The sequence below is a fragment of the Arvicola amphibius genome, chromosome 14, assembly GCF_903992535.2.
Source record: "Arvicola amphibius chromosome 14, mArvAmp1.2, whole genome shotgun sequence".
In the NCBI taxonomy this organism is placed as follows: Eukaryota; Metazoa; Chordata; class Mammalia; order Rodentia; family Cricetidae; genus Arvicola; species Arvicola amphibius.
The window spans coordinates 7,574,651-7,645,604 of NC_052060.1; the positions used below are offsets into that span (position 1 = coordinate 7,574,651).

The 70,954-nt window shown below is 47.2% G+C and overlaps 12 non-coding genes across 12 annotated transcripts; 7 read left to right on the forward strand and 5 right to left on the reverse strand.

Annotated features, from left to right (window-relative positions):
* Positions 1–2,456: 2,456 nt before the first annotated feature.
* Positions 2,457–2,528, forward strand: Trnae-uuc. Its single transcript has one exon. It is a non-coding gene; the product is annotated as a tRNA-Glu (tRNA).
* A 4,773-nt stretch (positions 2,529–7,301) lies between these two features.
* Trnae-cuc lies at positions 7,302–7,373 on the forward strand. Its single transcript has one exon. It is a non-coding gene; the product is annotated as a tRNA-Glu (tRNA).
* Positions 7,374–21,357: 13,984 nt separating this feature from the next.
* On the forward strand, positions 21,358–21,429 carry Trnae-cuc. Its single transcript has one exon. It is a non-coding gene; the product is annotated as a tRNA-Glu (tRNA).
* A 1,455-nt stretch (positions 21,430–22,884) lies between these two features.
* Trnah-gug lies at positions 22,885–22,956 on the forward strand. The gene has a single exon. It is a non-coding gene; the product is annotated as a tRNA-His (tRNA).
* Positions 22,957–28,341: 5,385 nt separating this feature from the next.
* Trnan-guu lies at positions 28,342–28,415 on the forward strand. Its single transcript has one exon. It is a non-coding gene; the product is annotated as a tRNA-Asn (tRNA).
* An 859-nt stretch (positions 28,416–29,274) lies between these two features.
* On the forward strand, positions 29,275–29,346 carry Trnah-gug. Its single transcript has one exon. It is a non-coding gene; the product is annotated as a tRNA-His (tRNA).
* A 14,604-nt stretch (positions 29,347–43,950) lies between these two features.
* On the reverse strand, positions 43,951–44,114 carry LOC119801530. Its single transcript, XR_005283220.1, has one exon. It is a non-coding gene; the product is annotated as a U1 spliceosomal RNA (small nuclear RNA).
* Positions 44,115–50,083: 5,969 nt separating this feature from the next.
* On the reverse strand, positions 50,084–50,157 carry Trnan-guu. Its single transcript has one exon. It is a non-coding gene; the product is annotated as a tRNA-Asn (tRNA).
* Positions 50,158–51,158: 1,001 nt separating this feature from the next.
* Positions 51,159–51,322, reverse strand: LOC119801527. The gene has a single exon (XR_005283217.1). It is a non-coding gene; the product is annotated as a U1 spliceosomal RNA (small nuclear RNA).
* Positions 51,323–57,255: 5,933 nt separating this feature from the next.
* Positions 57,256–57,327, reverse strand: Trnah-gug. The gene has a single exon. It is a non-coding gene; the product is annotated as a tRNA-His (tRNA).
* A 7,906-nt stretch (positions 57,328–65,233) lies between these two features.
* Positions 65,234–65,304, forward strand: Trnag-ccc. The gene has a single exon. It is a non-coding gene; the product is annotated as a tRNA-Gly (tRNA).
* Positions 65,305–66,849: 1,545 nt separating this feature from the next.
* Positions 66,850–67,008, reverse strand: LOC119801538. Its single transcript, XR_005283225.1, has one exon. It is a non-coding gene; the product is annotated as a U1 spliceosomal RNA (small nuclear RNA).
* Positions 67,009–70,954: the final 3,946 nt, after the last annotated feature.

Genomic DNA, 70,954 nt, shown 5'->3' on the forward strand with positions numbered 1-70,954 from the left:
ATATACAGAAAGAAAGGAAAGCTACAGGTGAGGTAAAGCTCAGCTGTTAGCTCCTGATAGGCTATTAGTATCTAAGGGGGATAGCAACAGCCTCCTAGTTACATCCTCCAGACATCTGCTGACCCTGTGCTAACGACAGGGGCTGCTTGAAATACTGCCCAGCTTATAGGGGAAGTTGAGTGGGGGAATGGGCTGCAGTTAGCAACTTTATGTAACTTAGATTTCTCCATTAGCCAATACTTCCCCTAAAGAGGGTTTCTATGGCCTTCAGTTTATCCTGGGGGCTGGGGTGTAGTTCAAGATCCCAACAGGGCCCAGCACAGAAATGGAATCTTTTCCAGCCTTTCATTTATGATTAAATCTCTGTTTTTCAAAGATTACGCTATGACCACCTTAATTATAAATGGTTCTGTACATCCTTTTCCAGAAAATGACAACCATGCCTTTGTCTCAAGAGGTTATGACCACCTTGTTATGACCGTCTTGCAACCATGCCTTTGTTTCAGGTTTTTATGACCAACTTGTTATATTTTTATAGTCTACTTCTGTGACATTCCCCCACCCCCACCGCTTATTTTCCTGACAAATTCCCCATTTGGAAAACCCCCTACCCCTGAACTATATATAAAAAGAAACAAACAAAAAACAAAACAAAACAACAACAAAACCCTCATCTTCCCTATGTCCAGGGCTGATCTTTTGAACCCCGTCTTAGGGAGACAGAGCCCGTTTACACAAATAAAAAAGCTTGCTTCAGTTTGGCTATTTGGGTCCGTGGTTTTTCTCCAAGTGTCTATAATATACACTGCCCAAATCCCCAAAGTGTAATTGGATATTATTCATAAGCCAGAGCAGTGGGAATCCCTGTGGACCACGGGCTAGAGCTCTTCAGGCCGCGGATGCGAGGGAGAGAACCGGATCTGAGGTTCTCACTGCTGGAAGCGCTCATCCCTGGAAAAGCTCCAGGACGCCCGCGGGCGCAGTTCTCACCTGGTCCCGCTCCGCCGAGGAACCCAAACTGGTCCACTGTCAAAGGCGGCCGCCATTATCCTGGGTTCGGACGTCGGGACCCGGCGGCTCCTCTAAGTGGTGCAAGCGTGGTCAAACGTGCGGCCACTTCGTTAGGGAACGGGAAACATTCGTGACAGTCGGGACCTCAGGCCAGAGCGGGAGTCCCTAGGTACGGTCTTGGTAGGAGAAGGAAGGGCGGTCCCTCCTGGGTGGGTTCCTCCGGTGCCGGCACAAGGTCCATCAGGGCCCCAGTCTCCTGGTCTGGAAAGATTGTCAGGCACCTGGCGCACGCTTCAGCTGGAGAGCACTTGCTCTATCGAACCTGGACACGAAGTGGCAGGAGCTTTGCGGGCAGAGTTGTGTTGTACCCAGAGTTGCACTGGGTACAACACAAGACATTTCTGGCGACAAATCTACCAGGGACCACGTCGGCTTGTTCTTCTGACCCCTCCCTTAGCAGTTTCCATACATGTCGCTATCCCACTAGACACAGTCGCTCAGAAAACGACTTTCTGGGACGTGGTGGGACACGCCTTTATCACGACCCTTGGGAGGCAGAGGAAGGCGGAACAGGGTGAGCTGGAAGTCCAACCTGGTGTAAAGGGGCGTTCTAGACCAGTCAGGGTTACGAAGTGAGATCTGCCTCCAAAACAGAAAAGAACAATTTTCTAAAAGAGACCGAAAAGATAGAAGAGGCAGGAAGACGAGTGGAAAGGAATGTTAAGATTAATGAACACTGCGACGCCTAAAGCCAATTGTTCTCCGATGGGATCCATCTGGCTTACCTCTGTAAGACGAGGACCAGGGCTCAGCAGCAGAAGCCGTCCCCGCAGCCTTAGATCCAGAAATCCAACCTCTTTCACCTCCGCCTAAATGTCTCCAGGCTGACAAGCTTCCGGGGTCTGAAAACCAAGGGGGGTCTTCCTCCTGAAGTCGCCTGGATCTCTCCCCGAGATCTCACAGCTGCGGGGCAGGCTGCCTGGAGCCTCACAGAAACCAACACGGTGAGAGGAACGAGCCCACTCTGATCCTGGAGTACTTCGGTGCCTGTCCGCTGTGTGATGGAGGGGACAGGGAAGGACATGGAGCCCCTCCCTGCGTGAGCGTCCCGTGAGCCGGTTCCCACGACAGGAACCAGGAGGACTCCGCTCACCACGCTTACCCGACAGCTTCCCCACCAGGACGCCGAAGTTCAGAGGAAGAGATGTGCCATTCAGGTTCACTTGGTGCGAAGGCTGGTGTGGAGTGGATTCCATATGCGCTCCCTGTCTGTTGGTTTTAGAGATAGACCTGTACCCAGTACCCAGGCAGTAAATGGGAGAGACAATGATGATGGCTAGGGACGGGAGGAGCGGGCGCAATGCCTGGCCCGCCAGCCTAAGAAAACGAGTAAGGTTTCCGCTTCCGAGTTTCCTCAAGGGGGTCAAGCAAAGGAGTCACACAAGTCCCTGGTGGTCTAGTGGTTAGGATTTGGCGCTTTCACCGCCGCGGCCCGGGTTCGATTCCCGGTCAGGGAATCTATTTTAAGCAACTTCTCTGTGGTCTTTTTCACCCTTCAAGCTATGCTCAGGATTACAATAGTCTTGTGGATCTTTACTGACTTTCAAATAAAGGGGTTGAGAGGGGGAAATGGGGGGATATTATTCCCAGCTTTTCATTTTCGAACAGGAGGAAAAAGAAACCTCAGAAACAACAAAAGTTGTGAGAACAGTGACTCTTTAATTCCCATAAACTCCCAACTCAGCATTTTTGGAGTCTTTGGAGTCTTCTCCATTTTACAGATTTGCCCAAGGCATTGGATAGTAATTCCCACCATCAAGATCTCTGGGTTGGGCTACCGTGGCCCCTTTCCTTTTCCAGTGTTGTTTCCTCTAAGACCACGGGAAGGCTGTGTCCTCCTAGAGAAGCCCCTTCGTGTCCTTCAGAACCCGGCACCCACTTAGTCCAGACTCTAGGATAAGGCTGGACTGACCTCTATCCTATTGTGATTTCTAGATTTCCTAATTTTATAGGACTTATTGGTAGCATTTTATCTTAGCTTACAGAAGTCCTAGTTTTATTTCCAGTTCAAAGTCCCAATGCTGAATTTGCTAAATTTACAATACCAACTTTACCTGTCAAAGGAACAAATGAACTGTGTGTATGTCAGTGTAGAGAACATGTGCTTGGTATGTGTAAAGTCCTATTTTGAACACTCAACATCCCTGCTCCCTGAAAAAGCTAAACAAATAGGTGAATGCTTTAGTTTTGTTGATGCCAAAACACATCTCTTACCTCAAAGGCCTGCGGCGATTAAGGGCGTGAGTTCCGTTAATAAATACAGAGAAGAGGAGGGGAGGGAAGAGGGAGGAGAAGGGGAGGAGATGGAAAATTTTAAATATAAAAAAATAAACCATATAAAAAAACAGAGAAATCAGAATGGCACAGAATAATGGGAAAGAGTGAGACAGCAGGACCTTCCCTCTGGGGAGCCTTATTGAGGGGAACAGACCTATATAGTAAGACTTATAAATGGTTGTTTAGTGTCTGCTCCCCAGAAGAAGACCTTTTCCCAACTCAGGCATTAGGATAAGGGTCTCCTTTCCCTTGGGGACTTGAGGAAAGTTCCTGTTTATTAAAGTGAGCATTCTTTAACCCTGGCTAGAACTTTTGGCACTTCATTAACACGTGACTGGTGCCTATTGTCAAGGTCAAGGCTAGGTTCCTCAAACCCTGATTTCAAGCCACACCCCAGCTCATGGTCTCACAGTTAATCCTAAAGGCAACTACACAGTATAAAAGGTGTAGTCTTTCCCCCCCCCCCCCCAAATTAGACGCTGCTGGCAGCCATCCTGATTCACCCTCAGATCCTGTCGCCTCCTGGACTCCACATTTGTCTTTGGGACCTGAACACCATTCCCCTACCCCCTCAACCCCACCTCCACCACCTGTCAGAGCCCCACTTCTCTACAACAAACAACAGCTGAGAAAAATCCAGGGCCACGCTGTCTAATTCGTCCCTACTGGGTGCTGTAAGGGGATTGGAAAGATCCAGCTTCTGAAAACTCCCTTCCTAGTGTAGAGGTTGGATCAGTTGGATGAGGCATCTGCCCCTCTCAGATCTGAAGACACACTGGGAGCCTGCACACTGGGAGAATGAAGAGCTCCCTGATGAGATGGGAAAACTCTGACCCAGCCCTGCTTAAGCCTTTCAGACTCAAGCCTATGCTTCCGGTCATTTGTCATATTGATTTAAAGCTGGGTCTCATTGAGGGAAGGCACGCCAGGAACTGAAGCTGTGGAAGACCATCGCTTTCTGTTCTTCCCAGGGTTTGTCGGCCTGCTGGCTTCTCATTCATTCTTTCCTCTTTATTTTTACTTACTTACTGGAGACAGGGGTCTCACTATGTAGTCCCAGCTGTCCCGGAACTCACTGCTCCCAGATTCACCTTCCTCTGCCTTCGGAGTGCTAGGAAGAAACGTGAGTTGGCACCAAGCCCATCTGAGGCATTTTCTTGATTTAAAGATTTTATTGATTTGCAGATGTTCATATGGAAAACATGCTTGTTTTTGAAACATAAAGACAGCTGGAGCTTTTCCCACCGTTCTCTTGTGTGAACCCATCTGGTGGTCAGACAGTTCATTTCTTTGATCCCAAGCCCTTCCTGGACTCAGGACCTGTGGCGGCGGGATCTTGGCACATTCACACGTTGGAAAAATACGCATCAAAGCAACAGCCCTACAACCACTCACCCCTGCAACAAGTACCTGCCTATAAGCGAGGGGTTGCCTTGAAAACACAAACACTCCGACAAAAAGCTATGATGCTCATTTACGTGGATTTTAAGAGTAAGAAAAGTTAGTCCTGGGCAGAGAAATCAGAATGGTGACTGTGATGAGGATTGGGATTCGGATGACAAGAAAGGACTTAGACTTTCTAGGCTGTTGGAAATCAGTGATCTGAAGTAGAAGACGATAGTTTGTCTTGTCACAATTCGTAAGGCTAAACTCTAGATATCTGTGCCCTGCAATCTGTATGAATTATACTCCAATCACACACTGTGAGGAAAAAATAGTTGGGAAGTGTATTGGCGTTTACTTTTAGTGTATTGGTAAGATTATTTAAAATATCTCCATTGAGTGAGAACTCCGTCTCACTTCTAACTTAGAGGTCGAATATGGCTCGAGATAACAAAACGGAAACAAAACTTAAAAAATGTTTCTGGCCGCATCATGGCATTAAAGCGCTTTGCAGCAAGACTGACAGAGAGGCATCCCCTCCACCCAAATTCTCTTGCCTGGGCCTTGGGTGTACCAAGCAGTTTCCTTTCCTTCTTCTGCCTCAGAATCCTAGGCAAGGCTGCGCTGTAGTCGGCGGCAAATGGTGCAGTAACTGTATATTGGAAGCAAAGAAAACCACAGTCTCTCCGAAAAAGCCCATTTCCACGTCTCGGATTCGAACAACAGTTAGTGTACTGGCAAATTACTAAGAGCTACGCAATAGCTCGCGGACCCGGGCATCTAGGCAAGCATGAACTGCAGTTCTTGAGTCTTCTTCGCGTGTGAGTGTAATGATCGTCGGCTTAGTTTAAAAATTTAGACAGGTAAAGTGCTCCCTCGCTCTTTCCCCTGGAAGCTCTTCTGCCCTCCTCTCGCTACCTTTGGGCGCCCACAGAAACCCATTCGCAAAGCCTTGCCAGCCAACGAAGTCATCAATCTGGCCTGGGGTTTGGACTCCACCAGCTCCTGCTGTGTTCTATCCTAGTGCTGCGTTTTTCCTACCCTCTCTTCTTCCCCTCCTTCCCTTTTCCTTCGCTCCCTCCTCCTGCCCTTCTTCTCTGATCAACCTTTCCCACCATCGCTTGCCGTCCAGGCCGAGAGCGGTGCCAAGGCTCCAGTCCACAGCCCCTGCCTCCCCAGAGCAGGCTCTCCCGTGTAAGCACTCTGGATCTGCGAAGGACTAGACCCTAAAACGCACGTGGTTTCCTTCGAGAAGTCCTGTCGGGGCCGCGGTCGCGCCCTGGTCGGCGTGGAGACCCCTGCAGCTAGGTGACTTTGGGGTGGAGTCGCGATCCCCTCGCCTGGGAAGAGTCCAGGGGGAGCCCGGGACTCATACACTTTGGAAGACTAAATAGTTATCTCTGGATCCTTGTTTAGTTTCTTCCTGGCTGTTATCCTATCATGAGTTCGTGTTGAACCGCGGAGCAATATTTTTGTTTGCCACCCTGTAACCCCGGCTGGCGGAGAACTTACTATCTGATCTAATTGAGGACCAGAGAGCCGTTTTCTGGCTTGTTCGATGACATTAAAGGCATGCGCCACCACGCCCCATCATTTCTTCTTCATTCTCTTAAAAGTAGTTCTATGAAAGAGACGGAAGGGAGACAGAAAAGCGGAAAGGAAATTGAAAGGAAATTCGAAGGAACGCAAACCGGAGATGCGGTCACAAGATCTTGTTTTTGTTTGTTTGTTTTGTTTGTTTGTTTTGTTTTGTTTTATGGGTTTTTTTTTTAATCTGAAAGAAAGAGATCCGGAAATGAGTCAGGTGGGGAGAGTATGCATAGGCGAAGGTGAACGAGGTAACAGCCCTGCGGTCACATATAGTCGTTCTGCACCGTAGCTTCCCACTCACTATCCGGGGAATCCACGTGGCTCAACGCTGTAAGACAGACCAAGGTTCAGCAGTCAGAGCCGTCCCAGCATTCTTAGATCCAGAAAACCACCTTTCGCCCCTCTGCCTAAATCCCTCCAGGCTACAGGCGTCCGGAGTCTGAAAACCAAGGGGGCCTTACTCCTGAAGTCCATTCGCCTGGATCCCACCCTGAGATCTCACAGCTGCGGGGCAGGCTGCCTGGAGCCTCAGAGAAACCAACACGGTGAGAGGAACGAGCCGAGTCTGACCCTGGAGTACTTCGGTGCCTGTCCGCTGTGTGATCGAAGGGACTGGGAAGGACAAGGAGCCACTCCCTGCGTGAGCGTTCCGTGAGCCGGTTCCCACGACAGGAACCAGGAGGACTCCGCTCACCACGCTTACCCGACAGCTTCCCCACCAGGACGCCGAAGGTCACAAGAAGAGATGTGCCATTCAGGTTCACTTGGTGCGAAGGCTGGTGTGGAGTGGATTCCATATGCGCTCCCTGTCTGTTAGTTTTAGAGATAGAGCTGTACCCAGTACCCAGGCAGTAAATGGGAGAGACAATGATGATGGCAAGGGACGGGAAGAGCTGGCGCAATGCCTGGTGCCAGCCTTAGAAAGTAAGGTTTCCTCTTCGGACTTTCCTCAAGGGGACCAACTTAGCCTGTCATCCATATCCCTGGTGGTCTAGTGGTTAGGATTCGGCGCTCTCACCGCCGCGGCCCGGGTTCGATTCCCGGTCAGGGAATATCCTTTTAGCAGCCAGCCTCTTAATCCATGGTTTCTCCACCAGTCTTTAAACAGCATTTTGGGGACCCAAAATCGCCAGTCTTGGCCTCAGAAAAACCCAGAAGTGTTGTCTTTGCTGAGTTTCAAATATTAAGAGGTTGTGACAGGGGAAAATGGGATGTTAATTCCAATTTTTCTTTTTCAAACAAGAGGAAAATAAAACCTCTGAAACAACAAAAGTTGCGAGAACAGTGACTCCTTAATTCCCATAAACTCCCAACTCAGCATCTTTAGAGTCTTTGGAGTCTTCTCCATTTTACAGATTTGCCCCGAGGCATGGCAGAGTAATTCCCACCACAAAGATCTCTGGGTCGGGCTACAGTGGCCCCTTTCCTTTGCCAGTGTCGTTTCAAAGTCAGTGTCCTTTACTCTAAGACCTCGGATGGCTGTGTCCTCCCAGAGAAGCCCCTCCTGTCCCTCAGAACCCAGCAACACTTGGTCCACACTCTAGGATAACGCTGGCCCGAGCTCTATCCTTTTGTGATTTGTAGATTTTGTAGAACTTATTGGTGACATTTTATCTTTGCTTACAGAAGTCCTAGCTTTACCTTTATTTCCAGTTCAAAGTCCTAATTATGCTGAATTTGCTAAATTACGATACCAACTTTACCTGTTAAAAGAACAAATGAGCTGTGTGTATGTCAGTGTAGAACATGTGCTTGGTATGTGTAAGGTCCTATTTTGAACACTCAACATCCCTGCTCCCTGAAAAAGCTAAACAAATAGGTGAATGCTTTAGTTTTGATAATGCCAAAACACATTTCTTACCTCAAAGGCGTGCAGCGATTAAGGGCGTGAGTTCCGTTAATAAATACAGAGAAATCAGAATGGTACAGAATAATGGGAAAGAGTGAGACAGCAGGACCTTCCATTTAGGGAGCGTTATTGAGGGGAACAGACCTATAAAGTAAGACATAAATGGTTGTTTAGTGTCTGCTCCCCAGAAGAAGACCTTTTCCCAACTCAGGCATTAGGATAAGGGTCTCCTTTACCTTGGGGGCTTGAGGAAAGTTCCTGTTTATTAAAGTGAGCATTCTTTAACCCTGGCTAGAACTTTTGGCACTTCATTAACACGTGACTGGTGCCTACTGTCAAGGTCAAGGCTAGGTTCCTCAAACCCTGATTTCAAGCCACACCCCAGCTCATGGTCTCACAGTTAATCCTAAAGGCAACTACACAGTATAAAAGGTGTAGTCTTTCCCCTCCCCCCCCCCCAAATTAGACGCTGCTGGCAGCCATCCTGATTCACCCTCAGATCCTGTCGCCTCCTGGACTCCACATTTGTCTTTGGGACCTGAACACCATTCCCCTACCCCCTCAACCCCACCTCCACCACCTGTCAGAGCCCCACTTCTCTACAACAAACAACAGCTGAGAAAAATCCAGGGCCACGCTGTCTTGTCAGGGACCATTTTCCTAAGGATAGATTTGTCAGGGACCATTTTCCTAAGGATAGATTTGTCAGGGAACATCGTCCTGACAGGGATAGCAGAGGTCATTGTCCTAAGGATGTTTACAGAGAACCCACCCCTCATCCCACTATCTTGAGAGCTATCCGTTAACGGAACCCACCCCTTACTCCAATGTTAATGAATCACATGCTTCGGCTTACTCCAGGTGCTGGCTGATGACCTTCAGTTACCCCAGCAGAGTTCCTGCCTGCCCCTACCTCCACCCCATTCAAGGGTATATAAGCTGTAACTTTCACCCCAATAAACGGAGACCTTGACAATAGAATCTTGCTTGGTCTCCTTCCTCTTTTACAGCTCATGTCTTGCAGGTTAGCGCCCCTTCAGAGGACCCTGAATAGCTGACCCTGCCGGCGGGGTTACAGTGGCGCCTGAACAGGGACCCTGAAGTACGGCCAACTAATCGGACGACGAGGCGCAGTCCCGGGACGAAGGAAAATAAGGTCCTGACCAGCTGTGATACTCGGACAGGTCTGCAGGACGGAGGTAGGCGCAGGTTCGTTGTCGTCTATAGGACATGGGACAATCGCTTTCAAAGGAAGAGAAATTCATATGGGAATTTCAACAGTCACTTAGGGAAAGAGGAGTAAGAGTTAAAAAGAGAGATTTAGCTGAATTCTTTTGTTTTATAGATGAAAAATGCCCTTGGTTAGTTTTAACAGGCCCAGAGATACATCCCAAAATTTGGGACAAGGTGGGCAAAGATCTTAGTAAGATGATTAAAGGAGGTGATTCTGTGCCAGAAATTGTTTTTAGTTACTGGTCCCTGATCAGGGACGTCATAAATAGTCCAGAAAAAGGAGGGGATGGTTCCCATCTCCTAACGATAGTCACTGAATTCTTAGAGGCATCCCGCCCGTCATCTTGTAAAAATGAAGAGGGTGGGTGTTCTTCCCCCTGTCCTTCGGTTGTTATTAGTATCCCGAGGACCCCTCCCCAGGACCTATTAAATCTATAACAGCTCCCCAAAAAGAGACCGTGCCCGCTGAAGATGAGATCCAAAAGCCGCCTAAAAGCATTTATCCATCGCTGGTCGCTTTTAAAAATGAAATCAAACCCGGCCTGCAGGACTCGGATCGCTGGATTCAAAGTCCAGAGGAGCCTTTGGATTCAGGGTCCGAAAATGAGTTAGAGGTAGAAGCGGCTAGTTATGAGAAAGGAAGGTATGGTAGAGGGGATAAAGCCCCCCGCGTCTTTCTTAGTCATCCAAAAAGGACTCCGCGGCCACCGCCTTATGTTCTGACTGCCCCCGATAGCATGCCTTTGCCCACTCCCTTGATTCAGGAATTACTTAATACAAAAGCTGCCCTTAAGGCGCAAATAGGAGGTCTCAAACAAGTGCTTGCATTACAACATGAGCTCTCAGACCTTTCTGTTCAGATTCAGGATTTACAGTTTACTATGGGAAAGGGCACGACTTTAGACAAACGGGCAAACTCTAAACTTAATCGTAAAATGGCTTATCCAGTCCTGACCCGGTCACGAGCCAGGCAAGTGGAAGAGGCTGCTGAGTCTCAGCCTGATACCACAGAAACCCCCCCAGGGCTAGAGCCAAGGCAAGAGGGCAATTATGAGCAAGATCAGATGGCCTCTGATTCGGAGGAAGAGCCTGAACAAAATGAATATGAAACTTTCCGGCCCATATATAAAAAATTAAAAATTAAACATATTAAAGATCTTCACTCTGCTGTTAAAAATTATGGGATGAATGCACCTTTTACTTTTTCTATATTGGAGGGATTGGCAGGAGAAGGATTTATGCTGCCCATAGAATGGAGCAGGGTGGTCTAGTCAGTATTGAATAGAGGACAATACCTGACTTGGAAGTCTGAGTTTCTCGATAGGGCTGAAGCCCTTGCAAACGAAAATAGAAGGAACCCATTAAGTCAGACTGCCTCCTGGACAGTTGATAAAATTGCTGGTAAAGGCAAGTTTGCAGATGAAGACAAGCAAAAAGGACTGTCCACTGGGATACTTTCCCAGATGGCACAGGCTGCTTTGGCAGCTTGGAGGGCAGTTCCCTCCACTGGCGCCACTACCACCCCGCTCACTAAAATCATCCAGGGACCTCAGGAACCATATGCTCAGTTTATGGGTCGGCTCCAAGAAACAGCAGAAAGAATCTTGGGGCCAGAGGAAATGGAAGGGACCTTGGTCAAACAGCTGGCCTTTGAGAATGCCAATACTGCATGTAAAGCTGCATTAAGGGGAAAAATGAGGAACATTGATGTTTCTGGTATGATTAAGGTGTGCAATGAGGTAGACAATTTTGGTCACCAGCTATCAAAGTCAATCAGCCTGGCCATCGGCGCAGTATTTCAGGGACAAAGGGGACACTCTCGCCCCGGAGGGAAGACATGTTTCACCTGTGGTCAACTGGGACACTTTGCGAGAGAATGCCCCTCTCAATCAATAGTTGAGAATAACCAAAATTGTCCTGAGGATAGAGGGGGTGGCCCTCCCGGACCCTGCCCCCGATGTAGGCGGGGCAAACATTGGGCAAGGTATTGCAAATCCAAGACTGATAATATGGGCAACTCCCTAACCCCTGTCTCAGCTACTGCGGTTCAGGGAAACGGGAGAGGGGCCCCGATCGGGGGCCCTTACTCACCAATTCTGTACCAGCCAGCTCATGCAAGGGGAACGACCCAACGTCAAAACCCCTTTACAGGGCCACCCCAGGGAGCGCAGGATTGGACTTGTGCCCCTCCTCCACCCGGATTATAACCCCTGAGGATGGGACCACGATTGTAGAGACTAGGCTGTATGGCCCTCCTCCTCCTGGCATGTTCTATCTTATTATAGGGCGAGCTTCATGCTCCCTAAAGGGGCTTTCTGTTACTCCCTCTGTGGTTGATGCTGATTATGAAGGAGAAATTAAATTGCTTGCCACTGCTACTGAAGGCCCCTTAACTCTTAGAGCTGGACATCGCATAGCACAAGCCCTGCCATTACCTATGATGGGACAATTCCCCTGCCAAGGAAACAAACGTGGTGCCTCGAGCCCCGGCTCTTCTGACATATATTGGGTACAACAGCTTTCTGATACCCGACCTATGATGACTTTATGGCTAGATAATAAACAATTCCAGGGTCTTTTAGACACAGGTGCGGATGCCACTGTACTATCATCCAGGTACTGGCCTAAAGCATGGCCTGTAGATTCCACTGCCACCCACTTACAAGGTATAGGACAAACCCAGAATACTTTAAAAAGTTCTAAGTTATTAACCTGGAAAGACAAAGAGGGTAATTCAGGCACCATTCAGCCTTTTATAGTCCCAGGCCTCCCAGTTAACCTCTGGGGAAGGGACATCTTAAAACAAATGGGAGTTATTATGCTTAGTCCTAATGAAATTGTCACTAAACAGATGCTTAAAATGGGATTCCTCCCTGGTAAAGGATTAGGAAAGAAAGAACAAGGATTTACAGACCCTATTGCTACTGGCCAACACCAAGGTAGGTTAGGCTTAGGCGTGGACCTTTTTTCCTAAGGGCCACTGATCCTCCTGCACTCCAGGCTGATAAGATATCTTGGAGGTCTAATGACCCAGTCTGGATAGACCAGTGGTCCATGCCTCAGGAAAAGGTTCAGGCTGCCCTGCAGTTGGTGCAGGAACAATTAGAGCAGGGACATCTTGAGCCCTCCACATCCCCATGGAACACCCCTATATTTGTCATTAAAAAGAAAAATGGGGACTGGAGACTGTTACAGGACTTAAGGGAAGTTAATAAGACCATGCTACCCATGGGAGCTTTACAGCCTGGCCTGCCATCACCAGTTGCTATTCCCAAAGATTTTCACAAGATTGTTATTGACATAAAAAACTGCTTTTTTTCTATACCCCTTCACCCGGCAGATTGTAAGCGATTTGCGTTTTCCATCCCAATTACTAATCATGTTGGCCCAAACCCTCGGTTTCAGTGGCGAGTCTTACCACAGGGCATGGCCAACTCGCCCACCCTATGCCAGCGTTTTGTGGCACAATCTGTGGATCCCATAAGGTTACTTTACCCCTCTGCGTACCTCATCCACTACATGGATGACTTGTTAATAGCTGCAGACAAGGCTGATATGGCACAAAAAATAGCTCAGGATTTAGTCTTGGCTTTACAATATAGGGGCTTTATTATATCCCCAGAAAAAACTCAGACTTGCTATCCCTTTTTGTTTTTGGGGTTTCAATTGGAACCAACCTTAATTCGCACCTCAAAAATCCATATAAGAAAAACGAGTTTACGTTGCCTGAATGATTTTCAGAAACTTTTAGGTGATATTAATTGGTTACGCCCTTATTTGCGACTCACAACAGGAGATTTAAAACCTTTATTTAATATATTACAAGGAGATCCTGACCCTAGTTCCCCTAGGAGCCTTACATTAGAGGCAGAAGCCGCACTTATAAGGGTAGAAGAAGCTATCTCCCAGCAAGGCTCAGGATATTTTGATCCTGAAAAAATCCTTTATCTATTGACATTTGCCACTGATTATATGCCATCAGGGCTCCTGTGGCAAGAGGAGCAGCCGCTTCTTTGGATACATGCGCCTGCTACCTCATCCAAGGTTTTACCCTCCTATCCTTTTTTAGTGAATCAGGTTCTGTTCTCAGGTATCAAGACTGCGGTTCGATACTTTGGCCGTGACCCAGATGTTATTGTTACCCCATATTCGGGAGATCAGATAGCCTGGCTACAACAAAGACATGATGAATGGGCTGTGCTACTTGCTGGGTTTCGGGGAAAGTTTGATACCCACATGCCAGGAAACAGGCTTATCCAATTTCTTAATATTACACCTTTTACATTTTTAAAGAATACACGCTTGCAGCCCATTCCAAATGCCTTACTTGTGTTTATAGATGGCTCAAAAAATGGGAAAGCTTCATATGTTATTAATGATAAGGCCTACTCTATTGATATCCCATACAGATCTGCCCAGATGGTAGAATTATATGCAGCTTTAACCATATTCCAATTGATCCGCCACCAAGAATTTAATTTGTTCTCTGATAGCCAATATGTTGTGAGGGCTATTCAGGTTCTAGAAATGGTTCCTACCATTCAGCCTTCAACACCTACGTTTCAATTGTTCTCCAAAATTCAAAGATTAATTAGAGACCGTTCATATTTGTTTTTTGTGGGCCATATTCGAGCACATTCTGGTTTGCCTGGACCTTTGACACGAGGAAATGAATTGGCGGACAAGAGCACTCGTTTAGTTGCCTCGGTCTCTGTACAGGATCCTGTACAGGAGGCTCAGGCTGCTCACTTACTCCATCATCTTAATGCCTCAACCTTGCGTCTTAGATTTGGTATAACTAGAGAACAAGCCAGACAAATTGTTAAAAATTGCAAGAATTGTGTGACCTTTTTACCTGAACCTCATCTGGGAGTCAACCCTCGGGGCCTGATCCCAGGGGAACTATGGCAAATGGATGTTACTCATGTCCCCTCCTTTGGTAAACTTAAATATGTTCATGTTACTATTGATACTTATAGTGGCTTCCTGTATGCATCTGCTCAGACGGGGGAAGCAACTAAACAGGTCATTGCTCACTTATTTCTTGCATTTTCTGCTATGGGACATCCCCAAATGCTTAAGACTGACAATGGACCTGGCTATACTAGCCAAAAAATTTAAACAGTTCTGTGCCCAGTTAAATATAAAACATCGTACTGGTATTCCCTACAATCCACAAGGCCAGGGCATTGTTGAACGTGCCAATCAGACTCTTAAGCATACCATCTCTAAGTTAATGACACAAGAGACTCTTTACCCCATAAAAGGCAATGCCAAGACAATATTGGCTCATGCTCTCTTTGTGCTCAATTTTCTAACTTTGGACAATCAAGGGCAGTCTGCTGCGGACAGATTGTGGCACCCTTCTACCCAATCTACTTATGCACAAGCCCTATGGAAGGACCCCCTGTTGGGAGTCTGGGCTGGCCCTGACCCTGTGCTTATTTGGGGAAAAGGCCATGCATGTATTTATGATACCAAGGCTCAAAATGCCAGGTGGCTCCCTGAGCGTTTGATAAAATTGTATAATCCAACCAGGGAAAGTAAACCCTGAGAAAATTTCCTCTTGCTGGCAGAAATCTTGAAACCACCTTGTCTATGGCTCCTTCTAATTTGGACCCACCATATCGGAGTGACGACACCCCTGTATCAACTTTTCAATTTTACCTGGCAGGTCATAAATGAAGCAGGTGACACTGCTAACTCCTCTTCCACCGTAGCCGCAACTCCTGATTGGGGCCCTCTAGAGGTAGATCTCTGCAAACTGGCTCTGGGAGGCCATACAGATTGGGGAGTGGCCGATAAGTTTCTCCCTTTAACTCAGGCTCCAGAAGACCACGGAGCCTGGCTGTGCCAACAAACTTAGTAGGACCTCCCTTGCCCTTACACCAATATATGTTTGCCCTGGGGCCTCCCACAGAAATCGCTCCCTGGCCTCCAAATGTGGATATAGCTCTGATTATTTCTGTGCCTCATGGGGCTGTGAAACTACTGGGGATACATATTGGAATCCCTCTTCTTCCTGGGATTATATTCAAGTAAAGAGAAAAGATCCAGCCCAAAAACTATCTGCTCAATGTGTATCTGACAGCCAATCTAGGGGCTGGTGTAACCCCTTGGTAATTTCCTTTACAGAAGCAGGAAAAAAATTTGACTGGGCCAGCTCTAGAGGGGTAGAATGGGGGCTCCGTCTCTATAAGGCCGGAAGGGATTTTGGGGTGACTTTTAAAATAAAGTTACTAAGAACGGTCCCCCAATCCTCCGTTACCGCAGTAGGCCCCAATAAGGCATTACATTCTCTGGCTAGTGGGCAACCTAGTCGTCCATCTCACAAACAACCCCCAACCAATGGTTCCTCTGTAACAGCCCCTCCTTTTCAACCCACCTTACCCCAAGGACTTCCCTCTTCTGCTGATCTTATTCTATCTATGGTCAATGCTTCTATAACTGCTTTACATGCCATTAATAATTCCCTATATGAGGAATGCTGGGTTTGCTTTTCACCAAAGCCCCCCTTTTATGAAGGTGTGGCTGCCTTTGGCTCCCCCCATCTAACTAATGATACAAAGCATTTAAGGTGGCATCCTGTCGACGGTGAAGGTATTACGATAGGCCAGGTCTCTGGCATAGGACTATGCCTTAGGGGACCAGCTTTACGCTTTCCCCAACCATTGCAGTATACCTGCAATCAGACATTTATTGTTAATATCTCTTTTTCTTATATTTCTGCACCTGAAGAATTTTATTTTGCTTGTGCCTTGGGCCTCACCACTTATATAATTACCAATAACTTTTTGATCAATAGAGATTATTGTGTGCTTGTGCGGCTGGTGCCTCGTCTGACGATACATGAGTCAGAGGATCTCCTCCACTTTTGGGAACAGGGCACTACTATGCCCCGAAACAAGAGAGAACCTATTACAGCCATCACTTTAGCTATTATTTTGGGATTAGGAGCCACAGGTGCAGGAACAGGGATAGCCTCTCTTATCACCTCCCAACAGCAATATGCCCAACTCAGTTTGGCGGTGGACAGAGACATCCAGGAATTACAAAAGGGCCTGGAGAACCTAAAGGACTCATTAGTCTCTCTGTCAGAGGTGGTTCTGCAGAATAGACGAGGCCTTGATCTTGTTTTTCTTAAAGAAGGGGGACTTTGTGTCGCCCTTAAAGAAGAATGTTGCTTTTATTCAGATAAAACAGGCCTAGTACAGGATAGCATACAAAAGGTAAAAAACAGTTTAGAAGAAAGAAAAAGAAACAGAGAAAAACAGGAATCTTGGTATCAAAACTGGTTTTCTACCTCCCCCTGGCTATCCACACTCTTGCCCAGTTTGTTGGGCCCTCTTTTGGGACTATTATTGCTTTTATCCTTTGGCCCATGGGCCTTTTCAAAACTAACCCGCTTTATTAAGACCCAGGTTGACGAAATAACAAAAGATTCCGTTGCTGTTCATTATCATCGCCTAAATACTCGTGGCTCCACGGAGGACCTCAGAACTTCGGAGACAGAACGACCTGCAGCTGCTCTTCAATTTTCTACCCTTGTTACAGACCCCAAACCCGTTAGACCTTGGAATCCCTGGAAAAAAATTTTTGGCAAGCAGCACTCATAATCTTATATTGGAGTAGGCACTTAGGAAGGAGTTTATACCATAGGTCAGACTAAAAGGTGAATACTGGGTTTGGAAGGTGCCCTTTCTTCTTGTCCAGAGATGGAGTCATTGGTGTCCAAATTACATCTTTTATACCTTTTGTTTTAGAAGCTCCTCGCAGTCTTTTCATTAATATCCACGCAGAGGCCCAATGACGGGAATATTGTGGAGCCCTCCCCTGAACAGCACATCATACAGAGGCCGTACAGGCCGGCTCAACATGGCATGATGTCAGGGGATGAGGATTGCCCTCCACATAGCCTAAGACAGGGACCCTGCAGTCAACGGGCATCTGATGGCGGGACCGCTCCCAACCTAAGACAGGGCCCTGGGAACCCTATGACGGGTAATGGGGAGAAAAACCTGGTCCCCACTCGACCTAAGACAAGAGCCCTCATCACAGGCCATCATTAAGGGCCAAACAATAATTAATACTACCCATAAGACACCCCTCTATTCCCAGGAGAGGATAGGAGACTCCACTCGAGAGAAGGGTCCTCCTTGCCCCAGTCCCTTCTCCTATAGGTCTGACTATGTGGTTAGATTCTGACCAGTGCTCTCCACTTATTAGCTGCCTTCCTTAATAAAAGGAAGGGGGATTTGTCAGGGACCATTTTCCTAAGGATAGATTTGTCAGGGACCATTTTCCTAAGGATAGATTTGTCAGGGAACATCGTCCTGACAGGGATAGCAGAGGTCATTGTCCTAAGGATGTTTACAGAGAACCCACCCCTCATCCCACTATCTTGAGAGCTATCCGTTAACGGAACCCACCCCTTACTCCAATGTTAATGAATCACATGCTTCGGCTTACTCCAGGTGCTGGCTGATGACCTTCAGTTACCCCAGCAGAGTTCCTGCCTGCCCCTACCTCCACCCCATTCAAGGGTATATAAGCTGTAACTTTCACCCCAATAAACGGAGACCTTGACAATAGAATCTTGCTTGGTCTCCTTCCTCTTTTACAGCTCATGTCTTGCAGGTTAGCGCCCCTTCAGAGGACCCTGAATAGCTGACCCTGCCGGCGGGGTTACTGTCTAATTCGTCCCTACTGGGTGCTGTAAGGGGATTGGAAAGATCCAGCTTCTGAAAACTCCCTTCCTAGTGTAGAGGTTGGATCAGTTGGATGAGGCATCTGCCCCTCTCAGATCTGAAGACACACTGGGAGCCTGCACACTGGGAGAATGAAGAGCTCCCTGATGAGATGGGAAAACTCTGACCCAGCCCTGCTTAAGCCTTTCAGACTCAAGCCTATGCTTCCGGTCATTTGTCATATTGATTTAAAGCTGGGTCTCATTGAGGGAAGCCACGCCAGGAACTGAAGCTGTGGAAGACCATCGCTTTCTGTTCTTCCCAGGGTTTGTCGGCCTGCTGGCTTCTCATTCATTCTTTCCTCTTTATTTTTACTTACTTACTGGAGACAGGGGTCTCACTATGTAGTCCCAGCTGTCCCGGAACTCACTGCTCCCAGATTCACCTTCCTCTGCCTTCGGAGTGCTAGGAAGAAACGTGAGTTGGCACCAAGCCCATCTGAGGCATTTTCTTGATTTAAAGATTTTATTGATTTACAGATGTTCATATGGAAAACATGCTTGTTTTTGAAACATAAAGACAGCTGGAGCTTTTCCCACCGTTCTCTTGTGTGAACCCATCTGGTGGTCAGACAGTTCATTTCTTTGATCCCAAGCCCTTCCTGGACTCAGAACCTGTGGCGGCGGGATCTTGGCACATTCACACGTTGGAAAAATACTCATCAAAGCAACAGCCCTACAACCACTCACCCCTGCAACAAGTACCTGCCTATAAGCGAGGGGTTGCCTTGAAAACACAAACACTCCGACAAAAAGCTATGATGCTCATTTACGTGGATTTTAAGAGTAAAAAAAGTTAATCCTGGGCAGAGAAATCAGAATGGTGACTGTGATGAGGATTGGGATTCGGATGACAAGAAAGGACTTAGACTTTCTAGGCTGTTGGAAATCAGTGATCTGAAGTAGAAGACGATAGTTTGTCTTGTCACAATTCGTAAGGCTAAACTCTAGATATCTGTGCCCTGCAATCTGTATGAATTATACTCCAATCACACACTGTGAGGAAAAAATAGTTGGGAAGTGTATTGGCGTTTACTTTTAGTGTATTGGTAAGATTATTTAAAATATCTCCATTGAGTGAGAACTCCGTCTCACTTCTAACTTAGAGGTCGAATATGGCTCGAGATAACAAAACGGAAACAAAACTTAAAAAATGTTTCTGGCCGCATCATGGCATTAAAGCGCTTTGCAGCAAGACTGACAGAGAGGCATCCCCTCCACCCAAATTCTCTTGCCTGGGCCTTGGGTGTACCAAGCAGTTTCCTTTCCTTCTTCTGCCTCAGAATCCTAGGCAAGGCTGCGCTGTAGTCGGCGGCAAATGGTGCAGTAACTGTATATTGGAAGCAAAGAAAACCACAGTCTCTCCGAAAAAGCCCATTTCCACGTCTCGGATTCGAACAACAGTTAGTGTACTGGCAAATTACTAAGAGCTACGCAATAGCTCGCGGACCCGGGCATCTAGGCAAGCATGAACTGCAGTTCTTGAGTCTTCTTCGCGTGTGAGTGTAATGATCGTCGGCTTAGTTTAAAAATTTAGACAGGTAAAGTGCTCCCTCGCTCTTTCCCCTGGAAGCTCTTCTGCCCTCCTCTCGCTACCTTTGGGCGCCCACAGAAACCCATTCGCAAAGCCTTGCCAGCCAACGAAGTCATCAATCTGGCCTGGGGTTTGGACTCCACCAGCTCCTGCTGTGTTCTATCCTAGTGCTGCGTTTTTCCTACCCTCTCTTCTTCCCCTCCTTCCCTTTTCCTTCGCTCCCTCCTCCTGCCCTTCTTCTCTGATCAACCTTTCCCACCATCGCTTGCCGTCCAGGCCGAGAGCGGTGCCAAGGCTCCAGTCCACAGCCCCTGCCTCCCCAGAGCAGGCTCTCCCGTGTAAGCACTCTGGATCTGCGAAGGACTAGACCCTAAAACGCACGTGGTTTCCTTCGAGAAGTCCTGTCGGGGCCGCGGTCGCGCCCTGGTCGGCGTGGAGACCCCTGCAGCTAGGTGACTTTGGGGTGGAGTCGCGATCCCCTCGCCTGGGAAGAGTCCAGGGGGAGCCCGGGACTCATACACTTTGGAAGACTAAATAGTTATCTCTGGATCCTTGTTTAGTTTCTTCCTGGCTGTTATCCTATCATGAGTTCGTGTTGAACCGCGGAGCAATATTTTTGTTTGCCACCCTGTAACCCCGGCTGGCGGAGAACTTACTATCTGATCTAATTGAGGACCAGAGAGCCGTTTTCTGGCTTGTTCGATGACATTAAAGGCATGCGCCACCACGCCCCATCATTTCTTCTTCATTCTCTTAAAAGTAGTTCTATGAAAGAGACGGAAGGGAGACAGAAAAGCGGAAAGGAAATTGAAAGGAAATTCGAAGGAACGCAAACCGGAGATGCGGTCACAAGATCTTGTTTTTATTTTTATTTTTTTCTGAAAGAAAGAGACCGGGAAATGAGTCAGGTGGGGAGAGTATGCATAGGCGAAGATGAAGGAGGTAAGAGACCTGCGGTCACATACAGGCGTTCTGCACCGTAGCTTCCCACTCACTATCTGGGGAATCCACGTGGCTCACCGTCGTAAGACAGACCAAGGTTCAGCAGCCGGAGCCATTCCCGCAGCCTTAGATCCAGAATCCCACCTCTTTCCTCTCCGCCTAAATCCTTCCAGGCTAACAGGCGTCTGGGGTCTGAAAACCAAGGGGGTCTTTCTCCTGAAGTCCATTCGCCTGGATCTCTCCCCGAGATCTCACAGCTGCGGGGCAGGCTGCCTGGAGCCGCAGAAAAACCAACACGGTGAGAGGAACGAGCCCACTCTGACCCTGGAGTACTTCGGTGCCTGTCCGCCGTGTGATCGAAGGGACTGGGAAGGACAAGGAGCCCCTCCCTGCGTGAGCGTCCCGTGAGCCGGTTCCCACAACATGAACCAGGAGGACTCCGCTCACCACGCTTACCCGACAGCTTTCCCACCAGGACGCCGAAGGTCAGAGGAAGATATGTGCTATTCAGGTTCACTTGGTGCGAAGGCTGGAGTGGAGTGGATTCCATATTCGCTCCCTGTCTGTTGATTTCAGAGGCCGACCTGTACCCAGTACCCAGGCAGTAAATGGGAGAGACAATGATGATGCCAGGGACGGGAGAAGCGGGGTCAATGCCTGGCACCAGCCTTAGAAAGTAAGGTTTCCTCTTCCGACTTTCCTCAAGGGGACCAACTTAGCCTGCCACCTATATCCCTGGTGGTCTAGTGGTCAGGATTCGGCGCTCTCACCGCCGCGGCCCGGGTTCGATTCCCGGTCAGGGAACATCCTTTTAGCAGCCATGGTTTCTCCTCCACTCTTTAAACAACATTTTGGGGACACAAAATCCCTGGTCTTGGCCTCAGAAAACCCCAGAAATGTCTTTTCTTAGTTTTAAATAAAGGGGTCGAGAGTGGGGAAAATGGGAAAATATTAGTTACAATTTTTCATTTTGAAACAAGAGGAAAACGAAACCTCTGAAACAACAAAAGTTTCGAGAACACTGACTCTTTACTTCACATAAACTCCAAGAACTCAGCATCTTTGGAGTCTTTGGAGTCTTCTCCATTTTACAGATTTGACCCGAGGCATGGGAGAGTAATTCCCACCATAAAGATCTCTGGGTTGGGCTTCCGTGGCTCCTTTCCTTTTCCAGTGTCGTTTCCTCTAAGACCACGGGAAGGCTGTGTCCTTCTAGAGAAGCCCCTCGTGTCCCTCAGAACCCGGCACCCACTTGGTTATACTCTTGGAGAAGCTTCAGGTAGATTGTTTGGATTCCTCTGGACAGGACAGGCCCGCTTTTTCAGTGAGCCTATTTTAGTCACGGTTTCTGTTTCTCTGATAAAACAGGATGACCCAAGCAGTTTGAGGAGGGAAGGGTTTGTTTGGCTTACACTTCCACATCGTGGTCCTTCCGTTGAAGGACGCCGGTGCAGGATCTCCTCAGAACAGGAACCTGGAGTCAGGAGCTGAAACAGAGGCTATGGAGGGGAGCTGCTTACTGGCTTGCTCCTTGTGGCTTGCTCTGTGTGCTTTCTTATAGAACCCAGGACCTCCAGCCCGGGGGTGGCACGACTCACAATAGTCTGAGCTCTTCCCCATCAATCAGGAACCAAGAAAATGCCCTATAGGCTACAGCCCTATCCTCTGGAAGCATTTCCTTAATTGAGGTTCCTTCCTCTCAGATGACTGCAGCATGTGCCATTGACACAAAACTCTCTAGCACAGAGGCTCTGAAGATAATTATAATTAGTTTGCCATCCTAATGGCTTCACTCCCCCCACACTCACCCTGGTCTTTTTGGTGGCTGCTGCTTCCGTCTCCTCCTATTCCTCCCCCCTCCTTTCTCTTTCCTGACAGTACCCCAGACTCTGGCTCTCTGGGCCTGAGGATTACCTTCAGCTCTTGCCTTTTACCTGCACTGAGTATGGGGTCAACCGGAACTCTACATTGATTTTACCGTTAGCATCTGCCCTCACCAGGCAACTAAGGCACAGACAGACGGGTGCACTCGGTGCCGCTCCCAATGCAGGTGGAGAAGTCACTTCTGTTTAGGACAGTGAAGCCTTGGAAACCAGCAGAGACCGATCGGGCAGGATCCCAAAGGGGCGGACAGCTCGCCCCTACCCAGCGCTCTGCGAAAACAAACACAGAGAGCAGGGCAGAACCGGGCTGAATGGGACAGAGGCTTGGTCAACTGCACCAGCGCCAACAGGCTGATCATCGCTGGGCGCGTGGCACGCCGTGATCGTATAGTGGTTAGTACTCTGCGTTGTGGCCGCAGCAACCTCGGTTCGAATCCGAGTCACGGCACTATCGTCCTTCTGCCCAGCGATATTTTGCTACTACCTCACCTGTGCGACTCTGAGATTACTGCGTTTGTGCAGCTCACAACAGCCTGTATCCAGAAATGCCCCGGGGTCTTCCCAATTAAACGGAACGAAATTGAACGCCTTCCAACAGAGCTGTGTCTGCGTTCTATTATATTGCTGCCTTGATTTTGACAAACGTAATTCGCACCCAGATCAGGTTACTTTTAGTTACTTTACTACAGCAAGTTAGTGACTACTGACCTATTCATGACCGACTTCCCTCCCTTCCCTCTTCCTCTCTCCACCCTCCTTAATACAGGGTCTCACTATTTAGCCCTGATGGACTTGCAAGTAGTTCAGGCTGGACTCAGACTCACGGAGATCCACATGCTTCTGCCTCCCAAATGGTGGGACTAAAAGCCTGTGCCACCATGCCTAACCTAAGTCTTATTTCTTGATAGTAGCATGAATATACGGACCATTCTCCTTGATTCTCAAAAAATGTCATGTTACTTTCACGTGTTTGAAGTCCATTTGTGTTGGTGTACTTATCACGCCTTCATTTGATATCCTTTCTGCTTTGTGGGGTGTGAGTGAGTGTGTATGCGCGTGTGCGTGTGTGCGCTTACCAGAGCTACAGAGCCACCCCTGTATCTTTCTCCGTCTTCTAGTTGAATAATGTCGCCCTCTTCTGTCCGGTGCTGGAGTGTGGAATTTCCTCCATCAGCTCAAGACCCAGGAGAAACAGTGTGCATACAGACTTCTGCTCTTGATGAAGGGCAACCCATCCTACTTTAAATATATATTCTGTTTTGGGATTTTTTGTTTTTGTTTTTTAGAGACAGGGTTTATTTTTGTAGCCCTAACTGTCCTGGAACTCACTCTGTAGAGCAGGCTGGCCTTGAATTCAGAAATACACCTGCCTCTATCTCCAGAGTGCTGGGAATTAAAGGCATGCACCACCACCTCTCGGTTAAATATATATTCTTTCTAAAATTATCTTTATCTTTATGTGTCTGTGTGTTGGTGTGTGCATATCCATGGAGTATTTGTAGAGGCTCACCTCCATTGATCTGGAGTTAAGGGTGGTTTGGAGTTTGAGTTTGTGGGTACTCAGGTCCTCCGGAAGAGCAGTAAACATTCTTAACTGCTGAACCAGCCATTTCTCCAGCCTCAGAATACACATTCTTTTTGCTTTTTGTTTGTTTTGTTTTGTTTTGAGACAGGGTTTCTCTGTGTATCTCTGGCTGTCCTGGAACTCACTGTAGACCAGGATGGCCTCAAACTCAGAGATCTGCCTGCCTTGGCCCCCCAAGTACTGGAATCAAAGTTGTGAGCCCCGACTGTCCTGCCAGAACACATATATTTCTTTCTTTCTTTTTTTTTTTTAAAAAATTTATTTATTGTAAGCAATGTTAAGCCTCCTTGTATGCATGCAGGCCAGAAGAGGGCACCAGATCATATTACAGATGGTTGTGAGCCACCATGTGGTTGCTGGAAGATCAGCCCTTGCTCTTAACCTCTGAGCCATCTCTCCAGCCCCCACATATATTTCTTTTGAGACAGGGTTTCTCTGTAGCTTTGGAGCCTGTCCTGAAACTCGCTTTGTAGACCAGGCTGGCCTCAAACTCACAGAGATGCGCCTGCCTCTGCCTCCTGAGAGCTGGTATTAAAGGCGTGCGCCATCACCACCCAACCAGAACACATATCCTTAAGGAGTCTTTTTGTGGCCAAATCCTTTCATTTCTCTGAGGCCCTAGTTCTATGCTGGGGTTGGAGTCAGTTTGATTTTATTGGAAGCCGCCAGAAGCATTCCTTTAAAATGGTTTTTCACCACTAGTGACTGACAATTGCCCTCTATCCTTTTGCTTGTTTAAGTGTTAAGACAGGGTCTCATGAAGCCCAGACTGGCCTCTGTCATGGAACGCAATATGTAATCTAGGCTCAAACTTAATCTATAGTCAAGGCTTGAAACTTCTGGAAAATTGGCCTGTAGGTACGTCTGTAGGGCATTTTCTTGCTTGACGATTGGTGTGGGAGGTCCCAGCTCAGTGTAGTGATGCCTCTCCAGTGGAGGTTGTCCTAGATGGTCTAAGAAAGCTGGCTGAAGAAGTCATGAGGAGCAAGCCATTCCTCCGTGACTTTTCCCTCAGTTTCTGCCTTGAGTTCCTACCCCGAATCCCCTGGACGGTGGACCATAAACTGTAAGATAAAACAAACCCTTCCTTCCCCAAGTCGCTTTTGCTCATTGGTGTTTTATCACAGCCAGAGAAACCCTAACTAAGACAATAATCACACCTCTGTTTCAGAGAACTCACCTCCACTCTGCATTTTCCCCAAGAGATGAATAAATGCAACTGATATAAAAAATATTTTCAGAGGCTGGAGAGATGGCCAAGTGGTTAAAGCACTGGCTGCTCTTCCACAGGACCTGGGCTGGAACCCCAGAACCCACTCAGCTAGCAACCCTCTGTAATTCCAATAGAGGATCTGATGCCTCTTCTGACTTCTGGGGATACTGCACATGCCTTGCATAAACATGCTTGCCGCCAAAATACTTGTACACATAAAATAAAAATAATGAACCTTTAAAATTATTTCCAAGTCAGCCACAGTATTTTTAAAAATGGAAAAAAAAACAACCTAAAAATGAACATTGCTAAAACTGCAACGTGGGAGGCATTAGCTTTTTCGTTAACCAAATGGTATTTTTCTCCTATGAAACAAGGCAATTATCCAAGGTCACTGTGTCAAGCAAGTTCTTGTTACAATGTGACCACTCAGTTAATCATCCCCAGTACTGGGGGGTGAGGGGAGGCAGAGGCAGACCAGCAGTCTGGTCTACAAAACCAGTAGAATAGCCAGGGAGAAATCCTGTCTTGAAAAAAAAAAAGTTAATTATCAAAATTGCTTGAAACTGAGGAGCAGAGTCACACATTTTAGAATTCAAGGGGCACAGCTGGACAATGACCAGAGAGTGGAAGACTTTGGAGCATTCAGTATTAAATAGATGTTTCCATCAGACCCCTCCCCTCGGGGCTCAGAGAGCTTACAGAAGAGGAGGCAAAAAATAAATTAATTGGAGGGAGGGAAGAGGCAAGGAGGGAAGCAGAGGAAAATGTAGAGCTCAATAAAAATCAATAAAAAATAAATTAATTAATTAAAAAAAGAAAAAGAAAAAAAAAGATTTTAAGGGCCAGAAGTGGCGAATGACTTCACGGAAACTGTCTTCCAGACACTGCAGGACTGATACACGCATGAGCTTGCACAAACTGTGGTGGCAGCACACACATGGCTTCAGTAGGTTCAAGCCAGTGGTCCTTAGTCCTGAGAGGGGGAAGTGAACGCAGACTCCCACCCCTAGCCAAGAAGCTGTCTGCAATCAATACCCACTTGCAAAGGGAACATTTGTTTTCTCCAACGGAGTCTTACCGGGTCTCTCACAAACCACACTTCAGGATAGGTCCTGTGCCCCGGTAGTCTAATCAATAAGATGAGAAATAAAGGATGCTAAGACATTAGCTCAGGATGATGGGGGAGGAAGATCAGATTCATGAAGGGAACAAGCACATCGGGGTAGATACATGGGACTGAAACATTGTATGGGGTGGTGGGGGATTGGGGGTGTCCTGTCAGAACAATAATAAATCACATGGGTAATAATGAAAAATTTGTCAAAAGCTTCAGAAGAATATTTTCCAGCCCTCACAATGTTAGCAAAGGCATGACCAACTGTTTGTAGTTAGGGCTGAATATACCTAAGGCCTGCGCATACCCAGAGGAGCCCTCAGACACCAGGAACAAACAGTTGCAGGAGGACTGATAACCCATTCCTGCACTCTAGTTAGAAGAGAGATGATTGGCTAGAGAGAGAACAGGAGTTCTACTTTAGGGGTCACTGACATGCAGCAATAATTGGTGGCTCCTGCCTTGCAAGAGGTTGTGATGTAAAATGTGAGAACCTCCAGCTTTGTCTGGGGGACGCTACTCTCCCTCTTAGTGACACACAAGCAAAATAAACCCAGTGACAGTGAAGGGCAGGGCTGGAACTGGAACCACTGTGGTCCCTCTGTGCTTCCCACGCAGAGGCCGAGGGAAAGCAGAGGGCCCTCGGCACAGCAGTTGAAGCCTTGACCATCCCTGGCTCTCTGCCAAACACACCATCAGAAATCCTCGACTCTGGGTCTGCTCTTTAGTAACTCAGAAAAGCAGAAGAGGACCATCGCTTCCCAGGGCCTGTGCCATACCTCCCATGCAGCCAGAGCCTACCTGCTTGTCATAGGTCTGACCTTTCTGCCACTGTAAGCAACGTTGGCACCTGCAGATACCACTGCATGGGACCTTGCTCCTCCCAGACCCTCCATCTATCCCCACAGTGTCCCTGTCTGATACAAGTGGCTGTCCAGCTCCTTCCCACTTTGTGGAGTCTCAGGATCTGACCCTGTCTCTTTGGCTCCTCTTATGTCCGCAATGGATGCTCTGTTACCAAACTAGCCCCAGCTGGCCTGTGGCTCACATTCCCCTCACATTGGTCTTAGGAACGACATCTTTAAGAAATTATGTCCTGAATTAGTGAGAACATTCCTTCGGGTCTGGAGTTTTTGTCTTAAAGTCCAGGAGCAATTGTAGGAAACTATGTTTCAAATTTTGGTTTGAGATTCCAGAATTTCCTCAATTCGTTTCTGCACTTAACATGCACCAGACCCGGGCTCGGGACCAGCACACCCCTAGCTGAAAGACAGAAGCCACTGCTAGAAAGTCATTCTTTTGGTTAATTAAAAACAAAATAAAACACCCCTCATGATTTTATTGTCTTCTTAACATAAACTGGCTTCAAACTGCTTCAGCTCAGTTCAAAAGCACCTTTCTCTCGGGTATGCCCTGGAGCTCCTCCGGGCTCCGCCTCCTGTAGTCTCCGCGGTGCGTACTCCCCAATCCCTCCCCCAGGCTACCCTCGCCACCGCGGGTCCACCTCCTTCACTCCGGGTCAAGTTCGTCCATCTCCCTCCCGTCCGGACTCCCTGAGCACTGGCACCGCACTCGCCGCCTTTCCCACACGTGTCCCGCTGAGGTTCCAGCACACACCTGGGGTGACCAGCCATCACGCGTCCGTGCTCGGGGTCTGCAAAGGACCGGACCCTAAAACGCACTTGGGCTCCTTCGAGGAGTCCTGCTGGGCGCCCGGACCGTGAGTCCGCCAGCGTGGAGTCCGGGTTCATAACGTTCGCACGAGCTCGGGAAGCGGCAGTGGACACGCGGGACGCCTGGCCAGTTGGCTTCAGGCCTCCTGTTCCGGATGCTCGGCCGAGGCATGGTGGGTATTCCAGGTGTGGCCACCTCGGTGACGGCTGACTCACCAGGGCGACCTGTCATTGTTTTGAACACCGTCTCTGTGGCGCAATCGGTTAGCGCGTTCGGCTGTTAACCGAAAGGTTGGTGGTTCAAGCCCACCCAGGGACGATGGCTTTTAACAAACAACTTTCCTACAGGAAAGTGTACCCTCTAACATCCTTCTCACAAATTCGCGTCTAAACTCTGTAGTGAAAACAACAAAGTCAGCTTTTATTTTGGCGGAGAGGGGGAGACACCTGTGGACAACTCCGTCCTGCTCTCTTTGGTTTATGGGGATGGGTAGAGTGGGAATCCTTTCTTACTAAAGGAAAATTACGGACAAGTCACCAAAGCACAGGAAACCAGACCAGATTTTAATAAAACAGGTAAACTTTACACCACTGGCTAAATATACGCTTATGACAAGGGCGACCACAAAGTAATTCCTAATCACAAAATCCTAGAACGGATTTCTCTCGAAAAACATGTGATGTGGAAACACCAAAAAAAAAAAAAAAAAAAAAAAAAAAAAAAATTCACAGAAATGGGCAGGCCCAGTCGTGTTTGGTAAGGAGTCTAGGGACTGGCGGTGAAAGTTTTGGCTTCTGCAGGTGAGCAGCCTCTAGGGAAGGCTCTGGACCACTGGTTTGCTCCGCAGCTCTTAGGAAGGACCCCAGAGCAGTTCGCCCCCCACGTCCCCCAGGTGCTCAGCCACCGCGGAGAGGAGGGCGATGGGAGCTATCAGGTGCTTGGGGGAAACACTGCACCTGCAAGAGTGGCATAGCCCCACCGACTTCACAGCAACTGCCCTCACCACCCAACCGAGGCACGGACGCGTCCACTCGGTGCCACTCCCAACCTCAGTGACATTGGAAAAAATCACTTCTGCAGGCCAGGCCGGTTGAAGGAAACCTCGGAAACCGGTCCGCGCTGGGCTGAGCTTGACTGAGACTCAAGCGTGTACCTACCACAGTCAGGCTCGTGGCTGGCCGTGATCGTATAGTGGTTAGTACTCTGCGTTGTGGCCGCAGCAACCTCGGTTCGAATCCGAGTCACGGCAGTTGTTGTTCTTCCTGTCTGGCGTGCTGCTTTCTTGCCCCCATGGGAGTCTCCCTAGTTGCTGCTTTCTTGCCCCCATGGGAGTCTCCCTAGTTCAAGTCCCGCGGACATGGAGGAACTCAAAATAGTATTATTACAATTTGCTCTTTTTCAGGTGGACTCACAAAATCGCCTTCATTGTCAATCACCCTAAAACCTAGGGCAGAGTAAAAACCATCTTTGAGCAACACCCCTAGCCCTGGTTTTAGTCGTGTCAGCATGATGCAGGCCCTGAATGTTCCTATCTGGTATTTTGTCTCAGTAATAACACATTAGGTGGGAAAGCTTGTTTTCTATGTCCTGCCCTCCCCTTTATGTGTCCTCCCCACCCTCGTTATTCGTGGTGGCTCCTAGTAATGGAGTCTCAACTGGCCGTCTCCTTCACCAGGCAAGGATTCCAGTGGTAGGACTGGGCTGCATTCAATTCAGTTGTTGGTCAAGGGTGCCCCATGGAAATCTCCAAACCACCCAGGCTGCTGCTAAGACACAGGGCTGCTCTCCAGAAACTGCCAGCAGGACCCATTGCTGAAGTAATATCCACACATGGAGCATGGGGAAATCAAGCTGGGTCATAGAGGAAGCCTGTATCCCTACCAACTAATTTTTTGGGTGAGAGAAGGTACTCTGCAGGTTATTGAAAAAGAAAAGCAGACGCCAACCAACCCAGTCACAAAACCCTTGACCTACAAAATGTCCTGCCTACAAAATATGAAGGACAATGGTGGCACAGAACTGGTGGGAAAAGCAAATTGGTGTCTGAATTGACTTAAGGCCACTCCACAAGAAGGAACCCACACCCAACACTTGCTTTTGTAGCCAAGAACCAGAGTAGATAGTAGATAGCCCAGTAGTAGACAGCCCAAAGACCTAGGTTAAAACCATACACACACACACACACACACACACACACACACACACACACACACACACACACACACACACACTATTGGGCTACTATCTATCTATCTATCTATCTATCTATCTATCTATCTATCTATCTCTCCACCATCTCTCCCCTTTTTTATAGTCTTGTACAGAAACACTCTCCACAGGAGGTATGTGGCCCCTGATACAGGCTCCTTTTACTCCAGCTAACCATAAGGATCCTCATAAAATTGCTTAGTGAGACTATAAAAAGGGGTTCCTTACCCCACCTCTACCTCTAGTAGGGTCTTCCCATATTCTGCATTTGATTAAACAGTCCTAACCTGCATTGTCAACCTAGATGAGAGGTGAAGAAATCCATTCCAATCAGTCAGTCAGTGATGCGGGGCTGGGTTCTGAATCTATGTGAGCCCTGCATGGATGTCCTGCAGCCTAAGACAATTAGCATGCCTACTTCATGTGCCTGTCCCTACAGAAGTCAAGAAACTTCTGTCTTTGGTTGGAAGTTATCCAATCTACTAATAGAGCACATATGACTGGGAGGACAAAGTCAAGGGCAGGGATTGGAGAGATGGCTCATGCTTTTGGCTGTCTCAGGAGACCCACTTGGCAGCAAACAAACCTCTTTAATGAGCTTTCCAGGTGGACACCACTGCCCTCATCTGGCCACTGAGGGAATTGCATATTTGTGGTGGCAAAACAGGCATAAGCACAACAAAATGACCCAACATGTCTTGGAGGACATTATTTCTGCTGTGCAGTTATAACTTTTGCATATAACTCACCTTTCAAGAACAACAGAGGCAGATTGCTTTGCATTTCCTGATTTCTTTTGTACATTCCCTTGTTGAATGTTCTCATTACCTGAGAGGCCAAGAAACAATGTAGTTGTGTGATAACGGACACCCCTCTGTATGCTGTGAATGTGTTTTACTACTATTGGTTAATAAGGAGGCTGATCTGGCCAAGAGTCAGGCAGAATATAGCTACGCAAATCCTAACAGAGAAACAGAGAGAAGGAAGGCTGTTACGGTTTTGGTCCCTAGTCCCTTTAAGAGACAAGCCACGCCCACTCCCTCCCCATCAGCTGAGGCAGACTGATCTTCAGCTTCAGGCCTGAGTTTGCTCTCTTTTCCATCTTCCTCTCGGAGAGTCAGCTTTGCCTCTGCCTCTCTTCCCACTTCCCCCGTTCCCCCGTCTCTCTCTCCTCTCTGCTCTTCTCCTCTCTCTCTCTCTCTCTCTCTCTCTCTCTCTCTCTCTCTCTCTCTCTCTCTCTCTCTCTCTCTCTCTCTCTCTCTCTCTCTCTCTCTCTCTCTCTGTCTGTCTGTCTCGCGCGCTCTCTCTCCCCCTCCCTTCCCCCTTCATAATCCCCTGAATAAATCTTCAACCTCACTCTGCAAGTAGTGTCTATCCATGTCTCTGTCTTCTGCTGGCCCGCCATGTGTCTCCCTGCCTGAGACCAGCCACTGCTCGGGGACTGGCAGCCATCTCTGCCTGGGACTGGCTGTTCGTAGGGACCGTTGTCTGCTGCCACATGGCCTGCTACCACCATTTGGGACCTACAGCATTTCTGCTGCCTACAGCCGCCGGGGATCTTGTAGAATTTTAAAAAGAACAACAAAGGCAGAGCTAGGAGATGCCATGTAGCCAGTGGAGGAGGGGGATGTCAGAGAATTAGTGGTAGATCATAGCCATGTGGCATTACACAGATTAATAGAAATGGGTTTATTTAAATGTAAGTACTAGCTAGTAATAAGCTTGAGTCATTGGCCAAACAATTATAATTAATATTAAGCCTCAGAGTAATTACTAAACAGTCACGGGACCGGGCAGAACACAGAAAAGCTTCAGCTACAGTGAGTTGTGTTTCCCTTTAGTTTTCTCTGCATGATGATTTCATGAACGTGTTGTACAGTGTGTGTACCACATTCTACTGAAGCTAAATATATGACCCTGAGGATGCAATATGTCTAGTTTTTCTGTAGACTTGTGGGTATACATGGAGCAGCCCATGCCATCCGTATCCATATCCAAGGTGCCATCTGCCTGTGTAGCCCATGGCTGGGAAATCATTGTGCAGCCCAAGTTGCCAGGAACTTGCTGATACAGATCCGTGCCTGTGAGTTGTGGGTTTACAGGAGTGTGACAGCTCACCTGACTAAAGAAGAGTCTTTGAGTGAGAAGATGGAAATTGCTTTCTATTCATAAAACATTCATTTAATCAATGGGGGCTTCAAAACAGCAGTTATTATAAACAATGTGTAACCTTAGCAGACTATTAAAACAATGGAAAGAACCAAAGAAATAAGAAAAATAGCAAAAGCTTACACTAAAATAAAGAAAACTAAAAAAACCTAATGCACAGATATCCTGAGATATAAGCCAAACCAAGCAAAAACAATCTAAAACATAACAAAAACAACCGACCAAACAAAATTAAGCACTTCCCTTTAGAATTTTCTTTAAGAAAAAGCAAATCAATAACATGAGACAAGAGGAAGTGGATTAGTCTCTGTAGGGAATTATCATCCACACTTGTGTGTGATATGGGGTCAGCATCAGCTCTGCACTAGAGAGAGAATCTTAGGCTTTGGGTGTGGTCTGTCTGGATAGCACTGTGACAGAGTCTTCCTTGTCAGATTCCACATCACATATGGAGTCAGCTTGCCAAAGCCCTTGACAGTAGCTGACAGAATGGCTCTTGCTCACCCACATATTTCCCTCCATGTTGTTTTGCCCACACTGGGGCCACTTGGTGGTGGATGTTAGGCTTCTGAGTAGTTTGTGGGGTGTCCTCTGAATCTCACGCTTATTTCTGATGCAGTCTTTTCTCTGCAAACCGTGAGCCATCAGAAGTGGATCAGATTGTGGCTGGATCCTCTGATGATTGGTTGATAGTTGTCTCAATGTTGTGCTCACAGCAGAAAGGGACATGGCTTTTTCAGGGGAGGCCTGGATCCTGGAGTGTAGAATGTCATGCCTTCAAGGTGTCTCTGGTTTCCCTCAGGCTTCTCAGTTCTCTTATGAGGTTCTGTCAGAGAAGAAATGGAAATCAGACATAGAAACAGTCTCTCTTGGGCACAGGCAAGAACAAAATCAGGGCTATTCACCCCTAGTAAAGAAAAGTCAAGGAAGAAAACCCACACCGTGAATCCCCTGGTTGGTGGGAATGGGGCTCAATGGTGGCTCACTTGCCTGGCACAGAGCGCTCCTGCTGCAGCAGCTCCATCTGCAGGAGGCTCTCCTCCTGGGCTGTGGTCTGTTCCAGTTCATGCTGGAGATGTTCAAACCTAGAGGAGGAAGGCAGCTGGGATACAGGCCTGGTGGGGCCCTGCCATGTCAGCTTTTGAGCCCCCACCAGCTAAACAACCCAGCATCACCTTTTAGCTGAGCTCATTTCCTGCTTCCCAAAGGGGAAAGGGTCAGAGGCCCCTGGGCTGGATTTTTTCTCAATGTTTAAAAACTGCTATAAGTTGAACTGGAAAATACACTGTTAGCAACATATTTTTCCAACAGTCCAAAAACTTTATTTTGGAGGTTTATCAATGTGTGAGTCAGATATTCATGGCTTTGATTAGATACCAGATGAATGTGAGCAACCTGTAAAACTCTATGTCTGCCCTCTAGTGGAGCCTACACAACACTGCAGAGAAGGCTCTGATTATTCCTACAGCTCAGAACCTGCATGGGGTTAATTTGTCAACTCCTAATCTGTTTATGGCCAGAGTAAATCTTCTCACAGGAAACTGATGAACCCTGCCGAGAGCCTGCATCCAGCAGGAGTGCGCTGCATCCAAGTCAGCAAGAAGATTAGAAAGTTATCTCTAAATGTGATGTTCCTGAAGGAAAATAAAGTGGCAGAGGACATGCTGTTCTTCACAATTGACCTCTTCCTTCTCACAGGAGAAGGAGGGGACACAATCCCCAGAAGATTATTAACCAAGCTTATGGTTTTCTGTACAAAAGTTGATTAGCCAAATCAATACTCTGAGGTATTTTTTTCCCTGGATGTGGGTGGGAGCCTTGCCAAATACACTAAAACCCAAACAGGTCAGAGACCCCGAAACAGAGGATCCACTAGACTCCACCTGCTTCTGTCAGTCCGTGCTCCTACCTCGTCTGGGACTCAGTGAAGTGATGCTGCAGCTTTACTGCCAAGTCCTTTTGCTGGGTGACCAGTTCCTTCTGCTTCAGTAGGGATTGGAGGTGTTCCTCCAGTCTTTGACGTTCCTGTTCATTAGAGGATTGTGTTCTTAGGGCAGGGTTGTCTGCACACATGTATACGTGTGTGCATGCATGTACAAACACAAACAAAGCACTTACACACTCCTGATCATCACAAGTACATGGATGCTCACATACAAGCACACTGCATTGCATCCACATGTGTAGTTCCTAACTGACACTAATGGAAGAAGAGATCACCTGGGATCTTCTAGGGAAGAGAGTTAACTTTCATTAGCCCACACCCTCTCCCACCGTATTCCAACCCAGGTACAGGGATGCCGTGATGTGGTGAGGATTGTGTACTTTGGCTCTGTTTTGATAAGTTTTCATTCTATTTCTCCTTTATATGTGTGTATGTGTGTTGCCTGCCTGTGTGTCTATGCACCACATGCAGCCTGGTCCTTGGGAGAAGAGCACAGTGGGCAGAGCAGTCAATGTGGTGCTTGCCTTGTACACCCAGGCCACAAAATGGTGGATGCCAGGGTTCCTTAACCAGTCATTTAAGCTTGCATAACAAGTTTTCCAGTCTGTACATTAAAGGCTTAGTTCCAGGCCGGGCGGTAGTGGCACACGCCTTTAATCCCAGCACTTGGGAGGCAGAGGCAGGCGGTCTCTGAGTTCGAGGCCAGCCTGGTCTACAAGAGCTAGTTCCAGGACAGGCTCTAGAACCTACAGGGAAACTCCGTCTCAAAAAACCAAAAAAAAAAAAAAAAAAAGGCTTAGTTCCGTGGTCCAGGACCATTGTCTGATGGTGGACCTCACTCAGTGCTTCCCTGTGGCTCCAGGAAGGCAGCTTCCTCCTATAGGGAGCTCTAAACCACAGGTTACCTCATTTTCGACCTGATGAGTTCGAGCAATGAGCTCAGAAAGCCAGAAAATCTCTACAACCAAGAGTCAAAATAAACCTTTCCATCCACTAAGATGATGATGTCAGGGATTTCTCTAAGTAACAGAAAGCTGACTAACTCATGGCCAAATGAGTACATCTATTATTTCATACTTAACAATATTCCATGAAGGGCTTGACGTCATTGAAATTTTACATATCAATGATGGGCATTTGAATATTTTCTGGTTTGGGTTGCTCTGAGGAATGCTTCAATAACCCGGGTGTTCCCAAGATTCTCTGTGACCGTTAATTCTCATTTTGAGGTTACTGGATCATTTAGAGACTGCAATTCAAATTTCTGAAAAATTATGCATAGCTTCTCACAGGGCTACACTATTTTACACCACTAGGGATATCTGAGGGTCCTCATTTCTGCCAAACACCATCAGGCCAACTTTGTCTCAGTGTAAAGAAGCTTGGAATGAAAGCAGCTTCTGAGCGCTGCAGACACAACATGCAGTGAGTGCTTTAGACGATGCTGAGCCTGAGTGGGCTGCACCAAGACAGCCTGTTCTCACAGCTCAGCATGGCTGTGGGACTTCTGCTGGGGGCAGCACCTCTGCAGGTCAGCATCTCTTTAATGAGTAAATCCAGGCCAAGATCCAGGGACAAAATTAACCGAGTCAAGATTGGACAAAGGTGAAAGGAAAATGGCAGCAGGCAATGATGAGGAGAACAAAAGAGGATGCAGAAAAGTCGTTAGTGGGCGGTCACAGTTCACCCAGAGCAGAGAAGGACACACATCCTCACCCGGGCTTTCCTGCTCTCAGGCACCTTGATTTGCCTCAGCAGCCTCTGTCTCACCTCCATGCCCTGCATTACCTTGGTGTTCTGCAAAGGATTTCTTTGCAGATGGATATTTATGTCTCTACAAACACCTGAAAAACTTTTAGCTGCATCAGTTTTGTGGCTGTTTGTTCTAGGTATCTGTGTGGACATGCCAAAAGATGGGCAGCTCCATGTGCTCTGTGACTAATGCAAACTGATGCTAACCAGAGAGGAAACAGTACTGTCTATTAGCACTGGTCTCCAGCATCCTTAAAGATGTCCATCATTCCATGAGTGAACATACATATAGAGGATAGAACACATATTCTTAAACAAACAAAGATACATATAAAAACACCACACACACACACACACACACACACACACACACACACACACACACCCTTCCTGAACCCAGAAAAGCAAAGGAGAAGAGTCGAGTGTTGCAGACCTTTCCTGCTGCAGCGGGAGGCAGCGGGTCCTCAGTGCTGTCTCTCAGTGCTCTTAGACTCAGTCAGGCTTCTGCCCTAGTCTGAACTTCTTTCCCTTGCAGGAAAGTTCTTCATCTCATGACTCACAGACCGTACAGGTGAGTGAAAACCTCTGCACACCTGAGCTTGACCACAAAAGACCAAGTCCCAAAGGAAGAGGCTGCACATGAAGCCTCCCGATAGCTCTAAGCTGACCCATTCTAGTCTCCTAAGAAACCTTACCCAGGATCCTCCAGAGAAGACTGTGATAGCACCAGAAAATGAGACTGACCCATGGTCATGACCCAACAACTTTGGACCATAACACAGGGCGTAATATATGAAAATAGCCCCAGATCAGTCAGTAGGAGCCGAGTGAGGTCACCAGAGTGTTGTTCTGAAATGCAGCACTCTGTACAGCTATGAGGAGATCTGTACTAAGACATAACCATGCGCATGACAGAGTGAGCATCAGAAGTCAGCACAGAGATGGACTGCAGGTTCTGTGTTGTGAAGCCAATGAGACAAACCAGACAATTCCTGGGAGGTTACCTCAGTTCGGTGAAAGGAAAAAAGTCTACTTTTTACTTTCAAAATAGCTCTGGGTTTCAAATTTTTTATTACAAAACACATTAATTTCAAAATAGTCCTCTCTCTTTCTTACCAAACAAACAGCAATAAGATGAGACAGACAAAGATAGGAAGCTCTCCGTGTGACGAGACAAGAGATCCAAAGAGCTCTGGCCTGGTAGCTTAAGCAGAACAAAAATATTCTCTTCTAGCAACAAATGATCCCCAGGCCTTGTCCTCACTCACTCACTCACTCACTCACTCACTCACTCACTCACTCACTCAAAGCTCTGTGATTCTCCCTATGTGGCTCCCAGCATAGAACCCTTCCTACCATACTGACATGTAGGTGTGTGATATGTGATTTACCATCTCCCTCAAAGGCCTACAGCTTCTACCAGAGTGGGATGGTTTGTTTGCCAGTCCTGTTGTGTCTTCCCAGAGGTGAACTCTCCAGAAAGACTTGTGAGGGATCCCAGAAATGAACTCTTAGATGGAATGGAGCTGGTCATCTGGGTAACTAAGTGGATGGTTACATGACGGGGTACATATGTGTGTGTACGGTTAGATAGGTGGGCAGCTTGCTCCTGATGCCTCAGCTTACCTGCTGCTGCTTTGTCAAGAGGTCATAGATCTTCTCAAGGACCTCCTCACAGAGCCTCTTTGTCTCCTCATAGGACTCTTGCAGGAAAATCTGCTTCTGCTGCAGCTTTCTGTTGTCCTCTCTCAACATGCCCACTCTTTCCTTCATCTGTGTCCTTTCCCTCAGAAGCCGGCTGTAGAGGGTGCTTAACCATCACAAACAATGATGAGCTCCAGTCCACCTCCATCTGCCACTCCTACCTACTAATACCACCTTCCCCGCAAGGTCCCAAGTCCTCAGACAGCCCCAGACTGCAGCCCACCTTAGCCAGGCCAGTGTCACCTAGGTGATGTACCTCTGAGAACAGGATTGATTTTGCACCCCAACACACACTGGCCCTACACTGATCATGGTATTGGGAGAACATCATCAGCTATAGAGCAAACATGGTCTGAGGAAGGACAGAGGACCCAAGAGGAATACATTCCACATCTGTGTCCCATAGCAACAGGCTCTGTAAGCCCCTCTCAGAGTCCCAGGGATCATTCATGGACCAAACCATGTTTTCTATCTAGAAGCTCTGAAAGCCGACAGGACAATGTTGGGAGGAGCTCTCAGACTCCTTGCATTGGGAGAAATCAGTCTGGGAGGACAAGTACAAGGGAACCAAGCTAGAAGCACAGCCCTCACTTTGGTTCAAAGAGAAATAATTGCAGCAGTCGTCCTTCCGAAGTGCGGGGTCCCATCCAATCAGACACTCACTGGTAGGAGTTGTTCTTCTCAGTCAGCTCCTTGCACTTGGAAGAGGCCTCACTAATTTTCTTGGGGAATTTCTCCAGCTCTGACGTCTCCTTCTGATGATCCATTTTCAGATCCTCAAGCTCAGAAGTCAGCCTGTGGTAGAGCATGGGTCGAGGAATAAAGAACCCATGAACACAGTCATCAGCACCCCATGAACACATGAATTATGGCTGTGTCCCCTGGTGTCACATCCTGAATCCTAGGTACTAGGACCTGTTGATGTTATTAGACTTGCTACGCAGCCCCAGGGCCAGAAAGGCAAAGCATCAAGAGGGAGACAGACAGGGCTGCATGAGCTTCCTCATGGAAGGAACAAACTAGGTCTTTTTTAAGTTGTTCCAGGAGTCTGTGCTATGGGTCTGGGCCTACCTGAAACCTGTGACGTCATGTCTCCTGTCTTCAGAAAAAAAATGTTTATTCTGTGTTCCTGTTATCACAAGGATGCCCAGAACTTATAATCAGGATTTCCATGGAGGAGACCGTACAGTACAATGACTTTATAAACTCCTCAGGGAATTCCATTCAGTCACCAAGGCGAGCACAAAGAATGAGGGCAGGGATGCTCAAAGTGGGACTCCGGGGCCTCAACACTTATATCACCTGAGACTCTGAGACAGACAAACCTCAGCCCTGCTACCAATCTCTGACTCACAGGATGTGGATGACACACACATGAACACACACTATATGGGAACCCCTCAGAGACAGTACAGAACGCACTCGGACACAACAGCATAAAGGGGATTTATTGACTCAGAAGAGCAATCATGGAATGGGGGGGGGTTCCTCTGTATCAGGCAAGAGCTGAGAGTAAGCAATGGGTGTTTTTTTTTTCAGCAGTGGGTTTTTAAGGAGACAAGGGGAAGTCTGTGCTAGGATGAGTTGGTGAGACCTGATGAGGCAGCTAAGCCAGAATAGCCAAATAATGAAGTTTGATTGCTGGACCTTGGTGTTTGGCTTCAGGAATGAATCAGTGGCCAAATAAGGGTATGAACCTTGGGGACTAATTTTAGGAAAGCAATTTAATGTTTTACCAAGGCAGAGGAAAAAGAAAAGGGCAAAATCTGCCACTGCCATATTGGCAATTTTTGGTCCTGTTAAGCCCTTCAAACACATAAACCCATACACAATTAGGATGCCAGAGACATGTAGATAGGTGGCATTATTTCAGAGTACAAGGAACAGAGAGGTGCCGGGTGAGCTCCAGGCCTTCTGGTCACACATTGAGATAAACCCAGTGGGACCAGGCCCTGCTTTCAGAGCAACCAACAAGAAATCACCCAGTCAAATACAAAGACTCCCATGAACTCAGCACCCAGCATCTCCCACAAGCCAGCACCTGTCAAGACCTCTTTGAAATGTGTATTGTGAGCTCACACACTCTGCCCCATCCATAGAATGTGATTCAGGCCACAGACTCTGCTTTTCATTGGCAGGAAGCAGAACAGCCTGCCTCCCCATCTCACTCCTACCCAGACTTCAGCTCTGCCTCTCAGATGCACTCGGGAAAAGTAGCTTGGCCAGGAGGACACCTTGGAGGTGCAGCCTCAAGTGACATGAGGAATGATGGGGTGGACACAGGAGGGTCAAGACAGTCACCAGAGAACTGGACATAATGACTACCTGTTGTTCACATCGTTGTTGGTATAATTGGCCAGGACTGCACGAAGTTCATTCCTTTCATTGGTCATCATCTGGAGCTGAAGGGTCAGTTCATCGACCTTGTTCATCTGCTGCTCCTGCTCGGCGAAGGAGGCTGAGGTCCGTGCCTTTCCAGTACTCCCTGTAGGTAGATAAACATCAGTGAATTTGTACAGTTAGATGGTACAGGGCTATGAGAGACCATGTTGAGTCCAAAGAAGAGGCCTGAGGAAGAGGGAATGCATGGAGCCCACTGAAGACCCCAAAAAGCAGAATAAGTATCCTCAAGTTGGGACCCTTAAGCCATGTCTCCTTCCCCAATTACTGATGCTATTGATGGACTCAATATGTCCATCAATGTTGGGGAATATGATTTTCAGGTGTGTGCCTTTCTTTACGCTGCCTTTGTTTAACCCAGTGAAGCTGTGTTCCTGTGCCTGTCTAAAACACCTGATGGTCGTAATAGAGAGATGGACAGCCAATAGCGAGACAGGAGCAGGGATAGTTAGGACTAGCAGGCAGAGTGTATAAATAGAAGGAGAGAATAAAGAGGAGCAGACGAAGAGGGGAGGATTCAGGGCCAGCCATCAACTCACTCAGCAGTCATGGCGTAAGAGTGAGTGCCCCTCCTGAAAGGATCAACTGAAGCCTCCTCCTTCGGGAATCTCTGTCCCCTGCCCAGTACTCACTGCGCTTTCCCCAGAGCCATTTATTTCTTGATGTGTGACTCGGAGACTGAAGGCCATCTTCCCTGTGCCTCTCTCTGGCCTCCCTGCGCTCTCCATCCTGTCTCCCAAGCAGCCTGTTCAGTCGTGTCAGCATGGCTGTGGGTGAACCACACAGGCACTGAACGAATGCCTCAAGGGCAGTTGGCGTTGCCACAACACTGGTGACATCACAAAATTCCAGGCTCTCCAGGAAACAGTAGAATGTCCAGGTGGGGGACTGCTGATGTCATATGATACAGCTATTAACCCCTGCTAATACTTCACCCGAAAGTGACCTGAAACTAAGGTGCCATTTCCAAGAGCCTCTCTGGGGCCACCGGGGAAGCCTTTAGGCACATTGTCTTCGTAAAGCCAGGAACTTAGCCCTCTGCTTCTCATGTTTTATGTAAGAATTGACAGCTCACTTCCCAACCATTGCCCATGGATGGCTTTTTCCATCCTTAAGATCCATACTCAAGTAACATGAGAAACAAAGGATGCTTAGAAATGAGGTCAGGATAAAGGGAGTAGAACAGATGAGATCTCTGAAGTGAACAAGCATCTGGTGCAGATCCTCAGACTTTTAGAGATTGGAGGGTTCAAAACCAAGAGAAGACACAAAGGAAATAAGGAAAATTTCACTCAGAGTGCCACTAAAGCTCACTCTGTTATGCTCAATCCGAGGGTCCCCATAAAAGCCAACAATGAATTATTGAAGTCCAGTCATCCAAAGCCCCCTTTTGCTCACCAAATCTACCTGCCCAATTAAAATTAAAGACCTCATCCTAATATGCCGTCGGTCTTAGGGTGATTGACAGTGAAGGCGATTTTGTGAGTCTGCCTGAGAGAAAGCAAACTGTAATAATTCTATTTTAAGTTCCTCCTTGTCAAGGCGAGTTTAACTAGGAAGACTGGCGTGCATGAAGCGTGGTGCATGAGGGCAAGAAAGTAGCAGGTCAGACAGAAAGGACAACAACTGCCGTGACTCGGATTCGAACCGAGGTTGCTGCGGCCACAACGCAGAGTACTAACCACTATAAGATCACGGCCAGCCACGCGCCTGACAGTGGTACGTGCTCGCTTGAGCCTCAGTCCAGCTCAGCGCGGCGCAGACCAGTTTCCGAGGCTTCCTTCAACCGGCCTGTCCTGTAGAAGTGATTTTTCCAATGTCACTGAGGTTGGGAGCGGCAGAGTGGACGCGTCCGTGCCTCGGTTGGGTGGTGAGGGCAGTTGCTGTGAAGTCGGTGGGGCTATGCCACTCTTGCAGGTGCAGTGTTTCCCCCAAGCACCTGATAGCTCCCATCGCCCTCCTCTCCCCGGTGGCTGAGCACCTGGGGGACGTGGGGGGCGAACTGCTCTGGGGTCCTTCCGAAGGGCTGGGGATCAAACCAGAGGTCCAGAGCCTTCCCTAGACTCCGCACACCTACAGTGTCCAAAGCCATCACTGCCAGTCCCTGGACTCCTTACTAAACACGGCTTGGCCTTCGAAATAAATCGGTTCTAAGGTTCGTGATTACGAATTACGGTGTCGTCACCCTTGTCATATGCGTATTTTTAGCTGGTGGTGTAAAGTTTACCCTTTTTATTAAAATCTGGTCCGTTTCCTGTGCTTTGGTGACTTTTTTTCCAATAATTTTCTTTTATTAAGAAAGTATTTCCACTCTTGCCATCCCCAAACAAACCAAAGACAGCAGGTGGGGTTGTCCACAGGTGTCCCTCTCCCCACCCTACCCTCCAAAATAAAATTGGCTTTATTGTTTACACTGCCTCAGGACAGGCCATAAATATACAGCGTGTGACCGAAAGGTAGGGCCTTAGGTCCTTTAAGTCCATAGGGTTTTTTTTTTTCTTATTTAGTGGGCTTCCGGTATTTCAGAGAAGTAAGTATATTTGCCAAGTCAGCACACAAGTGACTAAATTTAGAGAGCTGTTTGTTAAAAGCGTAAAAATTGTAGTTCCTGTGTGGATTCGAACGACCAGCCTCCCGGTTAACAGCATAAAGCACTAATCCATTGCGCCACAAAGACGTTGACAAGACAAAGCCGCCTCTCCTTGGTGAGCCAGGCGTCACTGTGCGGCCACACCTGTGATATCCATCGTGTCGCGGCCGAGCATCCGGAACAGGAGGCCTCGAAGCCAACCTGCCGGGCGCCCCGAGTACCCCACGGCCGCTTCCCGAGCTCGCGCGAACGTTATGAACCCGGCGCCTCCGGGACGCTGGGACCCCGCCGCCACCCGGGGATTGGGGCCGCCTGGGACTCCACGCTCTCGGAATCGCGTTCCGGGCGCCCATCAGGACTCAGCGAAGGAGCCCAAGTGAGCTTTAGGGTCCGGTCCTTTGCAAACCCGGAGCACGGACGCGAGACGGCTGGACACCCCAGGTGTGTGCTGGAGCCTCGGCGCGGACGGTGTGAGAAAGGCGGCGAGTGCGGTGCCAGTGCTCAGGGAGTCCGGACGGGAGGGAGATGGACGAACTTGACCCGGGGTGGAGAGGGACCGACGGGGGCGTGGGGCCCCCAGGGGACCCCAGGGTGGCCTGGGGATGTGATTGGGGACTACGTACCGCGGAGACCGGCGGAGCCGGGTGGAGCCCTAGGACACGTGCGAGAGAACGGTGCGTTTGAACTGAGCTGATGCAGTTTGAAGCCAATTTATGTTAAGAATAAATTTATATGTTATGAATAAAATCATGAGGGGTATTTTATTTTGTTTTGAATTAACCAGAAGACTTGCTTCCTAGCAACGGTTTCTGTCTTTCAGCTAGGGGTGTACTGTCCCCAAGCCCGGGTCTGGTGCATGTTAAGTGCAGAAAAGAATTAAGGAAGTTCTGGAGTAGCAAACTAAAATGCTCCTGAACTTTAAGCCAAAAAGTCCAAGATTGAGGACATGTTCTCATTAATCTAGGGCCTAACTTCCTAAAGATGTCACTTATATACCCGAGGGCTTAACTTAACGTGCCAATTTTGACCATATATTTAGAAATAAAGAAGAAAATACAGTTATCTGTCTTTTTAACAGGAGGTATCAGGGGAGAGCGCGAACGCAGTCCCCCACTAACAAAAATTATGCAGTCGAGTTTCCCGCATTTGGGGAAATCGCAGGGGTCAACACGCCCCAAGTGCAATGGACGAGCCTCGCCCTGGGAAAACCACCTATGTGATCATGGTATCTCCCCTGCCAGGTAAGTATGCTTTGCTGTCCTGCAGCCCAGACTCAGCACAACCGGCCCTGCGCTCTGAACACACGGTCACTTCGCCGCGCATACTCCAGGACCTTATTGGACGCGCACCCCATTCCTTAGACTCGCTGCACCCCGCGGACCAGCGAACCCTTCCACGTGGCGCTGGAAATCCAGCGTGTTCCCGCAGTTTGCGGACGGGACAGCCACTGAGTGACCCTCATCTGCATAGACCACGCCTCCAACCGGAACCCTGGGGTGACATCACACCCATCGTCTTCTCCCTGATTGCTTGGTGATTTTTTTTTTTTGCTTGCGGAGAGCTGGATGGAGTGTTGCAGGATCAGAGACAAATCATCTCGAATTATCTACAATTCCCAAATAGTTGATGGCTGCTCACCGCCGTGCACTAACAGCCTTGTCGCTGGTTTCGGTGTGTTCGGCAGACCCCTATCTTCTGCCAATAGGAAGTCAGAGAAGCCAGGCAGCTAGAGAGCCAGTTCTACAGCAGAGGTCTCCAGCTTCGCTCGAACCTGCCTACCTCATGTCTCCACCACTGCATTTTACAAGGCTCTTGATGTATGGATTTCTCTGTTCTCTTCTACAGAAACACCATGAGACTGACACTACGTCGGGACATGGTATTGGGGTGACCCGAGTCTGTATTCCTTGTCCAGGGGATCCACTCTGCCCTCTCTCGGCCTCCTCAGGCTCCTGCATGTGTGTCGTGCACACACATACAATCAGGCACAAACACACATACACAAAATAAATAAGTACTCCCTTTTTTGTGTTATGTTTGTGGGGGATAGGCAGGTGTGTGTAAGCCAAAACTTGCATGTGGAGGCCAGCGGACAGTTTGTGGCAGTCTTTCTGCCATGTCTGCTCCGTGAATCAAGCTCTTGGATGGTCAGGCCTGAAGGCAAGCCCTTGCCTATAAGCCATCTCTCTCTCTTTAAAATCTCTCCCTCTCTGTCCTTCTCTGCCTCTCTGCATTCCCCCATCAGACCTCACCCCCGCCCCAGACAGGGTCTGTCTACATAGTGATGGCAACAAGAGCTGTGTGCCACCGTGCCTGACCTCCTTAAAACCTCTTTAGCCCATGTGCAGACATGACACAGCATTTTAAGGTTTACAGATGATCATACCGTTTATCATGACGTCATACATGCACTTTCTCTTCTACAATGTTTTTGGAACAAGAATTTATCTGTAGCTTCAGGTGCAAAGAAGGTTAAAATGATTCAGCTGAAATACTCATCCAATGATGAACTTACACATCACAAAGGGGAAGTTACCGGCCGCAAGAACGGATCACAAGACACACAAAGTGAACCCACTTTAAGAGTTTATTAGAGAGAGAGAGAGAGAAAAAGACACGTGCGCAGGCCTGGGGAGAGCTGATGCTGAGAAGAAAACGTGGAGTGGGCGAGTCCAGCGGGTAAACACTGCCTGGCGCATGCGCATAGGGTCATAGCGTTTGTTGCTGTAGTTTTGACAGGAGCAGATTGAAGATCACACAGGGCTTGAGGGTCCTGGGTGGCTATGTAAGTTGCCAGAATGTTTGATGATGCATGCGTGGCCCGGAAGTGCCTCCGCTTGGGGTGGCTAGACATTTGCCATAACGCTAAGTGATGGAAATGTTAACATTTCACCCCCCCCCCCCTTTTTAAATTAAAGATTGGGGGGTTAAGGGTAGCAGATGGGTGGGAATGAGGCGTCGCGTCTCTCAAGACTGCTTCCTGTTGGTTTGTGTGCATTGGGAAGTTGGGGTGCTTGGCCACATCCTGGGGATAGCTGGTTACTTCAGTGGTTTCCAGGCTTTGTGGAACTGGCTGGCTGGCAGCTTGAGCCTGAAAAGATGCTGGCAATGCAGAAGATTACGTTTAGATCCTGGGGATAAAATTTGAGATCCTGGTGATCAAGGGAGGAAGGTTCCAAGATGGAAGGGGATCCCCAGAGTCCCCAAGATAGAGGAAGGAGTTTCCCAGGAGTCCCAAGATCAAGGAAGAGTTAAATGATACTTATTCTGGGTGAGTCTGGTCTGTTCAGTTGGCTCCCATTTGGTTCTCTGGAGTTCATGGGAATGTTTTCACTTTTAAAAAAAGAGGTAAATTTCAGATACATTAAGAAGCTTGTGGTTATGATTCTATAGCGTTGGAATAGCTTATTAGGATATTATCGGTTAGTGTTAAGATTGTGGACAGTTATATAGTGAGGGAGAGAGAAAGGGGAATTATATTTAGTTAAGCCCACAAACGTACAAGTCTTGATATTTGACAGGTCTCACCTCTCATTGCTATCCATGCTATTAATATTTGATACATTAAAAAAAGCAATTTTGTTGAAAGAAAATTTTAAACTACTGTATCGGGAGCTAGAGATGTGGCTCAGCTGTTAGGAGCAGTTGCTGTCTGCAGGGACCCAGCTTTATTCTCCAGCATCCACACGCTGTCCCGCAAAAGGCCACGACTCAAGTTCCAAGAAATCCAGAGCCCTCTTCTGGCTTCTGCAGGCACTTGGCATATAATCGGTACACAACACACCTCAGACAAAACACCTGTACACATAAAATAGAAGTCACATAGCCCACAGGGTGTGCCCGGCCTTAATCCCAGCTCTCAGAAGCAGAGACAAGTAGATTTGTGTAATTTCGAGGCCAGCCTGGTCTGTAAAGTGAGCTCCACGCTAGCCAGGGCTACAAAGTGAGACGCTGTCTCTAAAGCCAAAACAAGTCCTTCTATAAACAAAAACAACAACCTAGTGATGTGATTTTTGTCTCTAATGTGACTTTCTCTTTACTCCCCAAACAAAAATTTGGTAATTCACACAATCAGGTGGTAAGGTTACTAACTTCAGTACTTGGGAGAGACAGGATCGCCCATTCAGTCAGAGGATTCATTAGAGGTAAGAACCAGTGGCTGTCGGCTCTGCTTCTTTGATCTTTCAGCATTTACTCCCATGTCTGACTTGGGTTGTTATTTATTAAAACCAATTAGAATTTCGCTGTGTATGTTGTATACATGTGTGTCTGTGGAGGCTGTAGAGTGGTGTGGAGGCTGTGTGTCATGTACATGTGTGCCTGTGGAGGTTGTGTGTCATGTACATGTGTGCCTGTGGAGGCTGTGTGTTGTGTACATGTGTGCCTGTGGAGGTTGTGTGTCGTGTACTTGTGTGCCTGTGGAGGCTGTGTGTCATGTACATGTGTGTCTGTGGAGGCTGTGTGTCATGTACGTGTGTGCCTGTGGAGGCTGTGTGTACGTGTGTGCCTGTGGAGGCTGTGTGTCGTGTATGTGTGTGCCTGTGGAGGCTGTGTGTCGTGTACGTGTGTGCCTGTGGAGGCTGTGTGTCGTGTACGTGTGTGCCTGTGGAGGCTGTGTGTCGTGTACGTGTGTGTCTGTGGAGGCTGTAGAGTGGTGTGGAGGTAAGATGACAACTTGAAGCCGTCAGGATAGTGACAGATGAGCATTTGAAATATGATCACCCATTTTAATTAAATGCATATTGCAAAAACACATTTAACTTGCTGAATGTGGTAGCACATGCCCTTAATCCCAGCACTCAGAGGCAGGCAGATCTCTCAGTTTGAGGCTGTCAAGTCCAAAGAAACTCCAATTCCCTGAACTCCAAAAGGCAATTTAAGTATGTAAACATGAGCTCAACCAGGACTGCAGGGGGATTTCTGGCAGTTTGATAAAGTCAGCATTCCCCAGGAACTTGTGTAGCCAGTGTCCATCTGACAAAAGGAGTTATTTCCCTTACTTCCTGCAGCAGGGAGAGTTCCAGGACTGCCAGGGCTACACAGAGAAACCCTGCCTCAAAATAAAATAAAACCATGTCCATACGGGCAGATTTTGAGGCTAGAATTCTAAGCAACGTTTCCTTGTAATGAGCGGAAGATCCCATAGTGAATGCTGTAGCAGATTGCCTGAACTCTCTCTCCGAGGAGCACACCTACTGGGGACTCCAGTTTTCTGGGATGCCCCAGCCCAGGAGATAGCAGGGAGAGCAAATAGCAAAGTTTCCTCTGTGTAGCAGAGTCTGCGGCATCCATGTACTGAGCATGGAACTTAAACATAGTCAGTTTTTATGACGTCCTGATTCTGCAGTGTGGAATCCAAGCAGGAGTGCTTCCCCTCCACAAGTCAGCCCTGTGCCTTGTTCTGTGTTCCGGTCACTGAAGGGATAGTTTTTGTGATTGGCTGCTTTGATCCTCACCACGGGTTGTGCCTTATTGAGAGCTAAGGAGAGACAGACTCCAATAGACTCTGGGGCAGAGGCCCCAAAAAGTGAGCATATTTCACCTTGAGCCTGAGAGTCTGTTCCTTCAAGGTTATTGTCTGATTCTACCTCAAATAAGGGTCCCATCTAGATTTAGAGCAGAGAGTTCTGCTCTCTCAAGGTTATTGTCAACAGGTGTAGCTAATATGCACAGACCTTGTATTTCAGGAATAGAGAAATAGATGTGTTTCTATCCCAAAGTCTAAGATCTGACTAAGGTCCTACTCCCTTAAGGAGATAACAATGGATTCCACCCAGGGAGTGGTTTGCCTACAGAATATTTTGGTCTAGGATGTTAGCTGAGTGTTAAATTTGTCTTGTTCTAGCATCAGAATGTTTACCTAAAAATGTAGCCTACAACCTTCAATTGGTGTATTCATTTTCTTGTATCACGGTCTCTCATGAGTTCCTGGGGGGTCATGTTATCCCAGACTTGAGTGAGAGTCTCCCTGATCAAGAGGTCTTTCATTTGCTCGAAGATGGTGCTTACTATGCCCCGGTCTTAGGGTGATTGACAGTGAAGGCGATTTTGTGAGTCCACCTGAGACAGCGTGATTGACAGAGAAGACTGCAAGCAGCAAACTGTTCTAATAGTGTTTGAGTTCCTCCGTGTCAGCCGGACTTGAACTAGGGAGACTGGAGTCTGTGGCAAGACATTAAATTAGCTAGGCGTGGGGTGCAGGGGTAAGACAGCAGTATGCTGGGATGAGCAAGAGAGACAATAATGCCATGACTCGGATTCAAACCCAGGTTGCTGCAGCCACAACACAGAGTACTATAAGATCATGGCAAGTCACACGACTAATGATAAAGCTCAGTCCAGATGTGCATCTGTTCCCGTCTGGCATCGGTGCGGGGGCTAAGTAGTCCGCCAGCCTGTGCTGGTTTCCGATACCGGACCAGCCTATTCTGCAGAAGTGATTTTAGCTGGGTTGGGAGCTTGGGAGCGGCACAGAGAGCACGCGTCGTGTCTCTGTTTGGTGGTGAGGGCAGTCGCGAACTGTGAAGTCTTACAGGTGCAATATTTCCACCCCAAGCACCTGAGAGCCCTCCATAGCCCTCCTCTCCGCGGTGTCTGGAGCACCTGGGGAGGGGGCGAACTGTTCTGGGGTCCTTCCTAAGAGCTGGGGAGCAAACCAGCGGTCCAGAGCCTTTCTAGACGCCGCCCGCCTACAGAGGCCAAAACCATCACCGCCAGTTCCCGATTCCTTTACCAAACACGGCCAGACCTGTCCGTTTCTGTGGTTTATTTTGGTGTTTCCACACCACACGGTTTTCGAAAGAAATCGGTTCTAGGGTTTGTGATTAGGAATTACGTTGCGGTCGCCCTTGTCGTATGCAAATCTTTAGCCAGTGGTGTACTTTACCCGTTTTATTAAAATCTGGTCCGTTTCCTGTGCTTTGGTGACTTGTTTTCCATAATTTTCCTTTATTAAGAAAGGATTCCCACTCTACCATCCCCAAGTAAACTAAAGACAGCAAGTGGGGGTTGTCCACAGGTGTCACCCTTCTCGCCCAAAATAAAAATTAGCTTTTGTTGTTTTCCCTGCCAGAGGCCAGGCCATTAAAAACGGATGGCATAAGCTAGGGATTTTCGAAGGTTTGCTGTGAAATGTGCGCTTTCAAACTGACAATCAACAAACAAGCTCATATGTGAGCTGGTGTGCATTTGGAAAGCTGTTAAAAGCCTAAGGTCTATCGTCCCTGGGTGGGCTTGAACCACCAACCTTTCGGTTAACAGCCGAACGCGCTAACCGATTGCGCCACAGAGACGGCGTTCCAAGGCCTGCGGAGTTTCCTTGGTGAGTCAGGCGTCACCGAAGCGGCCACATCTGGGAAGCTCGCCCGCAGCCGAGCAATCGGAGCAGGAGGACTCAAAGCCAACAGGCCGGACGGCCGGATGCCCCGCTTCCCGACCTCGCGCGAACGTTATGACCCCGCCGCCACCCGGGGGTCGGGGAAGGAGCCCAAGTGCGCTTTAGGGTCCGGTCCTTTGCAGACCCCGAGCACGGACGCGGGACGGCTGGTCACCCCAGGTGTGTGCTGGAACCTCAGCGGGGCTCGCGTGGGAAAGGCGGCTAGTGCGGTGCCGGTGCTCAGGGAGTCCGGACGGGAGAGAGGCGGACGAACTTGACCAGGAGTGGAGAGGGACCGACAGGGCGAGGGTGGGTTGGGGGTGCAAGTGTGGCTACGCACCGCGGGGACCAGAGGATCCGGAGCCCCAAGGCATATCCGAGAGAATGGTGACTATTAAGAGACTGGAGCGTGTTGGGAAGACCATATTCCACTAGGATGAGGGGTGTGTGTGTGTGTGTGTGACAGTAAAAACACCTGAAGAGAGGGGGAGAGAGGAGAGAGAGGGAGAGAGAGAGAGAGAGAGAGAGAGAGAGAGAGAGAGAGAGAGAGAGAGAGAGAGAGAGAGAGAGAGAGAGAGAGAGAGAGAGAGAATTGCCTCCTAACAACGGTATCAATTAGGGTTAATTCATTTATTGAATTTAAAAGACGCTTTGAGTAGGGATGTGCTGTTCCCGAGTCAGGGTTTGGTGCATGTTAAGTACAGGAACCAAGCGGAAAAAGGCTGGAGTGGAGTACTAACCTAGATTTTGACAGTTACCAAAAATGCTCTGGCTTTCAGTAGAAAAACCCAAAAGAACAGGTGCGTGCGAAGGGTAAAATAAAAACAAAAACCCGGTGCTACATATTTCTCACATCTGTCTCAGTTAACTAGAAGCACAAACACAACTTACATAGTCTACTTTTTCTTACAACAATATCAGGGGAGAGCGCGAACGCAGTCCCCCACTAACAGAAATTATGCAGTCGAGTTTCCCGCATTTGGGGAAATCGCAGGGGTCAACACACCCCAAGTGCAATGGGTGAGCCTCGCCCTGGGAAAACCACCTACGTGATCATGGTATCTCCCCTGCCAGGTAAGTATGCTTTGCTGTCCTGCAGCCCAGACTCAGCCCCACCGGCCCTGCGCTCTGAACACACGGTCACTTCGCCGTGCCATACTTCAGGACTTCCCCGGACCCGCACCCCATTCCTGAGCTCCGCTGCTACTGGTGGACCCGCGATGACTTCCACGCCGGGCTGGAAATCCCTCGCGTTTCCGCAGAGTTTGCGGACGCGACAGCCCCTGCGCGACCCTCATCTGCATAGACTCCGCCTCCAACCGGCACCCAGGGGTGACATCACACCCCTCTCCTTCGCCCCGTTGGCTTGGTGAACTTTCTTGCTAGTGGAGGGCTGGATGGAGTGTTGCGGGACCAGAGGAGACAAATCATCTTGAATTTTCTCCAACCCCAAATAGTCGATGGTTGCCCACCGCTATGGCCTCACAGCCTTGTCGCTGGTTTTGGTGTGTACCAGCAGACCTCTATTTTCTGCCAACACGAAGTACATGAGCTCATTCGACCCCTGTAGAGAGAAAATTCTCTAAGTTGCTGGGCAGGTTTTACAAATCTCATTCACCTGTGATAAGTGGTTGCTGAGTTAAAACACAGCAAAAATAGTCCCATAGGCCATTCTGAGAAATCTTGTACAACCAGGGCAATTCTTAAGCTAAAATAGTCACAGGTAGCAGACCTATATACTGCCTTAAGATGGAGCCAGTGCTATGCTACAAGGAGCAGAAGACGGAAGCTACTTGAACACCAAATCTGTTTTCTTTACATGTTGTTAAACGAGTTAAATTTCTCACCTGGATCTGGTATGACACCCATGTTTGCTAAAGGATTCATTGAATCTAAGTAAAGCAGGAGATAAAACATTTGCTTTCAGGACTGGAAAATATGTAGTTAGACTTTCTCATCAGGTTCAGCAGCCCACAAATAACTACATGAATACATATTAACAATTATGAAAGCCTGGCTATTAGCTTAGACTTGTCCCACTAGCTCTTATAACTTAAATTAACCTGTTCTTTTTCTCTTTTTCTTTTCTTTTTTTCTTTTCTTGTTCTTTTTTTTTTCAAGACCGGTTTCTCTGTCGTTTATGAGCCTGTCTTGGAACTAGCTCTTGTAGACCAGGCTGTGGTGACGCCTTTAATCCCAGCACTCGGGAGGCAGATTAAAGGCATCACCACAGCCCAGTTTAACCTGTTTCTTTTAGTCTGCATTCTTCCACGTGGCTTGGTTACCTCTGTTCTGTACCATAAATCCGACCTTTTAAGAGTCTTTGGTGAAATCAAGTTGCCTAGTTTCCTCTTCCTCTCTCTCCCGGGAAATCCTCCTATCCTCTCCTACCTAGCTATTGGCCATTCAACTCTTTATTTCTTTTGTTTGGTTGATTTTTGTTTTTGTTTTCTGACAAGGTTTCTCTGTGTAGCTTTGGAGCCTGTTCTGTTCTGGCTCTTGCTCTGTAGACCAGGCTGACCTCTAACTCACAGAGGTCCGCCTGCCTCTGCCTTTAGTGCTGGGATTAAAAGCATGCTTCACTGCTGCCTGACTGGCCATTCGGCTCTTTATTACACCGAACACAGCACATCTTCACGCAGTGTACAGATCTCCCACAATAGAAACATGGACTTGTAAAGTCTGTCTTAGTGGGGCTATAACCTTGGAGATGGTTAAAAAGCATAAGGTTGTAAAACCAGTAACAATGATGATTAAGGAATGACACCAAATGTGTCCTAATTTTTTTTTTTTTTTTTTTTTTTTTTTTTTTGGTTTTTCGAGACAGGGTTTCTCTGCAGCTATTTTAGAGCCTGTCCTGGAACTAGCACTTGTAGACCAGGCTGGCCTCGAACTCACAGAGATCCGCCTGCCTCTGCCTCCTGAGTACTGGGATTAAAGGCCTGCGCCACCACCGGCTTGTCCTAATCTTAAGGTTATAAACATGCTGCCTATTCCAGTTGGCTGAGTGTTCACTAAACTCTTTTGTAAACAGGCAGTTCTGCTTTTGTGATGTTGTGGATATTCTGTCCATCCTGATTGGCTGACCTATGGTTGAACCCAGCATCTTTGTATCCCCATCAATTGTGTGTGTATCCCAATATTGCTGCCACTCCCCCCTCTTCCAGTGGGGAGTGCCTAGGCCCGGTGCCATGATGAAGATTTTTACTTTGCAGCTCTACTGCTTCTAAGAGCTCTTTGATCTAAAATAGGGGACACAACAGCTTATTGCAAAAATGTATTTAACTTGACAAGTATAGTGACCCATGTTGTAATCCCAGCGCTCAGGAGACAGAGGCAGGCAGATCAATGAGTTGAGGCCAGCCTGGTCTACAGAACAAGTTCCAGGATAACGGGGAACACACAGAAAAACCCTGCCTTGGAAAACATTAAGCAAACAAACAAACAAAACAAAACGTTTGCCACATATTGGGGTCACCATACTTACAAAAATGGAAAAAAAAAAGAAGCGCATGTAAATGAAAACTATAAAGTGTCCTTCATTTATCTGCTGCTTCCAGTGACTGTCCTGTCTGCATGTGCCCATCGGTGTCCCCCCAAATCAGGTGTCCAGACTCAGGCCCTAAGTTCAGCTTGCTGAGTCTAGCTTAGGCTTCCTCCCTGTATCTCTGCCTGCACCACTCACTTTCCTCACTGAAGTGACAAGGACCCGGCAGAGCACCCTAATGGAAGAGAGGCTCACTCTTGTTTGTTTCAGAGACTGCAGAGCATTGCAGGGGAGAAGGCAGGGCAGCTACAGTGGCTCAGCCCTTGCACTGTGCGGATCCGCATCTTGGTGGGCGGAGAAAGACAAGCTCTCTGGAGAGCTCCTTAACAGGGGAACATGTGCTCCATCCCCAGAGCCTGGAGCAGATATTTTATAGTCACACCGGAACATTCTGCTCCTCCTCCACCAGAGCCATTTCATAGAGCAAAGTGCATTCAATTCACCTTCAAGGGTTCATAGTCTCAACAGTTCCAGCACCGTTCAGCAGCTCAGTCACTTTTGAGACTCAAGACAATTCTTAACTATTGTTGGGCCCATAGGGGTCGCGCAAAGATGGGGACAGACCACCAAAGTCTAGTAAGCCAGAAGCAGACTTTATTCCAGGAAAAAAAAAATCTCCATGGGGTACAAAAGCTTACCAGCTAGCTGAGGCCACAGCCAGAGATGGCTGTGGTCGTGGGCTGTTTCCGAACTCCCCTTTTCATAAGAAGAAGCAACAAGCAATTTTTACAATTTTGAGGTAAAACTCAGATACAAATTGCCCGTTTTTACTATTTCCATCAGCAGGGATTTTAGTTAAGTCATTGTTCTCCCTGTCGCTCCCACTGAAGCGCTGCACTCCCCCGATGCTGCCAGTTTTACAGAGCAGGGACAGGGCATAACCGAAAAGTCATATACACCCCATCCTTTCAAAGCTAACTCAGCTCACATCAATTGTTGGTCATGAGTGGCTGGGGTTATCTAAAAGCTGACCCTTGGTTTGCAGAGGGCTGCTTCAGTCTTGCAGCCACAGCTATGGGTTGTAAATCAAAGTACCCCACTGTTAACAACTAATCCTTAAGCTGTTGAAAAAGCTGCTAACAGCCTTCTGTCATTCTTCTGGGCTTACAACTTTATATTTCTGTATTTCTACTTTTTTTACTTGTGGGACCTATATTTCTATATTCTTATTCTTGGATTCTTCACTATGAAATCAAAACCTCAAGTTACACACTTTCAATATACAATGGCAAACCATAAACATCCCCATTCCAAAAGGGTGAAATGAGTTTAATTGACTGGACAGAGAAACTACCCAATTGGACTAGTCTGCGGGTAGAAAAGAAGATCTATTGGGGGTCACCCTACCAAGGCCTACTGGGGAAGGGGGACAGAGAGAGGAGCAAAATGGCAGAAAAGCAAGCAGATTTATGACAGCAGGGTGGGAATCTGAGCTGATACAGGCTGCTGGATTGATCTGGAGCTTTGTGCCTGTCCTTGCTGGAGGTAGGCCTACAACCCTGGCATCTCCAACATCTTCGGCTCTCCATTCCAACTTAGGATTCACCCATACAGCATCATATATTGATCTGTAAGTGTGTTCCATGTTGTGGATGTTTTACTCTTGGGGGACCCGCCACCCAGCTCCTAAATAACTCACACATACACAGGCTTATTCTGAGTTATGAATGCCGGCCTTAGCTTGACTTTTTTCTTAAATTATCCTGGCTACCTTTTGCCTCTGTGCTCTTTCCTTTTCTTACGTCTGTGTCTTACTTGCACACTTACTCCGTGGCTGGCTGGGTGGCCGTGTAGCTGGCCTGATGTCCTCCTTCCCTTGTTCTCTCGTTGCTCCTTTTCTTCCAGATTTCTCCTTCTATTTATTCTCTCTGCCTACCAGCCCTGCCGATCCTTGCTTCTGCCTCACTATTGGCCGTTCATCTCCAGAGAGCTTGTTTGGAGGTTCTAGCAGGGGAGCGCAGCTACTCCTATACCCTTGACTGAAGACCAGTCCTCCTCTATTCAGGGAAGGTCGTCCTCTTTGACTGAGCGCAGCTTCTGGAGGGACGCACATGGAGCGGTGAAGGAGGAAGGGGACACCCGCCTAGCCAGCCAGATCAGCCGAATCAACCCTGGCGATTAAGGGGGTGGCAGATGTTGCAGCCCGATCACCCTTCCATTCGGCTGTTCATCTCTTTATTATACCATCAGGTGTTTTAGACAGGCACAGTAACACAGCTTCACAGAGTTAAACAAATGCAGCACAAACAAAAGTCACACACCTGAAAACAATAATTCTCCAACGGTCCCTGCCTGGCCCACTGGAGTTTTTGGCCACAGGGGACAACCAGCCCGTATTGGAAGGCATGTACTCACAATGATTGTGAAGGGTAAGGTCCCAGAATATTTTGAACTCTATAAGAAGATGAAATATAGGCAGACATAATGGCACAATTTTTTGCATACGATATATTCTTACTATGTTTTTCCCTCCCACGACTCCTCCCGAATCCTCCCACCCACTCCACGTTCATACCCTTTCTCTCTCACATTCTTCAAAACAAAACACTGAAAACAAAAACAGATAAACAAAAACACAACAAAAGATGCCAAAACAAAACAAAAAGTCCACAAAACAAATGAGAAATTCATTTTTGCTGGACAGCTATTCCTGACTATGGGGCCTGCCCGGGAGTGTGGTCGCTATGCCCAGTGATGTGCCATTGGAGAAAATGGACAAACTACTTGACTTTAGAGTTAATGAGAGCCACGTCAGACTAGACAATGGGTGAGTAGCAACAGGAGGCACAGCTACACAAAGGACGGATAATGAGATCTGAAATCAATTCGTAGTTATTTAACCAATTGGGTTTCAACTGAAGTAGTTCAGAGAGGGAAAGAAAATAGCGTTAATACATGGTGTCAGAACAACTTAACACTGTCCATGTTGGAGAGCAAAATGTCATCAACTTTATTTCTGTAGAACACTATACATAAACATGAATTTGAGGCTGTGGGTTTAAGGTAGTATAGGGCTTGCCTAACATGTACAAGGTCCTGGGTTTGAGCCCTAGTATCACCCAACTTAATCTGATGTGTCATAGACCAAACCTTAAAATTTACTGATAAAGTACTTCAAGGAGATGGTGATACATTGATATACAAATGTATGATAAATAGCACCTAAGACAATATGAATACAAAAAATGGAGCTGAATTTGGAAATCTGTTTGAATATCAGATCTTGGGAGGTGATGCTAGAAACATCCGTGAGGCTGCGAGTGCCTGCTGGCCCTAGTGTAAGGTTGCCACCTGCTGGCCTGCTATTGTAGGTAAAAGAGTGGAGGAAGTGGAGGGTGGGAGTATTGTTGCCCATCCCAGAGCTTGAGAGAGCAGTTCCCGGTGTTTGTGCTCTGTCTAGCAGAGGAGAACATTGGCAAGGAAGAGCTCAGAGCTGGAGCAAAAGATCGCCGGGCAGAAGGACGATAGTGCCGTGACTCGGATTCGAACCGAGGTTGCTGCGGCCACAACGCAGAGTACTAACCACTATACGATCACGGCGAGCCACACACCGAACGACGCAAACGTCACCGGCGCTCGCACAATTGGCCAAGCCTTAGTTCAGTTACGCATAGCACTGACCGTGGCGTCTGCTTCTCCCGGATGCCTGCGCGGTAACTCGACTACCCGCTGCTCTGCTGGAAGCGAGCGGGCGTGGATGGATCTGTTTCTAGTTAGCGTGTCCTCTGAGTGGCTTGTGACACAGAAGGCTGTGGCTGCGGCTAGCATCGACCTAGAGACTTCCTCTTGCTGCATTGAGAGAAGCTACTCCTGTTTTCTTCTGTGGTTCAGTTGGCTAGTGAGGGTGTATGATAAGATGAAGGTGAAACGTTCGATCCTCCGCTACTTTCATTTTCTTTTTGTGCTTTTGTTCGCAAGACACTTTCATTGCCTTCCAAGTCTTTGCTGTGTCTGGCGCATTTCGAGAAGCTACGACCAGCCTGGCCTACATAGTGAGTTCAGCCAGAGGTACGCAGTAAGATCCTACTCAAAACAACAACGGGGTAATCAAATAAAAAATAAAAGTTAAAAGTCATTCCCTGGGATCCTTTCAAAGAGCCAACGAGGACACCCGCTGTACACAGACTCTTAGAAACAACAAAACAGTCACCGGTAGTCTCGGAGTTCTTCACCATGGAGGCTTTTTTTTTTTTTTTTTTTTTTTTTTGCCATTTTTCTGCGTCAATTTGAAATAATTTGGTTCTGACGTGAGCTTTGGTTCCCTTCTTGTCCCCATGTCTTTGGCCAATGATCTAAGTTTTTCTGGGGGCAGGGAGTCCAATTCCCTATTTTAGCGTTTACATATTTCACTTTTTAAAACACTCATTAATTTTTTTCCTCTCCTTTGGAGGTGTATTTTCTAAAACTCTTTTAGTACTTGCTTTAGAGTTTCTGACATGCCTTTTGTTTTCCACGGACCATGTTTAAGTGACATTCTTCCCTTTCCAACTTAAGCAGTTCGTCATTTCTCAGTGAAATATTTCAGCATCTCTGGAAATGCCCTTCTTTAGATGACTTATTTTTTAAAGTAGCACCTTATGTAGCCCAGGCTGGCCTCAGTTCCCTATGTGTAGAACATGGCCTTGATCCCCATCTTCCTGCCTCAGCTTTTCCAATGTTGGGATTTCAGGTCTATTCCTGAATTTTTTTGATCAATTTTTAGAAGATAAATATTATTTTAATAAGTCTTTTTCTGTTCTGTCAGCCAGCTCCCAAATAATGACACGGACTTATTTATTATGAGAGCTCAGCCTATAGCTCAGGCTTGTCCCACTTAGAACTTAAATTAACCTACAATTGCCCTGTGACTTCTTACCTCTCTTCCATCTTGTACCTCCTGTTTCCTCTCAATGTCCTCTGATGTCTCTCCACAGCCTAAATTCATCTCCTCTTCCTCTCTCTAGCTGGAAGTCTCACCTAACCTCTTCCTATCTCTCTTTCCTTCTCTCGGCCCCGCCCCCTACTCTTCCTGCCTAGCTACTGGCTCTTTATTAAGCCAATAGAAGGCACCTTGGCAAAGACACATCTTCGCAGTGTACAAAAAGATTATAACATAAAAGATTATGTTATAGCATAGGTTTTCCTTGCTGTGTCCTGTTTTACATGCCGTCAGATGAAGTCTTGGGAATTGCAGAAAGAAATCTGACATGCGCTTCCTCTCTGTTCCCATGCATGCACAACACTGTTTTCACTGCAGCTGACTGCAGCCTGTCTGAGGCTTATTCTGCACAGTGACTCCTGGATTGAGTTTCTCAAGTCTTTGCATCTCTTCCTTTAATTGCAACAGGCCCAGACCTCCCATAGCCCAGGTGATGCCCCGGGGGAAGTGCCATTCATACCATAAACTCAGCAGCACCTGCCAAAACGAAAACAATGACCTAGTCCATCAAAGTCCACAGGTCTGAGAAAGTCTCTAAATGTACTAACCTTGCTTTTCAGCTTCTGTGGTTCTGCTTCTAGCTAACTGTTCTTAACTTAGGCCTGTCACCCCAGAATGTGGTTTTGTGCTTCAAAGCTCACCCTGAGAAAGGTTCCATCTATACTGGGATCCTGAACACCCAGTGTGGTCACAACCGGCTCCTAATCATGACTTCCTTTCTTGTTTGTTTTTGTTTTGTGAGACAGAGCTTTTCTTGTGTAACAATTGTTATGGAATTCATTCTATAGACATGTTGTCCTCAAACTCACAGAGACCTGCCTGCCTCTTTTCCCCAAGTACTGTAATTAAAGGCCAGCACCACCATGCCTGGCTTACTAATGACTTTCTATTGGTCTAAACCCGCGTCCGAGTAGTGTTGGAGAAGGGGTTGCTTGTTGGTTCCCAGCCACCTGGCTAACTTGGACCTGAGATAATCACACAGAAACTGTATTAATTAAATTACTGCTTGGCCCATTAACTCTCACTTCTTATTGGCTAACTCTTATATTAATTTAACCCATTTCTATTAATCTGTATATCGCCATGTGGCTGTGGCCTACTGGGTAAAGTTCTGGTGTCTATCTCTGGCGGCTCCATGGTTTCTCTCTGACTCCACCCTTCTTTCTCCCAGCATACAGCCTAGCTTTCCCTGCCTAGTTCTGTTCTTCCCTGCCAAAGGCTCAAAGCAGTTCTTTATTCGTTAACCAATAAAAGCAACACATGGACAAAGGACCTCCCATACCATAGTAGTGTTCTCTGGTGGATACCTCACAATATAATCTTTGCTGTGGCTGAGGATTTTCAGCCATCCTTTTCTTTCCCTTCTCCTCCACCTGCAGTTTTCAAGAGGCCTAGTTTTCACATGTTAGGTCATAAAATTTGTCACAAATCTGCTCATTTAAAATTTTTTTTGTCCTTAAATCTCAGTTTGAATATTTTCTTTTTAAATTTTTAAGTTTTTATATATGTATAGGGTTTTGCCAACATATATAAATGCACAACCCATGTGTGCCTGATGCCCTAGGAGGCGGGAAGAAGGCACCAGATGTTCTGAGATTGGAGTTACAGTTATGGGTGACTGTGTGGATGCTGGGAATTGAATGTGGGCCCCTAGGAAGAGCAGTCAGTGGCCTTAACCCCTGAGCCATCTCCAGCCCCAGAGCTCATGGATATATTTCCCTGATCAGGTGTTCTGCAATGTGTAACCTGCTACTAATCTCTCTAGGGAAGCTGCCTTCTCTAACATCTTACTTTTAATCTCTGCCATCTCACTTGGTTGATTTTACATATTTGGAATCTCCTTTTGAAGATCTGGGCCTATGGAATTCAGGCATAATAACTGAAAGTCCTATCTCCTAATGCTAACACTATGACACATCTGATTCTGTCTCACTGATGGAAATGGCTCCCCGGGCCTTAGCATGCCTGGTATTCCATGGTTGCTTTCCAGTTGATGATAATTGAGTCCTTGGGGTTTGCACAGGCCCAGAGAAGACTGACTGAAGTCAGCCCACTTCGCTTCTGCAAACAGCTTGTCCAACAGAAAGGGGAAATTTGATGGTCGCAGACATTTGTTCCTCATCTTTTTCCTTTTTTTTGGACAAGGTCTCTCTACGTAGCCCTAGCCCTGGCTGACCTTGAACTCATGGAGATCTGCTTCCCAAATGCTAGGATTAAAGGTGTAAGCCATGCCCAGTGCTCTTCTGTTTTCTTTATGACTTGCTTTTGTCTGTGTTAGATGCGGGGATGTGTGTTCTCTTCCTACAAGCAGAATTATCATGCTGACAACCTTCTCTATTATTCCTCGGATTGGTTATTTTGCTTGTTGCTTTGACCGAACACCTGGCATTAGGAAAATTAAGAGAGGGAGGGTTCTTTTGGGTTTACAGTACAAGGGGACACAATTTGTAATAGAGGTGAGGGCAGGATGGTGCCTGAGATGCCCCATTACACTGAGTACAAATCAGGAAGCAGAATGCAGAGAGGAAGTAGGCTCAGGCTATCTAATGTCAAAGCTGATCTCTAGTGACCTACTTGTTCCTGAATGTCTCCCACTCCCAAAGGTCATACATGTTATGTTTTTTAAATATTTAAATATCACAATACAGAGCCTTCCAAGACAGTGTTACTAGCTGGAAACCAAGTATTGAGACACTGAAGCCTACGGGAGCCACTTTACAGTCAAACCCAGCAGCCTTTCACAGGTGTGATGTTGGACCTGCAGGGGAAAAAAAAATTTCTACATTCTGATTAAAGCAAGCTGTTTTTAAAAGTGCTAAAGGGACCAGCCAGATGACTGCCTCCCCCTAAGTAGGGGTTTCAGAGAGCAGCCCCTCACTGGCTTTTGAGGTCCCTTTTATGGGAAGGGTTAAAGTTGATTGACAACAGCTGCGAGACAATTTGGCCTTTAGCACCTGGGCAGAAGGGGTGGGGGGCTCAGGGCGCAAGGCTGCCTGTGGGGCAGAGAAGTGGGATAGAAAAGGAGATGTTGGGGCTGGAGAGATGGCTCAGAGGTTAAGAGCATTGCCTGCTCTTCCAAAGGTCCTGTAATGGGGTCTGGTGCCCTCTTCTGGCCTGCAGGCATACACACAGACAGAATATCGTATACATAATAAATAAATAAATATTTTTTAAAAAAGGAGCTGTTGGCGGTTAGAAAGGAGGCAATACCTAAGTGCCAAAATCCATCGTAAGGGAAGGCAGTCATTAAGGTTTCTGGGAAGATACAGTTTCATAAGGCAAAGGGGCAATCATATATCACAGGTTGAGGGGTTTACCAGGCAAAGAGCTGGGTCTAGGTCATGAGGTCACAAGTTCAGTGTAGGTTGAAAACCATGATTTACAAGATATGCCAGGCTTAGGAAGCAGAAACTTATTGTAAGGTATGGGGACTTAATAACAATGTATAACAATGTGGCTCCTCAACAGCAATGTGGCCCCTGTTCGTTTCACAGCCACTGGCTATAGAAGCCGTGGGATCTGGGGAAATGGAGTCTGTCAGTGAGGCAGGCTAAAGTTTGATGCAATAGTCAATCTTATTTAGCGCATCAGACAATTTATAGTCTGAGGGTCAAGCAAGGTCACGTGAGCAAAGTTTACAAGAGTTCCAACTGTATACAGTCACAAGGACACGCTGCGCACGGCTGAATAACAACAGTGAACGGCGATGGGTGATCTGAAACGAACCCACTGCTATTTCCTACACCCGAGAAGCGCACAAAAGCACATGCCAAGAATGACCCTGTGCTTTGGCGTTCTGAGGTCACAAGACTCTTGTCCTGTTTTCTTAGTTTTCCCACAAGCACTCAGAATTCTCATACAACTTCATTCAAGGACCATGTTCTAACACACGTGTGTTTTTGTTTGCTTATTTTTTAAAGAAAGATTAATTTAATTTTATATATATAATTAAAATTAATCTTTCTTTAAAAAATTATATATATATATATAATTTTGGAATGCAGATGTTGGAATGCAGTAGAATGGCTTACAGGGTGTAGCCCAGCTAATCCAACAATGGCTACCTATGAATGGAAGGTCCAAAAATCCAGTAGTTGTTCACTTCATGAGGCTAGATGTCACAGCTGGTCTTCAATACATAGTGGAGTGCTGGAGAAGGAGGCTCTAATGCCAGTGGAGGAATGGACTTGCCAGTGAAATCAAGACAGTGCAGGCCAAGAGAAAGCTTCCTTCTTTCCTGTCCTTATGTGGGCTGCCAGCAGAATGTGTGGTCCTGATTCGAGGTGAATCCTCCCAATCTGGATTAAAGGTTTATCTTCCCACCTCAAAGATCTTCCGCTTCGAATGCTTAATTGAGGGAAAAAAAAATCTCTCACGGGTGTGCTGAGTCATTTGGGTTTCAGTTAGTTCTAGATGTAGTCAGATTGACAACCAAGAATAGAGCCATCACAGGTGGTATATGTGCCTGTGACTGTCCATGGAGGCCGGAAAAGGACATCAGATTCTCTGGAGCTGGAGTTAACAGGCAGCTGTGGCTGCCCAATGTGGGCACTGGGAACCCAGCTCAGGTCGCCTGAAAGGACAGCAAGGGCCCTTACCCTCTCAGTCATCTCTCTTGGCCCAGGGTTTGTTTTCTCTTCAGAAGTTATCTACTGAAACAAAGCAGTGGAGCCATTACTGGCTCCTCATGACACCCCATTTTAGGCAGATCTGGATCAATAATGGTGTTGAGTACCACTGAGTCTCTGGAGTGTAACAGTATGGCTGGCTGGTGAGGTATTCTTTTTTTTCAAGATTTATGTATTTATGCATGCATTATTATGTATATGAGTGCTGTGTCTTCATGTGCTCCTGAAGGGAGAATCAGATCCCACAAGAGATGGTTATGAGTCACCATGTGGTTGCTGGGGACTGAAGGACCTCTGGAAGAAGGTTCTTATCCATTGGTTCTTATCCAATGAACCCTCTCTCCAGCCCACAACATACTGCTCTGCAGCCAGTGTGGGGCTCAAACCCACAACCCTGAGGTTAAGAGTCTCATGCTTTACCGACTGAGCTGGTCAGGCACTGTTTATGCAGTAGTTCTTAAAACCTTTACAGGATAGAATTATCTCGGGTAAACTGATCACTGGTCACATCCACCAGCCATAAATGTCTATACAGCGTTTCTTCGTGACCCTAGTCAACAAGGGAGAGTACTGGGCAGTGAGCAGACTTTGGGCAGCCTAGATGATCAGCATCCTGCCTGACTTTGCTGTGTCCTTGTCAGTGGCAACAAGGGCAGGCACAGTTCCATGCTGGAGCCCCCAGCACTCTACAGGGTCCCTTTATCTTTAAGGACCTCCATTCTGGTAAAAATCAGATCTTTGGCTTTGCGGCAGAAAAGAACTTCAGTGTAGCTAGCCACTGTAAAGTACAATTGGGGTTCCTTTAATTTTTTTTTTAACTTTTATTTCTGGTGCTCAGGGTAGGGTACAAGTACCACTGTTCTGGGGTTCAGGGTGGGGCACAAGTTCTGTTGCAGGTGTGAAGGTCAGAAAACCTTGGAGGATCTCAGGGTCAAGTTCAGGTCACCAGGCCTGTAGCAAGAGACCTTACCTGCTGAGCCATCTTGCCAGCTCCGAACTGAGGTTTATTAAAGGACGTTTTAAATATAGATTTTAAACTCAAGGTCAAAAGAAAGAGGCACTCTGGAAAGAAGGCGAGACATACTGGAGGGCATAGGTGCAGGCTTCTCTAAGGGAGCTCCACTTTGAGCTTTACAATAGCCACGCAATAGCCACACAGTCGTCAAAGGGCTCTTCCTTTTGCTTTTGCCCATCTCCTGGGCAGTTTTAAGAATGGTATGGGGAAATGGGTGGGATCGGGGTGCACGGTGTGAAATCCACAAAGAATCAATAGCAGCTTAAGAACTAAGAATCGTACGTATTTCCACACACGTGGTGCTCAACTGCTCCGCCACTTTTGTCACACGCTGGTCACTGGCAAGGTCCTAGAAGAGCAGCTGTTGTGCATCGGGATGCCGTGAGCCCAGCAAATAAAACCGCGCGTTACCTGAAGGACGGCTGGCTTCGGCCACACCTCTCCCTCTTCCTGTCCAATCCAGTGGACCAAGAGTGAGGACTGCCCGAGAAGGGTGTTCCTCCGTCTGTTCACACAGATGTGGTGTGGTGTAGAATTGTCCCCAGGATCTACGTCCAGTGTGTTTTTCACGACGTCTGAATTGAGCATGGCTTGGGCACTGGTAAACTTAAAGGGAGGCTTTTCAGAGCCACGAGTTTGGAACCGGAATTAGCATTTCCTTTCTAATGAGCTGAAAGTCATGCCCCGAAAGTCCTTGAGTGGCAAATCTGGCCCGGATTTATCACAGTTTAGCTTGTAGGAGGACATGTGTTTCCTCGTCAGGACTGGAAAATTAAAAAAGTCATGAGGAAACGGTTTACATAGCTGTTTTCAGTAAAAATTCACCGAAACGCATGGTTTCTCTTACCTTTCCTCAATGTGCTGTCACAATCCCTTCTCAAGGGTGCATTGGTGGTTCAATGGTAGAATTCTCGCCTCCCACGCGGGAGACCCGGGTTCGATTCCCGGCCAATGCAGCTTGTTCTTTTCTCCTCTTCTGCCTGCCACCCACGTAATTTTTCTGTGCGAGCAGAGAATGGACCAGTACTCTATCCTTTCAGACTGATTTTGGAAATGTTAACAGTGAACTTAACTAGCAGTGGCTCAAGTTTGGTAAGTGCTCTCATTTGTCAATGAGTACCGGCACAAATTTGTGAATATTGAATATCGCTACCACAGCTGCAATTAAACAGAGTCTTCCTGTTTTCGTCCAGACACTTTAGCCTAAGGTTTTTATTCTCATAGCAGAAGATGACTTCACACCGATATTCTAGGCAGGAAAAAGAGAATAGGACGGGCAGGCAGAAGGTTTGCAAACATTTTTGTTCAGGGAAGAGTACATTCCCTGAGGCTTCTGCCTATCTGCTCTAGACTGTAACTGAGTTATAGGGTAATGCCTGGCTGCAAGACAGCCAGAAAAGGGAGGTGACTGTCAAGTGTATTGGGGTTAAAATGGACTGTGAAGCTGGATGTGGTGGCACACACCTTTAATTTCAGCATTCAAGAAATTTAAAATCAGCAGAGACAGAATCTCTATGAGTTTGAGATCATCCTTACCTACATAGTGAGCTCCAGGCCGGGAAAATCTGAGGAGTGAGACCTCGCCTTAAAAACCACAACAACAAGCCTTTCACCTCCAGGAACCCTGTCTCTAAAAAGGCAAAAAGCAAGAACAACAACAAAAACCAATCTCTCCACCACCACCACCTAAAAACCAAAACTAATAAAGAAATAGATAAATAAAATTAAAAAAATAGAGGATTGGTTTGGAAGGCTTTTCATGTCTGTGGATGAAACCAGGAACTGTCCTGGCTTTTCTCAGCATCCCTGAACTGCAGTTAATGAAGCCAAACAGAAGTTTCAGAGTTGGAATGTCTCCACAACCATCCTTTCTGATGATAATTTTGTACCAGGACAGCAACTAAATAGTATCCTAAACATAGAATTAGAAAAATATTAGGTTAGAAGACACAAGCCACAAAGCCCTGGGACGATTGTAATGCCAAATACACACTTCGTTAAAACTTACAGTCCCCACCAGGATTGACTCAGCGTTCTTTCAACAAACCTGGGTTAGACTCCATGCACCAACGTAAGGATTCTCTTCCGGCCTCTACGGTACCAGTGTTACAACTGAGAAGTATTTTATGTACAAATTAGGCAAAATATTCATACACAAAAGCTTCAAAAACGAAACCTTTGTTGGTTTGTTTTATTACATTCTCATTTCAAGCGTTACAGACCAGAAAAGACAAACAAAAGCAGGCACTTGCCAGTGACAGAAACATCTTTACTGTCTTTTGGGGACGTAAGGATTGCTTTCGCTCCTTTTGTACACATGAAATGTACACCCACACAGAACGTTAGATGGAACTCGGATTAATATGACCACCGCAAGGAAAAGAAAGCAAAGAGAAGCGCATTCACAAGGGAACACCTGTCGAGCAGTGCTTTAGTTAAACATCAGCCCCCGCCTCTTGTAAACAAAATCAGACCACCTCTTTTTAAATACAAAGAAAACCAGGGGAGAGCGCGAACACAGTTCCCCACTGCCACAAATTATGCAGTCCAGTTTCCCGCACTTGGAAGCAGAATCTCAGAGGTCAGAACACCCCAAGTGCAATGGGTGAGCCTCAGCCTGAGAAAGCCCACTCGCCTGATCATGGTGTCTCTCCTGCTTTTCCCCCTCCGCTGCCCCGACTCAGCCCCACCCACCCTGTGCTCTGAACAGCAGTCACTTCTCCGCATGTATGTGCTAGCTTTCTCGGACACATGTATATGTTCTAAGTCTATCTGCCACCTACAGCCCCGCTTTTCTTCCCGCGTCGTGAGAAATCTCTACGGTTTCCAAAGAGATGCAGACCCTGAGGCTCATGTGTGCCACTTACCTGCAAACATCACGCCCCTCTTGCGACGGGTCCTGCCTTTGGTCTGCTTCTCCTTCCTCCCTGTGTGGGTTTACCCTCATGCCATTTTCGCTATTTTTTTGGCTCATTGGCCGTGGTAAATCCTGAAATTTTGCTTTAAGGTTTACAGCATCACCTTTACTTGCCCACAGCCTGTGCTCATGGACTGCTCTTCCTTCCCGGCACCTACGCGGTTCTTACCATGAAGTTTGCTTCTTCCAAGTTTGTAAACCCCACAATTTATTGTTATTATTTTTGTCTAAACAGTCAATATTTTAAAAAATTGTTTTATTGTTTTAAGACAGGGTTTTTCTGTGTAGCCTCGGCTGTCCTGATACTCTCTGTAGATCAGGCTGGTCTCAAATTCAGAGATTCTCCTGCTTCTGCTTTCCGAGTGCTGGGATTAAAGGCATGTACCACTACTTCCTGGCATCAGTAAATTTTTTCCCCAAACAAAATTTCAGTAAAACTCTCATTTGTTTCTTTCTTTCTTTTTCTTTTTTCCCCTGAGACAGGGTTTTTCTGTAACTTCGGAGCCTGTCCTGGAACTAGCTCTTGTAGGCTGGGCTGGCCTCGAACTCACCGAGATCAGCCTGCTTCTGCCTCCCGAGTGCCGGGATTAAAGGCATGCACCACCACAGATGCTGGTAAAAGGTGTGTAGCACCATGCCTGATTTCCAACAGTAATACTGCTGATAGTAAATACAGGGACCACATCCATGTCTGTGACGAGAAAATATCTAGATAAATGTGCTTCTCTCCCACTACAAAGAGAACGTATTTATCTGAAAAGCTGGTGATGTCAACTCTCGCAACAGGAACAGCAGCACCCACACTAATAATGACAAATACTAAGAAAACATTTCTTCCACTGAGTCCTCAGACTCCACGTTTCAGCCTCAAGTGTCCTTTAATATTTGGGACACCGTGTGAAGCCAGCGCTCCTACCAGTCTGCTTTATAGTCTAGATCTTGTCTATGATTTTTGCTGGGGAATTAGGCAAGTAGACAGAATGACAACCATATTTTTTTCATCTGCAGATTTGTTATCCATTAAGGAAGCCAAATAAAAGAAATTGAACTTGTCAAGCTAACAGACGCTCTCAGGACAGTTAGCAATAGACAGAGATCGCCTCTGTTTCCAAGCCCTAACAATAAACTCAACTGGGGCCATCCTCTCCTCATGTTGTGGGTTTGAAACCACAGCTGTACAATGTCTGGGGTTTCTCTAAGGGTGTGGGTTGGGGCGGGTAGGTCCTTATGGCCCGGGAATGTGTTGCTCCCCAAGGTGGAGGCCATTGTTTGGGCTCAGCTCTGGGCCTGAAATCCTTTTCCTTGGTCCTGTTTCATCTCTGTTGTTAAAAGTCCAGGCAGCAAGATGTGAGGCATGGAGACCACAGACATGACATCTGAAGCATCCTACAGCCGTGAATGTGTACACAGGAAGGATGTTTATTAGAGAGAGGAAAAGACACGAACGTGCACAGGCCTGGGGAGAGCTGGTGCTGAGAAGACAACATGAAGTGGACGAGTCCAGTTTTTAAAACCGCCTAGCGCATGTGCGTAGGGACTTGGCTTACATAGCTGTAGCTTCTGCAGGGTAGATCAAGATCACACAGGGTTTGAGGCCCTGGATGGCTATGCACGTTGCCACAACACTTGGTGGCTCATGCCTGGCTGTGGAACCCGGAAGTGCCAGTGCTTGGGGTGGTAGACATTTTGGCAGAACTATGGGTGATAGAAATGGTAACATTTTACCCTTATGTTTATTATAAAAATTGGGAGGTTAAAGGTAACAGAGGGGCAGGAATAGGGCATCGCGTCTAACAAGACTGCTTCCTGCTGATGTGTGGGCGTCAGACCGTTGGGATGCTTGGCCACATCTTGGGGTAGCTGATTACTTCAGTGTTTCCTGGTCTTTGTGGAACTGGCTGACTAGCAGCTTGGACCCAACAAGATGCTGGCAGTGCAGAAGATTACGTTTAGAAAATTTTTTTTCCTGGTGATAAAATTTGAGATCCTGGTGATCGAGGGAAGTAGGTCCCGAGATGGAAGGTGGGGAGGGGTGTTCCCCAGAGTCCCCAATAAAAATATATGGTACAGACCTAAACCAAAATTCCTCAACAGATGAATCTTAAAATGTCTCAAAGACACTTAAAAATGCTCAAGTATAACATTCTTAACCATTAGAGAAATACAAGTCAAAACTCTGAGATTCCATCTTATCCCTGTAAGAATGGCCAAGATTAAAAACACTGTTGACAATTTATGCTTAAGAGAATGTGCGGTAAAGAAAAAAAAAAAAAACTCCTCCATTGCTGGTTGAAGTGCAAACTGGCACAGCCACTTTGGATACTAGTATGGTGATTTTTCAGAAAATTAGGCAACTATCTACCTTAAAACTCAGCAATACCAGTTTTGGGCCTATACAACAAAGATGCTCAACCAATTAGGACATGTGCCAAACTATGTTCATAGCAAAATTAGTTTGTCATAGACAGAATTTGAAAACTGCCCAAAATGCACCTCTTCTACAATATGATAAATGAGAGGCATCATCTTTTACCATAGCCATAAATACCATAAAATATCTTGGAGTAGCTTTAACCAAACAAGTGAAAAATTCTATACGATAAAAACTTTAAATATTTCAAGAAAGAAATTTCAGACGTCAGAAAATGGAAAGATCTCCTATTCTCTTGTGAAGGTAGAACCAACACAGCAAAAATGACAGTCTTACTTGAAATCTACAGATTCAATGCAATGCCCATTAAAATTATAGCAAAATTCTTCACAGACCTCAAAAGAGCAATCTTCAACTTTATTAGAAAAAAATAAAAACTCGAGAGAGCCTAAACAATCCTTAAGTCCTGTAAATCAAGGAACTTGTGAATGCATCACAATCCATGGCTTTAAACTTCGCTACAGAGCCACAGTACTGCAAACACAGTGAAAAAGATATGAGGATCAAAGGAACTGGTGCCAGTCCACCTTGGATATGAATCCACATGCCTACAAACAGCAGATTTTTGGCATAGAAGCAGAATTGTGAACTGGAAAAAGAAGCATATTTGACCTGCTTGTTTATTTTTAATTGTCCTGAAGCTACAGCTCTCTGAGGCTACTTTTTCAAACCTGCCTTTCAGCTCCCTGCTGAAGCCAGGCCACACGGCAGGGGGCAGGACACAGGCTCCCTCCGTCTGCCAGCTTGCCGTCACAAGCTCTGGTGCCGATAGCCATACCGATTTTAAACTTTTTTTTTTTTTTATTTTAACTTGTAATCATAAAATTAGGAGAATTCCTGAATCCTCTCCGCTGTTCTATTAGACGACTCTGGGCTACCGACTGTGTGGGGTAAAATTGGTTCTCTAAACTTACTCCCGCTTGCCCTTCACCCGCAGGTGGGTTTGTTCAGCTGGCTACTGTGTGCCGCAGCGCCTGGCGCCTCAATCTCAACAGTAACCTAGGCGATTCTTGGGCCACATGCCGTAGTTCCTTTACTTCTCCTACCTGTTTAGCTAGCGATAAAAGTTGCATTTCTGCGGCTAGCACGCTTACAGACTCTAAATCTCTCTGCCTCTGTTTCTGCTCCATTTTAACTCCCTTTAGCTATCAACGTCTATTACTAAATACTCTTTCCTTATCCCATATATGAAACTTATTATTTACAAATTTTTACTCCCGATTTACACTTCCCACTTCTCTATACTTCTTTAAATTCT